At 36.9% G+C, this 60,948-nt stretch overlaps 1 protein-coding gene and 1 non-coding gene across 2 annotated transcripts; both read left to right on the forward strand.

The window, feature by feature from the left end:
• The first annotated feature begins 27,226 nt into the window (after positions 1-27,226).
• LOC134655896 (uncharacterized) lies at positions 27,227-46,582 on the forward strand. Its single transcript, XM_063511396.1, has 3 exons — positions 27,227-28,317; positions 29,020-29,200; positions 46,456-46,582. The coding sequence occupies exons 1-3, from the start codon at positions 27,462-27,464 to the stop codon at positions 46,580-46,582; spliced, it is 1,164 nt and encodes a 387-aa protein (XP_063367466.1). The 5' UTR covers positions 27,227-27,461.
• Positions 46,583-51,014: 4,432 nt separating this feature from the next.
• Trnag-gcc (transfer RNA glycine (anticodon GCC)) lies at positions 51,015-51,085 on the forward strand. Its single transcript has one exon. It is a non-coding gene; the product is annotated as a tRNA-Gly (tRNA).
• Positions 51,086-60,948: the final 9,863 nt, after the last annotated feature.

The following is a 60,948-nucleotide window of genomic DNA, read 5'->3' on the forward strand; positions in this document are numbered from 1 at the left end:
ATGAGAAACTCTTCTAGTTTAAAGAATACCTTTAAAGTAGCTAACTTTTATATTTAATGAAATAGGTATTATAATCTTTATACAAGATCGATTCTGTGAATCTAGTCATAGCTATACCAGTAAATGTATGTATTTAAGAGTATTAAACAAATGTTTCAATTAAATGTTGAGGATTGTACCTACAATGGCACCCGCATGCGTGCACCCGCTCCGTGGCGTACGTGGCGCCAGCTAGTGGACGCCCTAAAAACTGTAAGTATAAGTATAATAAAGATAAATTGCCAACTATACAACCTATTACAAAGTCAGTCAAAATCGCCTCAGTTTAACGTACTGTGGGCCAAGAAAGTGGTCTACCAGTTTTGACAAAAGTTTCTGCGAGATCTAACGATCGCTAAGGTTGAGTTTTCTGACGGAGTTTAAAGTAAATCGACCTTGTAGTCTCATGACGTTCAAACCGTAGGGTGGTAGACCACTTTCTCGGCCCACTGTACAAGCATTATAATTCCAAACGGTCGGTCAGCGCGTACATAAAACTTTTGCCATAAAATCTAATACCACCTTTGGGCGCCGATCTAATAAATAAAGAGTAAGCTAAAGCCCAGAGTTACCTCGGAGTCGACTCACGTTCCCAATTAAAATTTATTGTTTAGCAGAACAAAAGCCATTTCATTTTATTTTCTGGAAAAAGGGATCGTTCCGTAGAGTTAAGGGCTATATAAATTAAGCAGAATATCTATTTGGTAAGCTTTGTGTTCGGTAATGAGAAATAGGTTCTGACACTTCTGGCAAATTATGTTTGACTAGGGAAAGTGTATAAGGGAGAAGTAGAAGCGGGAGCTGGCAGGGGTAGACCTCGCTGGACTTTCTGCGATGCGAGTGGAAATGCCTTTCTAACAAAAGCTGTCAAAAAGTGACATCCGCTTGTATTACAAGTTACAAGCTTTTGAGAAACGGGCGCCAGATCGGGGAAATCTTGAAGAAAGGCCAGGTCAAGAGCACCCTAAGCCGGCGAGCGTGTATCAGGAATGTTATGAAAGTAACGAAAGCGAAAGAGGTATGTCAGGATCATAGCAATTGGAAATCCGTGATCTTAGCCTACTCCTTCGGGAAATAGGCGTTATTATAATGTATGTATGTATGTATGTATATGTAGTAAAAAGGCCTCGGGCATGAATTTCATTCAAAATGTGTACTTATTACACATTTTGTATACTTAGATAATCTTTAAGTGGAGCTTTTCAAATTTTTCACTTATATTGAAAGAAAGACATCGACAGTATTTGCTTGCTGTAAATGTTATTTTTATTCGGCGATACTGTACCAACAGCAATATCCGTGTCGACTTTTCAAATTGTAGCAAATACGAGTTTCATAACCAACTAGTTTGTACCGTAGCCTGTTGATTTTGGGGCATAAAACGAAGTAGGCCGGCATTCATGCATGCCACTTTATTTCAGTCGTAAACCGAACGGAACACATATGACGTAGGTACTCGTACGCTGATACAGATCGGCACGGAACGACTCGTGTATAAGCATTTACATTTTATTTCTATTGATTTTTTGTGGTTAATAAAATTACATGTTACAATAAGACACATAGAAACAAAGCTGGATGACTCACGCTTGAACGGTAAGGGACCGGGCCGTGGCGACTGACACTTCAGTTTTCCAAAGAAAGCATCACGTGATGACCGATCACCAGTCATAGAAAACGGAGTGTTGGAAGCCTCGGCCCGGACCCGAACCGGTCTAGCATATGTCATCATTAACTTAATTCGCTCCTGTGAGTAAAATTGTGTAAACTTTACAAAAACAGATACATTATTTGGGCGTTTTTTTTTTGTTGTCCCAAACACTTTTTTTTCATATTTGGATAGAAAAAAGGTGTCCTAAGGTTTTTATTTCCATTCCGTCACCATTTTTCATAGACTTTGTATGGTGGTCGCGTAATGGAAAGATCGAAAAATGTATGGAAATTTTGGGACACTTTTTTTCTCCTATTTGGATAGAAAGAGCTCGTGATTCTGAGTAGAAATAACATAAAAAATCCCAAATTTGAAAAAGAAAGTGTTTGGGACAACAAAAAAAAAACGCCCATTTTATAAGTTAACAGAATTAATCAAAGTTAGTAACTAAATATCTGAATTGATCACTATACATACAATAGGGGCTTTAGCTAAGTTTTTTACCTTATAATTGGAGCAGTAAGAGGAAATTTAATCGAGAGCAGTATAAGTAAAGAAGCATTTTCTAAAAATATATTTCCTAGCACAGTATAATTGGTACTATGATCCACCCCATATCCGTACAAAACTTAAATTAATTAATGATCAGGTCCCAATAAATTGTGATTTTATCTTTATCTACATACCTGTAAAAAAGCCCAAAAGCCCAATACATATAAATACCAGGCAATTAGTGTAAAGACAGTCTCCGGGGAAATTAGAATGTGCGTCGCAAATGCTAAGCTAAATGTAGCGGCAAATATCAATAGCGAGTGACAGAGGGATACCCTGCGTATTTGTCACTATGACAAAAGTTTTTGATCATAACTTGAAACAGTACCTACAATCTTGCTAAAGAACAAAAAGAAAGTGATAATGGCCACAGCGACTGGCTATAAATTATGGTACCTATGTACCTGGCGCGACTGTTTCTCACTGAGAGGCCAATTCAATCTTACATTGTCACATTATTAAAATGATGTCAGTCACCCGTGCGTCTTACTCGTGCCAATACATGTACAGACAAATATGAGCGAAAGCACGCGCGACTGACTACATTTACCTAGAGATCATTTTGATGTCATGATATAAGTTTGAATTGGCATTCGCATCACTGCCACGAGGAACAAACTAAGTGCGATACGACTTATTGCAAACACACGGCGCGATTCGGGAAATCAATTAGTGATTCACTAGATATGAAACAGGGATGTTGCGAATATCCGCATCCGCATCCGCAACCGCGGAACTTCCAAATTATTTTCAACATCCGCATCCGCATCCGCATCCGCATAAAATCGATGCGGATTTAATGCGGATGCGGATGTGGAACAGGTCGGTACAGGAACGTCTTAGCATCGGCGTAAGTGCTAGACTGCTAGGTATAATATAGTCATTAACCAAAAAAACCTATTAGAAATGAGCAGTCAAGTCAAGCGTGAGTCCGACTCGCACTTGGCCGGTTTTTTGAAATAAAAATTACTAAAATGTAATATTTGACGTCTTTTATGGTACTATCTTGACATCCGCATCCGCATCCGCATCCGCGGATGTCAAAAAATGCAACATCCCCGATATGAAATAGTAAAGATATGTGACGTTCCACGGCAAAAGGTGCCTTATGGCGGCTGGGGCTTACGGTATTATTAACGCCGCTCCAATATTCAGCCGGGTCAATGGTACCTTTTGCCATGGATCGTCACATATCTTTACTATTTCATAGTAGGTATCTAGTGAATCTCTTATTCATTTTCCGAATCGCGCTGACTGACAATGAGCTGAATATTATACCATAAGCCATTTAGGAGGTGGGTACGTTATTTAGTCAGTACTGGTCTTGTCACCAGATGGTGTACATTGATAAGCTGTTATCGGCGTGACAAAGTAGATGTCACTTTCTAATACCACGTAATGATAGAGACGGGCTATTATTATCATGCTGTCAAGTAAATAACAACTAGAGATGCCACGAATATTCGGAAACTATTCGGTATTCGGCCTATTCGGCCACTATGCCAAATATTCGGTATACGGCCGAATGTTGCCTACTCTTCGGCCGAATACCGAATATCTGTTGCACCTACTTAAAAAGAAAAATTGCACAATAAAAATAACCAAAAACATGTAGGTATATTTAGAATGTGTTCTTGCAAAGTTGTTAAATACGAAGGCCCTTTTTTGAGCATTTGTTGATTAAAAAACATTTTATTTTTACCATGAGTCTGTTTTGTTTGACTCTATTCATTAGTGCTGTTCAACAAAAATATATCTTAATAGCTAACGTCAATCTAACGTTGAGTTTTGTTAGCGATCAGTTTTCATAATAATTGTGACTCAAAATGTTCGCATGTCAAGCCGAATATTCGGTCACCGAATATTCGGTATTCGGCCGAGAGAGGGGCCGAATATTCGGTATTCGGCCAAAACCACTATTCGGGGCATCTCTAATAACAACTACCATCATAACAAAAATCATAGTTCATTACATGACTACGAGTTTTTTACCTTCAACTTCATTATACATTTTGTAATACAACTGACATGTAATTTAGTATTTCCAGTAGACAATAAATTCACCGTTCTAAAGTGTCACGGTGAATCAGCTCAATTTTTCAACGTTCGGCTTCATTGTAATATATTCTATCCAATTATTTTTCCACCCTTTGTGAGGAACTCGTTTCCTTGGCTCAAAAGGAATCGCATTGATGAATGTTAAAAATGCTTTTAGAATTCCGCTTCCATACATGTTACTATGTTGTGAATGTGATGAAGATTTGATTAAGAAATTTGGTAGTCATTGAGTTTGCATGCTGTTATTTTGCACTTTTCTCTGATTATCTGATGTTAATGCCATGCATGTTGTAGGTATGAAAAAATAAATTGTCTATTTTAATGTCTACGTCGGGATGTAGTATAAATCCAATATACGCGATATAATCCGTTTTAATAGTTTTATTTTAATGTCTAATATTTTGTGCTGAGCATTTTAAAACGTCAACTAAAAGTAGGTACATTTACTATCTACAGTACAGTTTTACTACTAGTTTTAGTACTTAAGGCACTAGTATGCCCTGGGGTACCCCTTCCTAGATAACATTTTAATAAGCTCTTATCTCCAAGACATCGGGCTATGCATTATCTAGCTTTGTAAAAGAACAAGCTTCTTGTTTTCCAGCTACATTAAGCTACCAATTTAGTTAAGTCTCCAATTATTTAAGTTAAGCTATTCTAAATATTCCTTACCATTTTGTTAATCATACTTTAGTGAGAGTTCTCATTAACGAATTTTTACAAGCGCATTTAGCTGGATACATGATTATAAGACGACGTTGACACGGCTCGCAGTATACCTCACACCATAGAGAAAAAAATACATCAGATTGCTCACTCCATACATCAGTTTTGGTACCAAAAGACTATTATTTTCACAGTCTACATCTAGCATCGAGTAGCGGAATTATCAGTACTACTACATCTATTGTCAAGTAGCAGTACTGATAATTCCGTTACTCGATGCTAGATGTAGACTGTGAAAATAATAGTCTTTTTGGTACCAAAACTGATGTATGGAGTGAGCACTCTTGTCTTACTATATTTCTCTTTGCTCACACGCACCAATACGACATCAAAACCTTAACAAATCGCTAAATCAGAATCGGTCACTCGGGCGGAATTTTAATGAGTCCAATAATTGATAAGTAGGCTCTCTACTAGTTGGCTCTCATCTCTCTTTAAACATTACACCTTACAGCATAACACGATAGTCTCATTAAATTATAATTATATCTTTAAGTCTCATTAGATACCAGCTAATAGAATAATATTTTGGTTTTAATGAGCTGCAAAAACTTAATCTTTAAAAAAGTAAAATCGTACATTTATTCCGGAAACTTACTCCGCGGTAGACCAAGTTCCTGGTAACAATGGCCGAAGTTTTCTAAAGCCACTGATAAAATCTTAACTAACTTAAGTTTGGTTTCAATATCGTGCGGTAGCTAAGATCTATATCTATGTATTGTAGCTTCCTTCTTAAATAATTAGATATACAGGGTGTAAATCTAATACGGTCTAATATCTAGGTAAAGACATAATTTCTCCGTTAATCAAATCTCAGAAAAGTTAAGTAAATAAACAAACGTACAATGTAATTCCATCTGCAATATAGTTAACGACAACTACTCATGAAATAAAACTATTAAAACGGATTATATCGCGTATATTGAATTTATACTACATCCCGACGTTTCGAACCCTTTACAGCGTTCGTAGTCAACGGGTGAATATACGGGGGTAGGTTGGTCAATATACGCGATATAATCCGTTTTAATAGTTTTATTTCATGAGTAACTATAGCGGAAATCGAAGACAATATTGTGACCGCTACTCAGTTTACTTGACAGTTTCTTATAGTTTTCAACGGGGCACATCAGCATTTCATCTTTTTTGATAAATTATTAACGGTTAAAACTCGTATTAATAATTGGGATTATTTATCTGACTGACTTAAACTGAATGCATCTTCATTGCTTGGCTTGACAATGATAGCTTAGGTAAAATCATAGTCAAGTATGTACCTACTTGAAATACTCGACCTTCAAGATGAAGGCTTCAACTGCTATGTGATGAATTTCAGTAAAACCTAAAATAAACCCGACCCTTATAAATACAAAATAGGGCGCTCTCTGGGTTCTGCAGATTCGCTCTGGTTCTATTTGCATAATGCTGTCCCTATAAAGTGTCTCGTTCGTTGTGACCTTTTTACGAAATGCTAAAAAAATTAAAAGATTTTTTACACACTGACAGAGATTTCAAAGATAAAGAGAACTATATTGCGCCTGAATGATGAATGGAGTTATTTTCAAGCGTTTTCGGGGAAAAAAGCGGTTATTGATTGGCATGTTATGTAACTGAAATGTTTCACAGATCATTTGACTAGGTGAGGCATATACGACTCGCAAGCACTACAGAGTGGTACACCCTTGTTGTCAGTAGATGGCGCAAATTATTATATATGTATACATGATACTTATTTGTGTGTGAAAACTGTCACCTGAATGTATTATTTATAGATGTATAATTGGGATTGCCTGATCGCCTTCACAGGCATGTAAATTCACCTAAAGCATCCTACAAGCATTTAGGCAAATTATTTAAATGTGTCATCTATTGTTAACTCTATCGTAACTTTCTTTAAGAGCTCACTAGACACTGATTTAAACTTTCACGATTTTTACACATTATTAAATTGTACAACGGGACTTAATCGCGTATCTATGTTTTAAGATTTACCTCCGACGTTTCGAGGACGGCGTTGTCCCCGTGGTCTCGGAGGTAAATCTTAAAACTTAGATACGCGATTAAGTCCCGTTGTACAATTTAATAAAGCTCACTAGACGTTTGACTACGTATACAATCGCAACCCCTGTTGTGCCACTACTAGAATTCACTATGTCACAGCCAATACAATCATAGTATTCATAGCTGGTGGTGGCTCAGTATTTCACTGATCCCAGCAGGAATAAGAGGCTCATTCTGATGGTAAAAACTTCAGGATGTATTTGTTTTTGATATGATCTGTCAGCTGTCAAAAGTGACATTCGCTCATCGTCCGCGACGCCATATTTAATAAGCTCGGAGTCTGTGAGTGGTGGTCTGTCTCCGCTGAAAGAACAATATGTCGGCAGGTGTTCCGAGTGATTGAGTGGCCGTTGCAGCTTTACGCGTCATTCGGTTTTATTTTTATAGGTTAGGGGCCCGGGCTTATTCCCAACCCGGTTTTAGAGTTCGCGGGGTAATTAAAAATAATTGATGGTTCAAAGTGAAATTTTACGCTAAAACGCCTGCAAATGCAATTAGAGTCCGTCTAAGATAACTCTGCACTGTTTACAGAACAAAGTGGCACATCGCATTATCAACGTCATATTTTTTTCAAAGGATTTATACGTTTATGTTGGCACTAACAAGTTTGGCAACTGCAAAGTCTGTGCAAAGTTAGCTTGATGCGAATCTACATTAAATACAAAAAAAAGGTTTATTGGGTATTACAGAGGTCAGCAAGCTCAATGAAGCTTATTTTGTAGCTGGTTGCCAATGACAGATGTGCTTATAAGTATCATATGTATATGTAACTACCTACATACGTAAAAAAAAAGACGCAGGAATAAAAACTCATCGCACGATAAATTGTCCTTATCGGGATTTAAATCCAGCTTCGCAGGCAGGATTCTAACTAATCCAGGTTATCTGCAAACCTGTATAGTTTTACGACGTGATTCATAAAGAACTGCTAAGTTAATCAGCTGATGATCGTCGTTTGTATGGCATAACGACAGATAGGGACAGACGACGAACATCAATTGATTAAGTTAGCAGCCGTTTATGAATAACGCCATTAGTCTTTTCAAATTTTTTCTTTCGACAAAAAATATACAACACAACCCTAGTCCGTACCTACAAGTTACACACAATTTATTCTGCTTAACCTTAGAGAGAGAGATTAGGGTTGCCTCCATTACAACGGGCTGACGTCATAATAATTTATTACGGTACCAGAATTAGTGGGATTGTCGGTAGATAAAGTAATGTAGACAGATTTGCCCTCGTACAAAGGGATGTTGACGGAGTGAATTGCTCAAGGTCGGGAATTGGAGCAAGTTATGTGGAAATTGTTACACTTGAGCCTTAGGGCTCATTTAGACGGTGCGAGAACTTGCATGCGAGTTTAATTCCATTGCGGTATTTGATCGGTCGGCTGAATTGGATGTAACCTCAATAGTCAGCAATGTAACTAAAATCGCAAGCGAGTTCGCGCGCCGTCTAAATGAGCCCTTATTCTTATTTTATAATCTATTAATGTCTTGATATTCTATATTGAGAAAATAGGATCACTCGCGCTGATTTGTTTGCACACAAAAATTAAAAATACCTACAAAATTTTAACTTTATTCTTGTCTAAGATCTCCAGAATATACCTACCTATTATACCGCAATTAGACGGCTGATCCTTGTAGTGGTGTTCCAAGGTTTCAAGAAACCCGATGTTGCGAGACTGAAAAGTGTTGAATTAAGAAATTCACTTCACTGACGTGCAAAATTTTGCTCTCAGAGACCTTTACAGGTTATTTAAAGTACCTAGGTATTTGCAAACACTTATCTACGCAAATACTTTACTTAGATTTACGTCGTAGCCAGACGACAGATAACTTTCCACACGGACGTTAAGTTAAATGGATCCTGACTGTTCCCCATTACACTGGTTTTATTGCTTGCCTTCTCTTTTTAACCAATATTAAAAAAGAAGGAGGTTATCAATTCAACCGTTATGTTGTTTTTTTGGGTTTTGTTACCGCAGAATTCCGTCATATGTAAACCGATTTAGAAAATTCTTTTTTTGTTCAAAAGAGTGGTCTCTAACGCACAACTTTCACATTTGTATGCACCAATCAGCGTAGGCAATCTTCGAGATCGTATCAAAATCCGTTAATATCAAAACAGTAAAAAGTTATGAAATCTGAACCTGAATACCAAGTCCACCGTTGGCCGAGGCGGGAGTCACTTTTTCTTTCTATTTCAGTTCATAATTTATTCGTAACTTTAAAATATAATTTATTAAAAACTTTAAAGTATGTTTGGGGTTTAGTCTCTTTCTTTTGTAACAAAAGATAAGAGCTTTCTCTGATATCATTTTGTTATACCTTATTTATTTATTTTCATTATTTTTATCCGAAAATGTAAAATCTCATTAATCATACACTTAATACAAATTAAAGCTCAACTAAACCTATCTTAACCTATGGGGGTCTAAATCATATCTACAAATATCCCGTATATGCCGCTTGCACTTAGTAGTGTACAGTCGACGTCAAAGATATATTTACAATTGAAAGTTACAAAAAAATCTTTACATTAAAATAAGTTGCCATGTAATGTGACAAGTACTTGTTTACGTGATATATTACAGTTTTATATTTTCACACAATGTGCCCAAAATATGTTTACACTATTTAATCCGTGTAGTTTGCCCCTTTTTATGACGTATGTTCGTTTACATGACAAGTTACAGAATAATATTTACTCTTAATGTACCAAATTAAATTGCATGTAAAGATCTAATGTAATATTTACAATCAACCATACATAAACAATTTTATACCTCCTGCTAAATAAATATCTTTACAAACATTTGAAAGCTGCATTCCAATTTCAAATAATGACAATCGTCGAAAAGAGTACCATACTGTCAAATGGTCTGTTTGTCTCGTTCGTTTAGATGACGTCAATGCTATGTCGAGTATGTAATTCCGATGTTTACATTTAAACCATTTTTAGTATTTTTGATTTTCAGGGTTTCGTACCCAAAGGTTAAAACCGACCCAATTACTAAACCTCTACTGTCCGTTCGTCTGTCTGTCTGTCACCAGACTGCATCTATCTCACAAATAGTTAAAACTTTCAGACGATGTATTTCTGTGCCGTTAAGTTTAATAACAAATACTAAAATCAGAATAAAATAAATATTTAAGTGGAGCTCCCATACAACAAACGTGATTTTTTGCCAATTGTACAGAACCCTTAATGGACGAATCCGACTCGCCCTTGGTCAGTTATTTTGTAAATGCATAGATACTGAAGAATTATAAGTTAACCCTTTTCGGCGCCATGTCAAACGCAAAAGCTAATATGAATATTCTTAATATGAATTAATAAAAATAAGTAAGAAGGTAAAGAAAATTATAGTATGGAGGTTTCATAAATAAAAAGTAGGCCAGAATGAAATAGGTGAATTATAAAGAAATTAGTAAATAAACAGGTGAATTGTGTAAATATGTTTTTGTAGCAGAATGCGTAAAAGTTTTTATGCATCATGAAACGTAAAAACAGAAATGTTGCTCTTGACGTGTATCACGTTTGACACATTGGGTGTAAATATTATTCTGTAACTTGTCATGTAAATGAACATACGTCAGAAAAAGGGACAAACTACATGGATTAAATAGTGTAAACATATTTTGGGCACATTGTGTGAAAATATAAAACTGTAATATATCACGTAAACAAGTACTTGTCACATTACATGGCAACTTATTTTAATGTAAAGATTTTTTTGTAACTTTCAATTGTAAATATATCTTTGACGTCGACTGTACAAGTACAAGACTGGCCGCGTTTCCTCGCTGGAAGGCAATGCCAATAAGCTGAGCGAGGAACGAGCCAGACATGCGATCACCAGCGGAACGTCACGAATGAGAAGATTAGCTTATTTATTTAGTAGTACATAATTTGAATTACCTATATCATTACATAGTATAAAACAAAGTCGCTTCCCGCTGTCTGTCCATTGTACGCTTAGATCTTTAAAACTACGCAACGGATTTTGTTGCAGTGTTTTATAGATAGAGTGATTCAAGAGGAAGATTTATGTATAATTTGTTAACCCGTGCGAAGGCGGGGCGGGTCGCTAGTATGTCATAAATCTAATCCAAGCTTACCCTAACACACCTTCGTAATATTTTAAAACGAAACACTAAAGTTTACACTCAGTATAAATGACTAGACACTTTCCACAAAGACGTTAACTTTAATGGGTCCTAACTGAAGCCCATTAAGTGGTTAGTGCTTGCGTATTTCTAGCCCAGTATTTCTCCGATCTAATAAATCTAAGATAACTGTGCGGGCTAATGTTATTGCGCCTTTATTCAATCTTTCTTAGAAATGACTGGAGGTTATTTCGTACAAGGTTTTCAGATTGAAATTCACAAAGATACTTAGATATTGTATTTATAGTATACGACACTACATAGTTGATTTAATATATCAATACATTATAGGTCTACCACTTATCTCAGGCTGTTGGTAAACAAGTTTTGCAGAGATTTTTTAGTAGTAGCGGATTTTTGGGAGTTAAATTAGTTTATATATTAGGCGTAAATAATATAGTTTTTATTCGACTTTGTGTGGAATGATGACGATGAATATAAAAACTATCCTATGTCCTTCCTTCAAACTAGATGTAGTGTAGGGACGCCCGGCCGGAAGCAGGCGGGCTGTCGATCGCGTGTCGCGTTCATTCAGCCCATGTAGATGTAGATGTAGTGTAGGGATCCTTCAAACTATCTCCATACCTAAATTTCATCTAAAGCGGTTCAGCAGTTTAAGAGTTAAGAGGTAAGAGACAGACAGAGTTACTTTCGCATTTATAGTATTTATTAGTAGGGATCAATAATATTATATAACCATAGATAGGTTATACTCATACTTGAGGAGCACAAAAAATACTTCCATATTTATTTCTGTGCCTACGAAGAAATCTGTTATTTTTGATTAATTTTCTCATTCTTTCCATTATTGTCACACTCGTTGTTAAACATAAGGTCGTCTCTATCTCTTTCGGTGTGCGGGATCTCGTTAGCACGTGCACATTTCTCGCTTCTCCAGCCGCGTCTAAAGGCAACTTGTCCAATTTGTCACAAGGTAAGCGCTTCAATTTTGGAACGCCTATAACCTATCTTGAGTTATAAATCATTGGTAGGGATAGCCAAGCCTTCACACAGTTTGTGGCTGATTATAATAACTGCTTACCAACTCAGTTGAACGGGAGACCTGATAGGATGAGCGGATAATAAAAAGTTTCGTACAACGAAATTTAAACTTTCGCTCCTAAATTAATTCAAAATAATGAGGTAATTGGATATTTTTTCAAATTTTAAAACAAAAGCCCTTACAAACTTTACAATCAAGAAGCAGAGGCGACGCAATCGCTTTTTTATCAGAAACTTTTTAATTACTTTTGAACCCTTTACGAGGGCCAAATATTGTTTAAGTTAGGTTTCCGCGAACATTGTGCCTGGAGGCTGATAATTAATTTTGTCTTAAAATATGGTCAAATGGTATAATTAAACATAAGTACAGTAGAGTTTTAACTGGGACAGATAGGAAAATCCGTAGGTAGATTAAATGACAGCATTTTTTGCCTAATAAGTTAAAAAGGTACATGGTGACTTGGTGAGGACGGTGTAGGTGTATGCCAATTCAAGTTTTAGTTATTAGATCTGATTCCAATATGATACTGAACTTTCAGTGTCAAAACTGACATTTCTTCAACCAAAGACGTCACTTTTGACACTGACAGATCAGTATCATATTGGAATCTGTAACTAAAACTAGGTAAGTCAAATTCAAATTCACATTTATAGACGGGTCTATCGCGAAATTTATGTGTAGTGGGTGGTTTGAAAATGTAATGTCTACCCCAAACTTTTTCATGCACTTTTCGTCGGGTAGCTGCACAAATCTGTTTTGACATTTTGCTGGGACATCAGTTAGCCGCGACCACGACTAGTGAAACCTGTGTCGAAACGTCGGTAAATAAAGGTAATAAAATAAATTTTGCGATAGACCCGCCTATAAATGTGAGATAATATGTGTTCAAACCGCGAAAGATTTAAATATTATAATTTAAAATTCGTTGCCTTAATTTTATCATTCAGATTTTCTAATCGAAACCATAACGTTAAGACATTAATCTATTGGTAAAATGCGATTACATTAATCTATTACATTGGCTATCATTCAAACGAGCAATAATCCGGCGAAATGGCAGTGTTCTACACGTTGGCAGCGCGATTTAATGGCATTAGTGGTGTGACGTGGGTTCTGTAAATCATTGCCCGTTCACCATTTTCCCGATAATATTCCCCGAAACAAAGGAATATTGAATAATATACGAAACGTTCATATATAAAACTTATATCACCTGTTTCCCAATGTTAGAAGTACTAGTTCAACAACTCTTAAAAATGTACACAGGTCCTAAAGCGCTCCCATTGAGGGCATTCTTAACCGATATAAATAAAATACAACCAAAAATCAGGCTTTACTACGGAAGAGATAACCTTTTGTTTTTTTTTTTAAATTGTGTAAATATATTTTTCTCAAGCTCTAGTTTTGAAAGTCATGCCCTGGCGCCGATCAACTATAAATAGTTCATAGAGTAAATTTATATTACTATAATATTACTATTGCCAGAAATAATATACAAAATTAAGTCCGAGTTGAGATGTATGGATGTTTGTATCATGTATTGCTTGTTGAAGCTCAGTGGCGCCCTCAAAAAATGTGTACTATTTATTGTAGGACTCTGCGTTGAATTTTCAAGCACAGTAAAAATGCAAAGAATTAAAGGAAATATGAAAAGTATTATTTCCTGAACACAAAATTATTCCTAGAAGCGGCACATCCCTACTTATTATCAAAACGATTTTGAATAATGACCCAGTCAAGTTCAATAATGTACGGGTATAAATATTGAATCTTATGTCCAGGGAATAGGGATCAAATTTGTCTAGATAATTTTAAGCATAATCATAAGAATAATGACTTCCGGATTACAGATGCCCCGAGGGTAGGTTAAGACTTTGAATATAAAGTAAACCGATATGATCATTAATAACGAAATTAATGGCGTTTAATTATTTACTGGTAAGCAGTCTGGTAAGTAATTTTCCCATCCATAGGTATACGTTTATTACAAACACACTATAACATTATTTAGGGATAAGTTTTAAAATGTATTTCCAATAAAGCTCATAAGTATTTCTTTTTTTATTTTTAGGATCAAACCCAGATGAACTGGGGCACCCAAAGTTTTAATTTAAGTCCAAAACTATGCCGCAGTTCACAAAATTCTCTGCTCTAATGTGCCTGAGTTAATTTATGGCCTAATTTTAGTTGGCGGGAGTTTGGCCTGATAGTTGGCAACTTGAACTACTTTCCCTGGATATTAAGCGGTGTTTCAGATAAGTAGTTTAAGGAATTGACTGGGTGTTGCTGAAGAGTCAGTGTGAATGTTATATTATTCGTAGTTTATAGTTGCTACAGTTGTTTTGACTCAATTTTAGGCAGTATAGTATAAATCATGTTGGAAACAATGATATTATATAACCATAGATAGGTTATACTCATACTTGAGGAGCACAAAAAATACTTCCATATTTATTTCTGTGCCTACGAAGAAATCCGTTATTTTTGATAAATTTTCTCATTCCATCCATCTTTATTACACTCGTTGTTAAACATAAGGTCGTGTCTTTCTCTTTCGGTGTGCGGAAGAGCTCGTTAGCACGTGCACATTTCTCGCTTGTCCAGCCACGTCTAAAGGCAACTTGTCCAATTTGTCACAAGTTAAGAGCTTCAATTTTGGAACACCTATAACCTATCTTGAGTTATAAATCATTGGTTGGAAAAAATGCGCACGCAAAGAGTTTTAAACATTTGATAAAACATAATTCAAATTATATCGTGTCGTGCAACTTTACTTCTTTTATTATACAGCATTGCATGAAAACCGTCTAATTATAAGATATACATATAAGATCTGATTTAATAACATCTACAATACATCTAAATTTTACTATAGTAAAACTACCAACTATTTAAAATCCAAGATCTTTTCTGCATAATGTATACCTAAACTATGTGTTTCAACTACGACTTAAGTTGGGTAGTGTTACGGTAAGGTTATTTTCCACGAAACATAATCTTATTTTCTTCTTAGCTTTTTAACTCATGTAGTTGATGCTACAAGAATTAACTCGTTTTTCTTAAAAGCCAAGCAACCATTTTGTTCAGCATTTGGAGCAATCTAATTTGCTGCTAGTACTCGTAGCGTAGTATCAGAACTAATTTATCCGTCTTGTTGCGTTCCCATTTCTACAATGTTACAATGTAAAATAAAATAAAAATATCTGGGAGACCGAGCAAAGCTCGGAAAACATATAAAAACTCGAAAATGCGCGTTTTCCCAGAGATAAAACCTAGCTAGATCGATTTTTCGCCCCCAAAAACACCCATATAGCAAATTTCATAGAAATCGTTAAAGCCGTTCCCGAGATCCCCGACATATATATATACATATAAATAAATAAATATATAATTAAATAAATAAATATACAAGAATTGCTCGTTTAAAGGTATTAGATAAACACTAGCAGAGAGAGAGTATAAGGATAAGCCCTTTAAACTCGGCAAGATCGCGTTGAGTTCTATCTAAGCGATCTTCAAGGTCGTATCAAAATAAGTTCGTAAAGTGTAGCAAGTTGTTTAGTTTAAATTTAAATTTTATACTATAGATGAAGTGTTCGATTTTGCTTAGTCCTATTGTGTTGATTTACTTGTTTTTGTTTAGTTTTAAGTGTATACAACTAGACAAACAAATATAAATTTTAGATTGGTATTTGTTTGTCTAGTTGTATAGGTATTTGATAATTTATTTGTTGTTGTTTTTTTTTATTCTTCTCTCCATGTATTCCTGTTCTCTCACAATCCTGTATTCATTTCATTTATTTTAGGACCATCAGGGATCATTTTTGTTTGTACTTACGACTATGCCTTATAAAATGTATTGTTCGTGAATTAAATACTATGACTATGACTAAATCGGGCTCAAGGTATTGATTTGCTATACGGCCACGCTTATGTTCACAAAATATCATATCTGCCAGAAAATTCCTCTCTCTGAACGCGAAATTTCACTATGAACGACAAATTGAGGCAAACGTGACGTTTCCTCCATTCAACATTCTGCGCACGTACTGCCTAGAAGGCTGCCAGCTCTAGCAGATATTGTGTGAGCACGGAATTATGGAACTCAGCGACATGCTGGGCTTAAAGGGAAACCCGGCATTGTGTTACAAAAATTATTGCGAAATATCGCATACATGGAGCTTTTGATGACAAAACAAAACGTTAACCACCTAAGTTGCACCTTACGCCATACATTTCGTGCAAGGAATAGTCAGACGAATGTGATAGGCGAGAGTGAGTGAGGTCGTTTAGTAATGCGAGGCAGGCTGGTCTGAACTTGATTCATGCCGTGGCGTAATTTTGAATAATGAATGCTTAGAGATGGTAGATCAAGCACTATTTCTTGGTTTAACATAGGACAAAAATCTACTATGGAGTCCTCATAATTATAGGAACACTGGCTAACAAATTAAGTTCGGCCGCTTACGCCGTGAGGAGAATTAGACAATTGACTAATGTTGAAACAGCTCGCCTTGTTTATTATAGTTATTTTCATAGTGTAATGTCATATGGTATTCTGGTTTGGGGCAAAGCAGCTGACATACAGACTATATTTGTCTTACAAAAGAGAGCCATTCGTTCTATACATAACTTAAGAGCGCGTGAATCATTAAGTGAACTTTTCAAAGAAATTAATATTTTAACTGTAGCTTCCCAATACATGTATGAAAGTATTATTTATGTTATTAAGAATCTAGACTCCTTCACTAAGAATTCTGATATCCATAACTTTAACACTAGAAATAAAAATAAGCTTGCTATCAGAAAGTTTCGTGTCCGTAAAGTACAAAAGTCATTCGTTGGGCAATGCATTCATTTTTATAACAAGTTACCTGAGGATGCTTTACGATTACCCTTTCCAGCTCTTAAGAATTACTTAAAAAAGTCATTGATGTTGAAAGCTTATTACAGAGTCGAGGACTACTTGACAGACAAACATGCATGGCCCAAACCAGAAACAAATAAAACTAAAAGCAATTAAAAACATTGTATTATGTATAGAGTTATAGGTGACACAGCTCAGTTAAGAAAGCACATCAAATATGTTATGTTGGTAATAATTCATAACAATCAATAAGATTTATTGTTTTCCCATTTATTTTAATAACTTTATTTTCTTTTCCTTTTGTAGTAATTTGATATGTTTTCTGAAAGAGCTACGTATTTGTATGATTCCATACAAATTATATTACACCTTATGTGTATAATTGCATGAATTCTATAGTAATTTAAATTGTTTTTTTTTTACTTATTTTCTTGTAATGCATGTTAATTATAAGATGTAATTTTTTTTTAAAGATGTGTCCCGCCGAGTTTGTTGCCGGTCCCATATTGGGATACCCTCCTCCAATTGAGGGGGGACTTAAATCTTCTCGGGGCAGAGGTAGGGTTGGAGCCGGTCTACCTAGCTTTATTTGACGTTCATAAGCGCATTGTAATTATGCCTACTTGAATAAACTATCTTTTATCTTTATCTTTATCTTATCTTTAATGCAAAAGATGTAGGTACATAATGTTTATGTAGGTACATATCCCTTCGAGTGGCATTGTCCGCCTCGAGGTCTCTACGGTAAGTGGCGGTGGCGAGACGGACAGACTATAACAAGTCGTTGAATGGCGGCACCTCAGATTGAACGATGGGTTGAGTGGCGCAGCCATTTTGGAAAAATATACGTCGTGGCGGGGCCTCAACGGGTGATCATCGCGAATTTGGCGCGTGTTAGAAATATGACCATTTCCCAAAAAAAATGTATGAATGGACATATATAAACTATATATCACTGAATTCAGCATAAAATGGCTTATTTGATTGTATACCAATGAATTCCATTCTATTTATGTGAATTATGCTAGACTTCTAATCTCATATTACCATTTTTTTTCTACTTTCATGTATAAAAATACGTATAATTAGGAAATAAAACAATTGATTGTAGAAAAAGCAGTATTTATGAGTAAACAATACATTTAACACGATTCACACAGTTTATTTTACTTTTTATCACTGCGTATTCCGTTTGAATGTTCGCGGCTCGGCAATCGGCGCGTAAGGTGGGCGAGGTGGGGCGGGAACATCTCGCCATTTCTAACAAACTTTGTTTTACGCGGGAATTCGACCGTTAGGGAATACCATCCTTGTTTATTGACGAATGCATCTTGCAAGAGTGAGCCAGCTAGGCATAGTTTTAACGGTTTTATTTTAGGCGCGAAATGCAGCGTCGCACAGAGGCCGCGAGACGGTCTCTGCCAATTACGGGCTTGTTATGACCGAACCTTCTCGCGACCGCCGCCAATTAGGGGAGTGTCCGCGTCGCGGCCTCTGCCACGCAGAGGCATATTTAAAAAAAATGGCCGCGCCATTTCTCCTACCGTTCAACCGGAGGTGCTGCCACCCGAAGGGATATGTGTGTATATTTGTTTTGTCCTTATTTAATATTTGTGTTTGTAATAAAGGGACGAAACTTAATATAGGTAGGTTTGCTAAGTATTATAATCGATAAATATAGTTTTATGGATCGATGGAGCATCAGAAATTATGTACGATACTGTAAAAAACCGAAAATCACAAAAAATGGACTTGTTATGCCTCTCAGGTACGGAATTATGACGGTTAGAAACGAGATGTTTCCCTTATTACCGCAAATATTAGGACAAATGTTTCGTGCCAAAATTCAATTACATATCTTTTGGACACCACCCGCCAGCGTAAACCACGACTAGCAACTTTATTGCCGCACTAGAGCGCGAAATTCGCAAACACAATAAGCGGGGTCACATTTTTCAAGCGTGTTTACGTTTCATTTAAAGCGAAAAATTGCCGCTGCGTTGCGGGTTAATTTATCGACTTTCGGATTAACGCGTGTTAAGCGATTAACTTAAAGGCTGTACAGGCTTTGTATGAAGTAAGGAGCTAGAAAAAAATATGGATCTGAAAAACGTACCCGTCATGTGAATTTTCAAACGTTTTAATAAGCGTGGTAGAGTACATTTCTAAAAATAATTACCTTTTATTCTTAGACTTATATCGACCGGGATATGAACCTTGATTACCTTTTGTATTGTTTTCGAGCTCCCGCCTTACCTTACCTTTTATTCCTAATACTTGGTGCTATACGATAGTCGATAACCCATTGAGACTTTAAGTTCTGACATTAAAAATGTTAAATATAAAATATAATTGTGAATACGTAATATGTTCACTAATAACAATAGACAGAGAAGTAAACAGAAATTCGTCTAAAATAATTACACGAAACATCAGTGAACATATGGCACGATTACCTATATGTTCAGTGATGATATATGTTTACCTACGCTAAACCAATTTTGCACTAACAATAGGGACACTTAATTACAACTATAAACATCCTTTCTGTAGCAATTTTGCGTGTTTTACTACGTAAATAAAGTGATTTAATGTTTCCGGATTTCCGCAAGCAATTTGTATTGAATTTATGAAAAGGTTAATGTTTTAATATTGGAAAGTGTTTCACTATTTGTGATTTATTTGGGATATTGAATAACAACAGTGAGTGAGACAGACAGTTTTATTGCATTCATAATTTGTCTGCCAATAAAGTATTAATTTTCACCACGCTTTGTTACAAATCGGTCTCTCTCTCTCATATTTCGCATTTTAACAAAATTTTAAACATAACTTGCACATTAAATACTCTGTTTCACTATGTATATTTATTGTGATTGCTAAATAATTAAAATGTGAAACTAACAACGCTTCTGTGTAGGCACCTACACCTATATTTTTTCTAAATACTTACTCTTCATCTTTGATAATTAGTCAGTAAACGAATAATTACACTTACTGAATTTTTAAGTTCCATTTACGAAATAAGATTATATCTAAATTCTCGTCTTGATTCGTTACCCGAAAATGTCCGTTTAAGTCTCCGTTTCAATTTTCACGAAAGATCTCTGGAATCATTTTCTCATTATAAATTATAAAGTAATTTAATCGTGAAAATTGTATTTAAATGAAAACGCTATCCCTATAGAATATAATTATTACCTACGAGTATATTTGTAGTATTTTTTGTTCATATTACAAACATTTACATAATATACTATAAGTATTTTTTATTTGCGTCTTGCCACTAAAATATACATTGATAATAAGTAGGTAAGCAATGAGGAATGAAGTATTTTTCAAGGGCCCGATTTTGTATAGGTACGATCTTTAACAACTCGTAGCATCACTCATTATGGTAATATTACGTCACTTATACCATACAATGTACCTACATTATTACTATAAAATTACTACCTACCTACCTAATATAGTGCTATACTAATATTCAAACTTTTCAGTAATGTAGCCATGTTGTCGCTCCCGTTTAAATAAGTCGAATGTGCCCCCTGAAACTTGGAGTGTACAGACTGCAGACATATCACAATTATTTTCGACTTTGGCACCCTTAAAATTGCTTTTTAATGGCAACCACATACTCCAGTAACTTTTAATGTCTTATCGATAAGGTTCAATTTAGTTTTTATTGGGGTACAAGAACTGATTCTAAGTTTTGAATTTAATAAATGAGTGGTGGGAAACTGTTTTTAGTAGCATTTGATATGTTATTATTAATGTGTTCGTTTTTAAAGGCATATAATGTGATTAAAGACCATGTACGATGCCTAATAGTATAATTGAGAGTCCGTGGGGAACTATGGAATGAGACAGTGCACAGCCGGACGTTGTGTTAAAAAATGTCATTAAAAATTAAACGTAGGTACCTACAATCATTTAACTGAAACAAAACGTATTATCTTCAAAATGTTCTCCCTTGGCACACACACAAACCTTGGCATACACAAACGCAAACGTTTGTAAATATTGTCAACCAACGCATGTTGGTCAAACATCAGAGCATAGTAAAACATCTTTGTCAAGGATTATTTGGGCTATCCTGTACTATAATCTACAATTCTAGATACCGCTCAGTAGCGGTACAGCCTGCGTGTTGCTCATGAATGAAACGCAATAGCAAAAAACCGGCCAAGTGCGAGTCGCGCACGGAGGGTTCCGCACCATCAAGAAAAAATAGAGCAAAAATATCGTGTTTGTTGTATGGGAGCCCCCCTTAAATATTTATTTTATTTTATTTTTAGTATTTGTTGTTATAGCGGCAACAGAGATACATCATTTGTGAAAATTTCAACTGTCTAGCTATCGCGGTTCATGAGATACAGCCTGGTGACAGACGGACGGACGGGCGGACGGACGGACAGCGAAGTCTTAGTAATAGGGTCCCGTTTTTTACCCTTTGGGTACGGAACCCTAAAAACAACAGCCCATTTATGATCCCAATGTTGGAAATCCCTGGAATCCCGGGTAGGGTTGCCAGATGGTCGGGATTCGGCGGGATTCTCCCGATTTTTAGCATGTGTTCCCGATTCCCGACGAAGTGAAAATTGTCCCGAAAAACAGCTTCACGTTATAAAACAATCATTTCAAGTTCCGAACTGTCGTCGAGCGAGCGAGCGACCCGCGTCGAGCCCGTCAGCGCGCGCGCGTGGCGAGATTGGGCAGAGCAGCTGACGTAGTGCCAATAATGTAAAATATCGTTGTTTTTAATACAATTAATTTAATTTGATAGGTTTTTTTCCCGACTTAAGGCCCAAAATCCCGATTTTTTTTTTCCTGATAATAGCGGCTTTCCATCTGGCAACCCTAATCCCGGGGGACTAACATTTATTATCATATACCCTTTTTTTATTATCTCTTTCACAACAATTTACATCTGATACGAGTTGAATTCACTATGCGATACATATTTATATATGCCTTTTATTACGAGGGCGGATTCCTTTTTTGTGCAAAATGTTTTTTATTTTAGTTTTTTTATCTGTAGGTATCGATATAATAAAAATTAAGACACAAAAGCAATAACAAAAAATTCAAAAGTAGGCAGTAAGTAGGTAGGTACGAGTACCATATGCGAGATGACTGAACAATAAATTTGGCAAAAAAAAACTTACAGAGCTCTCGAGGATGCAATTCATTGGTATGTTGCCGGTAAAATTCATGAATAAGTCTCTTAAACAGAGTGAAAACACTGAAAACTAGTATGCCCATAAAAAGTAAACAACACGCTCCTAACCCCTGGGCGCCTAGTAAAGATGACAATCTTAATAGAAAACACGAATCAAAACTTAGATTATGTCTAGAAATAGCCACGTGACTTTTCATAGCATCTGTCATACCGATTCATCTTTTCTTTTCTTTTGGCGTTTGTTGATGTACGGTTGTCATCTTGGCTAGGCCCCTGGAGTTCCCAGCGTCCATATTCCGCAGTGTCCTTGCAGGTCGAACCATACACGGCATACACGCTTGTTTTCTTCCGTTGCAGTATATTGGTAGGTATAGGTAAACAAACCTTTTCAAGTTTTAACTCAAGCGTTAGCATTGTTTAAAGAATATCGTGCATGTAAACCTTAATATTATTTTTAAAATGTCTCTGTTATGAAAACTGGATATACTTTTCTACAAAATACGTTGTAGCTTAACCTGAGTTTATTTTATGTTTTAGCCCTAAAAGAAAGCAACATTCAAACTTTTAAACTCTGTTCTTGATTTCATAATGGTTTGACATTGCGTCGTAAAATTTTCAATATGCCACAGTGCCACAAGCCCACAAGTATTCAGTCCTAGAAAACAATTGACAATCAAATAAAACTTACTTCAAAAAAATCCGTTTGGATTCAGACAACACCAGCTACGATTACTGCTGCGGTATAAGTGGTATAACAGAGCGACATTACTGTCGACTGCATTGCTGCAGCAAATTTTAAAATTCGGACAGCATTATTGATTTTGACATTGGCAAAAGTAATGTCGTGATGCAATACTGCTGCCAGCTGCATTACTGCTGCAAAATGTCAAAATATTTTTTGTTTTCGATAAAGTGGCCATTATTGACGTTCCCTGATGCAATGCAGTGGACTGCATTGTTGCAGCAGTATTGCAGCGCGACATTACTTCCGACTGTCAAAAACGATGTTGCTGCCCAGATTTATGACATGTGGCAGCAATGCAGTCAGCAGTAAGGTGGCGCTGTTGCATCAGTAGTTTTTTCATTGCCTGTCACGGTTATGCATGTGAGGCAGATAGGTGCATCGAAACACTGCGATAAAATAAAATAAAAATAGGTACGCGATATAATCCGTTTTAATAGTTTTATTTCACTGCGATAAAATGTCAAATCAATATCTGTTTAATAAAGCTGGAATGCCACTCGTAGTCTAGTGAACAAAGTAATGAAGTTGTGGTGAGGTGATTTATTAAAGTAAAACTACCACCTGGGACTTCTTCAAAAGTTCATGAGGTGGATGAAAACGAGAATCTAATAGTTACTAGTATTACTATAAAAAGAGCAAAAATTAGAAGAAGTAAAATTGAAACATTTACGTACATTATATAGTTACAGCACCCCTAGCACATGATTGGCGTGACAGTATCTCGCGGCGAGATAGACTACCCGTCTTTTTCTAACTGTGTTAATAAAAGACGGACGGATAGTCTATCTCGCCGCGAGATACTGTCGCGCCAATCATGTGCTAGCCCGGCAGGATCCGAATATAAGTTGGATTCTAAGGTATTAAGATCGAAGATATAATTAGTACCTAACTTAAAGATATAGAAGAAGTTTAAAAGGTTGTTTTGATATTGGTTATAAGCTACCTGCGTGCCAAATGTCATCACAATCTGTTCCGCCGTTTTTGCACATAAATAAAAACATTAAAATTGATAGTATTTTGTGTTGGAGAAACAAACATCCAAATATCCAATCTTTTGCATTTATAATATTAGTTTCTTTTATATTATAGACGTAATTTATATTATACACGACCCCTTCTACGAATGTCTCAAGAATGAATAAAAAGCATTACAACAAATGTAAACAGTACCCAGAACTGGCGTTCTATGCATGACCCCTAATGGGCAACATTTATATCCATTTACAGGCACCTGCGCCCTGCGCCCGGTAAACAGAGGGTCTACCGCGAACCACGTTCGACGTGTTGGCTCTCAGTCGCACTTGTAAATTCGTACGTAAGGGTGACAGGGAGACAACACGTCGAACGTGGTTCGCGGTAGGCCCTCAGGCAAGACATGTATTTGACATGCGTTCAAGTTACATCACTATCAGTCATTGTTATTGTTTTTTTATGACTTGGTACACGTAGATACAGTATACAAGTATAGTCAGCGTCAATAGTAGCAGATGAAACAACGCGCCAAAAGTAAAAGTAAGATAGATACGACTGTCGTATATGGAGGCACCTGGTCGTTTTGACTGGGCGTATGTTCTGCATTTCCTTTTCAGTTGTAGGTTAATTCGTGATTATGTAAATACTAACACTATTATTAGGTACTTAGCTTAAGATAAACTAACAAATTCTATGGATTGTTATGATCTGAATTTCTGAAATAAATGATTATTTAATTTAAAAGTATCTGAGACCCTGGAATACTCTTCCGAAGAGAGATTCATCTCTACAGTTCGCGTTTGTAGGTATTTGTCAAAGTCTAATTGTTCTACATTATAGAGACATGGTATTATTATTTTTTGTTAAGTTATTAACGAATTATTGCCACTTTTGATACTGACTATGTCGTATTAAGCGTGATCGTATTAAGCTGCTTATAATTTATTAACACTTTCGTCTTTTAAAATTGAGTATATTTCTACCAATTTAAAACTGAGTCTATTTATACGAATACCTATAATTATACCTTGTAAAATTGAGTCTATGTCTTCCAATTTAGATTCAGACAGAAGTTTCTGTTATCTGGAGTTAAGCATAGTTTGAAAGCATCAATGGATTAAATTCTACACAAAACAACAATGCATTCATGCACTAACTCCTCGATTTGCATATAATCTGCTCATAATTTGATATTCCCTACATGCGGGATGGAAGCACTGATTGCAATTCTGCATTATACAAAACAGATTTAACTTGGACAAACAACATGCATCTGATGTATTTCATACTGCATTAAGGTATCGTTCGGATTCAGATTACCAGGCTAATTCGAGTTTTAGTTATTCGATCTGTTTCCTATATGATACTGATTTGTCAGTGTCAAAAGTGACGTTTTGGATGAAGAAATGACTCTTTTCACATTGACAGATCAATATTATACTGGAAACAGATCGAATAACTATAACTCGAATTAGCCTGTACTTAAGCGTAACTGCTGCAATATTGCAGCGCGACATTTCTGCAAACTGTATTTTTTTTGGTAAGTATGAAGCGGTGGTGGCCGAGTGGATATGACGCCCGACTTTCAATCCGGAAGTCGCGGGTTCAAATCCTGGCTCGTACCAATGAGTTTTTCGGGACTTATGTACGAAATATCATTTGATATTTACCACTAGCTTTTCGGTGAAGGAAAACATCGTGAAGCCTTCATACATCTGCGAAGAAATTCAAAAGTGTATGTGAAGTCCCCAATCCGCATTGGGCTAGCGTGGGGACTATAGCCCGAGCCCTCTCGCGCATGAGAGGAGGCCTGTGCCAAGCAGCAGAGCAGTGGGACGTATATAGGCTCAAATTATTATATATATTATATATTTATTTTTTTGGTAGGTACTTATTAAGGTGTGGTCCTTTACTAGAACATTTACCTTGACATTGTCAAATGCAGTATTCCATTCTACCAATTAACTTAGTCTGCTGTATTATATTACTTTAAGCTTCAGGAAAATTTCATTATTATAATCTAGTAAAATGAAATGTACACCGTTTTCTTAACATTTTAATAAACATAATTTTGTTTTACTTTGCATATTTTTAAAATTGAAAACACGATACACCACCTTAATGTACCATTAATACAAAGTTCAGCGCTCGTTGAAACTTTATTATAAGGTTCCACAAATTCCCACACAATAATATAGTTTATTTATAAGTTTATTTTAAGATTTATAATACATGTAGTAAAATAATTGAACAACAATTGTTTTTACCGTATTTTTATTACCTAATGTCTCATTACTAAACAAAAAAAAACTACAAAAAAACTAGAATATTTTTTTATATTTTTTGTGATTTCTATTTTCAATTTATAAGAATTCTAAAAATATGAGTTAAGTATTATTAATTTATTGTTAATCGATTTAATTTTTAATAGCTATTTATTTATATTTTATTTATTAATATAATAACTAACTATAAATTAAATATTTAAAAACTAAACTAAAATTAAAATAAACCTACTTAAAAAATTAAACTAATACTTACAATATTATATAAAAACTAAAATATACTAATAAAAAAAGATGAATATAAAAAGAAGTTATAAAAAGAACACCCCTTCTAAGACGTCCGCCTGCGGCATGGAGCCCATAACGCTGGCTGCGTTACCTCTCTGTATTGCCAGCGATATGCGCTGGGAGAGGTAAGCGCCAGCCCTATGGTCTCCCGAGGCGTCGACCAGCCGTGTCGACAGGTCCCCCATGAAAGTTTTCATGTCCGCCGACCAAGGACCCATTGTTTCTACTGCAAGCGTCGCAAACTCAGAATAATCGTGCAGTAAAGATGAGTATTTGCGGCGCTTGAGTAGTTGGGCCTGGTCGGCAGCAGCGCCAGCCTGTGCCCGGGTAGCCTGGATGTGGGACTGCGCAAAGGTGTCTACGCATGTAGCGTCCCACACCAAAGGCCTACCCAGTCTCCACGGCACCAGTGTGGCTCCGTCCGGTCGCTTGCCATCGTCTCTCGCCATGCCTGAGGGTTCTAAAGTAGCAGGCACAGAAACGGTAGCAAGCGACATATAAACGGCCGGCGCTTTTGATGCAAAGAGAGGCCATGTCGACCTAGCTAGTCCACGTCCTTGCCGCAAGCACAGGTGTGGGCGGAGCATATTTTGGCTCCAACACGCAGGCTGTGGGTAGATCTGATATTTGTGATATACGCATGTGGGTAAGTAAATAAAGTACGAGTTAGTCTCAGCCCGAACTTGGTGTTTGATTTACATCCTTAACATGGCGCAGCCGAAATAAAAGAATCAACATAGAATTTTTTTTAAGTAATTTGTGTTTTACGGTTCACGTAGTTAGCTGTGTGTATACGTGCTGTAGAAGATACGATTTCGTGACAATTTGTGAAAATACTCGTGTGAACTTTCATCATGGACTCGATTTTGCCACCACCGCCGCCATTTTCGTTCGTTAATAGTTTAGAAAATGTTACGACGGGAAATTTATCAAAAGAGTGGGAAAAATGGAAGAACGCATTTCTCATTTATTATGAAGCGTGTGAGCTGTCGAAGAAAGACAAGAAAGTGCAATTAAGCATCCTTTTACATATCATCGGCGAGCAGTGCCGAGAAGTGTACGAGCAATTTGATAAATCGTCGATAACGACATCAACGGAATTATTGGCTAAGTTTGACTCATTTTTCCTGCCTCAAAAGAATCTAACTATTGAACGGCACAGATTTTTTACTCGCGATCAAAAGGAAGGCGAGTCTATCGAACAATACTCGTTCGAGTTAAAAAAATTGGCGAGTTCGTGTGAATTTAAAGACCTAGTGGAGACGTTAATTCGGGACAGACTTATTTGTGGAATAAAGGACCAGGCGATTCGGGAAAGACTACTACGGGAACCAGAGTTAACTTTGAAAAAATCATTAGATATTTGTAATGTTGCGCAAATTTCGAAGGTACAGGCCGGAGCCATAAAAAAAGAATCTGTGGAGCATCATGCCTATGCGGTACAACGAGATTATTTTGGGCATCACGGAGTAGTGCGGGAAACGGTTTGTGAAGACAGTAGTGATGTAAATCGCGTAATGTGGGTATCTCGGCGAGGAGCGCCCGCGCATCGAGGAGCAACGCGCGGGTGGCCCCGCGGTCGTAAGCAGCTATCGCGTCCTCGTGCGTTCCCCGCTCACCCACCCGCGCCCGCGCCCGCGCCCGCGCCAGTGCAGCGCTGGGATCCACCGATGCAACGAAATCAGCTGACGCACAAACACGGTCGTGGTAGTGAGCGTAGTGCATGGTGTTCAATGTGTGGTTATGAACATGGGAACTCTAGATGTCCTGCTGCAGGAAAGAGGTGTTTGAACTGCAACCGATTTGATCACTTTTCCCGGATGTGCACAATTTACGAAATTCAAGCGGATGACTCAACCGATCAGGTACGAGTAATATATTATCTTTCTGATTCTCAAAATGATTGGTCCGTCGATTTGACGATTAATGATTGTAAGTTGAAGTTTAAATTGGACACTGGGGCCGACGTGAATATTATCCCGCGTACATGTTTGCGAGATTTAGGCATAGCTGAGCGAGAGTTAGGAATGTCTTTAGTCCGATTAAAGGGTTATTCTGGTACGGGCATAAAAGTTGTAGGCCAGTGTAATTTAAAAGTGCAGCATAAAGATAGTAGCTATATTCTAGATTTTATAATAGCCGATGTAGATTCGCCACCTGTTTTAGGTCGTGACTCTTGTCGCGAGTTAAATTTAGTAAAATTAGTATTGGAGGTGAAAAGTGATGAGGAATGTAATTTAAATAATAGTATTTTTACACAGTACAGTGACGTTTTTGAGGGGGTAGGTTGCATGCCAGGGCATTATAAAATTGAGCTCAACGAAAACGTCAGGCCAGTGGTGCATGCACCTAGAAAGCTCCCAGTAGCCTTGAAAGATTCGGTAAAGTGTAAATTAGATGAAATGATTAAAGACGGAATTATTGCAAAGGTTGAGGGCCCGACAGACTGGGTCAACAGCATGACAGTCGCTAGAAAGGCCAACGGGGACATTAGGATTTGCTTGGATCCACGTGATTTAAATTTAGCAATCAAGCGCGAGCATTTTAAACTGCCTACTTTGGACGAAATTACAGCTAACCTAGGTGGATCCAAGTATTTCAGTACTTTGGATGCCAAACAGGGTTTCTGGCAACTAAAATTACATGCTGATAGTACAGACCTTTGTACATTTAATACCAGTTTCGGTAGATATAAATTCTTGCGTCTTCCTTTCGGAATTTCATCTGCATCGGAAGTGTTTCATAAAAAAATGTATGAGCACTTCGACGACATTCCAGGTGTATGTTTATTTGTTGACGATTTACTTATTTACGGCAGCACTAAGGAGGAACACGACCGTAGATTGAAAATGGTATTGGACAGATGCAGAGAAATAAATCTAAAACTGAATTTAAACAAATGTAAAATTGGATTATCCGAAATTAAATATTTAGGTCACAAGATCACTCCTCGCGGCATTTACCCTGACGATGCGCACACGTCCGCGATAAGAAATATGCCACGTCCATTGAACGTAAAGGACTTAGAACGTTTTCTAGGTATGGTTAATTATGTTGGTAATTTTATACCTAACTTATCAGATAGGAATCATGCTTTGAGACAGCTTCTTAAGAAAGAAGTAGAATGGCACTGGAATAATGAGCACGAAAAGTCATTCAATAGTCTTAAAGAATGCTTGACAAGTGTTCCTATCTTACAATATTACAGTTTGGACACCCCCGTCGTGATATCAGTAGATGCTTGTAAAAACGGTCTAGGATGTTGCCTTATGCAAAATAACTTGCCCGTGTGTTACGCGTCACGTGCTATGACTAAAGCTGAGCAATCGTATGCTCAAATTGAAAAAGAGCTTTTGGCTTGCGTGTACGCATGCGAAAAGTTTTATACGTACATATACGGTCGAAGCGATATTACTATAGAGACGGACCACAAACCACTTGTCAGTATTATTAGCAAACCAATAGCATCGGCTCCGGCACGTCTACAGAGAATGCTATTGCGTTTGCAACCGTATACTTTTAAATTAATGTACAAGCCGGGTAAATATTTGTTTATAGCCGATACGCTGTCGCGCGCTGTTGAGCCGTCCAGTGCGCCGATAATAGAACCGCGCGATTACCTAGATGCCCGAGCGCAGGTTTGTGCTGTGGCAGTTAGTAACCCGCTTGTAGACACACATTTTATGCATATTCAGAAGTTAACACAAGAGGATACGGAATTACAATTGTTGGCAAAGTATATAAAAAATGGGTGGCCAAATAACAAACAAGAAGTATGTAATGAAGTTAGGCCCTACTGGGGATATCGGGATGAATTAACTGAGGCTTACGGTATGCTATGGAAGGGTGATAGAATAATTATTCCCTCCGACATGCGTAGTGAATTGTTAAGGCGGGTGCACATTGGTCACCTTGGTCTCGAAAAATGTAAATTGAGAATTCGTGAAATAATGTTTTGGCCAAATATAAATTCACAGTTAGAAGACTTAATCAATAATTGCCAACCCTGTTTATTATTTAAAAATGAAAATAGAAAGGAAACACTTATTTCGCATGAGGTTCCTAGCAGAGCATGGTCCAAAATCGGTGCCGACATTTTTCACTGGAATGATAAAAAGTATCTAATAGTCGTTGACTACTACAGCAAGTATGTAGAAGTTGTAGAATTAAAGTCGTTGACATCTGACAATGTAATTCAGCATATGAAGATGATTTTCAGCCGTCAAGGTATTCCAGATATAGTTATGTCTGATAATGGCCCTGAATTCAGTTCCCAAAACTTTAAGTTATTTGCTCAATCATGGAAATTTCAGCATGTCACTTCTTCGCCCCATTACGCCCAGTCAAATGGCCAAGTGGAGCGAACTATACAAACGGTTAAGAAAATTTTCAAGAAAACGCAGGTTGAGGGTACAGAGTTTAGGTTAGGTTTGCTGGAATACTTGAATACCCCTATAAGTAGTACAATCGCTTCTCCTTCTGAATTACTTAATAGCCGCAAATTGAGATGTATAGTTCCTTGCCCACCGAAACTTCTTAAACCAAAAATTCCAAAGCATGTTAGATCCGAGCTTCAACTACGGCAAAGTAAGCAAAAAGACTATTATGATAAAGGTGCTCGCGATCTAACTCCTCTTGTGCCAGGTCAGAAAGTAAAAGTTAGGGTAAACAAAAAGTGGGTCAACGGTATTGTGCAATCGATTCGTGGAATACGATCGTATGCCATACAAATAATAGGTGGAGGCATTTTAATAAGAAACAGACGTCACCTAATATGTGATTCTGATAATCGTTCGGATTCCGAATCTGAAAGCCCTGTGTGCCTCCTGCCTTATGACGACTTAGACATTCCAACTGATAACGCCGCGATGACGTCACTCTCGAATGCTTCACTTATGCAGCGGTCGGACAACTGCACTGCAAGCGATTCTCGCCCGGTCCCAGCGTCTAATGATAATAATGCAAACAATAATCTGTATATTACTCGTTCCGGCAGGACGGTCATTCCACCTGATCGATGGGGCTACTAAACGTGCAGAGTGATGACACTGATGACTCATCAAGTCGTGGTAAAACGAAATGTATTAATATTTAAAAACATTATATATTTATAGGTATACAAAAAAAAAAAAAACACCTGTATAAAAATGTCACTAAGATGTATAATGTGCAATGCCTATGGCTTATGTTTTTATCTCACGTTAAAAATGTTACCCGTAAATGGAAATATCTGTTATCATAATAAATCCATGATAAGTTGTAATTCGTAATAATAATAATAGGTAATTATTATAAATTTTATGCATACAAGTGTTTAAATTAATAGGTAATATTAAAATATGATAATGCATGTTAATTATAAATTATTGTGTAATTCAATGAAAATAAAACATAAGGTAGGTCTACCTATAAATAAAACAAGGTATTAATTACATTGCAGTAATAAGTAGATACTTAAATGTATATTGTTAAATAAATAAAAAATAGAAATACTACCTACCGACCTACCTATATGTACTCGTACCTACTTACAGTTAAAATGTCAATTCAAATAAAATTATTTTTGTATAAGAATTTATTTCAAATGCAGTTATAGATTTAAATCAACATTAATCATTATATTGTTTAAAATACATTGAATATAAATTCTACTTTTGATTATAAAAAATAGTAATAATTCGATGTTTTCAGTTATGTATTTTTTTTACATTCATATCTTTCTTTATTGTTTGTAAAGAATAGATGTTGAAAATGCATGTGTAAGGTGTAAAAATAGCTAATAATGGCTAATTTATTGTACTTTGTCAAGCTACATTTTTTACTTTTTTTTTTGTTTGTTTAGAAAAGGATAATGTAGTAGCTTAATTTAATTGTAAACAATTATTATAAAAAGGAGGTTGTGGGTAGATCTGATATTTGTGATATACGCATGTGGGTAAGTAAATAAAGTACGAGTTAGTCTCAGCCCGAACTTGGTGTTTGATTTACATCCTTAACACAGGCAAACTGATATTCTCAACGTGTTTTTATCTAAAACAGTACCAATATTGCGTGACGGTAAGGCGTTCAGCCAGTGACCCGATTCGTAAGTAGAGACAGCTAATAGGCGGGCGCGATCTGAATCGTCCGAACTATTTTCTATGAGCGACGCGTGAGTAGCTTTAAGGCCGGGGGTATCCCAGGCTCTCTGGACATGTTTAGTGGCCGGGACAGTCGCCCCAGGGCACGTGTCGCACCAAGCGGTCTCAGCCTCCGCCAAGCTCGCTATCTCAGCGCCGGAAATCTGAGGGAGATTTAAGATTTTACCGACGAGGGACAGAGTTAAGTTATATTTAATTTCCAGATTTCATATTATCTTTGAACCATTTGCCTGCCTAATTATTTCTCCTGTCCACGCTCCTTATACCTACGACTTCCACCGAAGATTTATTTATTTTACTATTCGCTGACAATTTTTTCCCGCTAGTTTCGCACAAAGTTTTGGCAATTCGCCATAACTTTTACGGAATCTGTACAAAGATAACAGCAAGCTCCCAATAAAAAAAGACGTAACTTTATCTGTAACATAAAAAGACTTAAGCAATTTGTCAATTTGACTCGATCTCACAGCTGTTGACCAGTTTTCGCTTCGTGCTTTGCCGAGCGTAATTTCATTTCAGCAATTTTCAGTGAAACTACTGTTTGTTGTATAATAAATTGTAATTTATGTTTTAATTGGCAGCGAAGCGGAGCTGAGATTGTTTGTGTTGTCCGGTGGATTCGGAATGAGACTGATTTCGCTGACAGAATTGTTTACGGATGAAACACCGATGAAGTGTCAGTCAACTGTCGGCAAAAAATTATATGCGAAAAAACTATAGGCTACGTACTCTTAATGAACAAATTCTCGTGTTTTGTTTTATGGCACTTATACATACATGTTTCTATAAAATAACATGGTTTATTCATACTGACCTCAATATGACATCTGCTAACAGATGTCATATTGAGGTCAAAATTCTAGTTTTGCAGACATCCCAAACATTGTCAAAGTGCGAGAGTTATTGAAGTGCCGAGTTCAAAGGGTGGAGGTGAAAGCGAGATGTGGGTTACTGATTACGATGTGGCGCGATAGAAAAACGCGTAGCCAACATGCCAATCGCCTACGCTCCGTAGCCATCGAAACGCAACTGTCACTGTTGCACTAATTTAGGAGAGTGATAGAGAGACAAAGCGTTTCGTTGTCGAAGCGATAGCGATTGTCAACTTGGCTAGGTCGTCTGTACCCCTACTCCCTAGTGTAAATTTCATTTGAACAATTTGGAAGGTTGGGTCCGTGATTTAAAGTTTAGATGGAACAATCCAGAGAGAAATGAGAATAGGGCCCGTTGTGTAGAATTTCGAAACATAGTGACGCTTCACTTTAAAATACGCTATAGAGTGTAGAACATGTGAAAAGTTATTCTAGAACGATAAGTAATTATATTCATATTTATTTCTGGATAATTAACAATGTAGTACATCTCGCTCGCTTGCCAATGTACGCGAATTTAGAGCCGCCATAAAAGAAAAAATCACCAACTGTCACGATGACACTTCATATATTTTGCGCGCGCCGTAACGCATCTGTCGCATAGTTATTAAAAATTAAGTTTTATCGAGTAATTACTAGTTTTTCCCATGCAGTTATACCTAAAAGGTCTATATACAGTGCAATGTGTACATGGAAAATGAAATTTGCAAATATCGCAACGTAAGTACCACGGACTGTGGTAAGTACATTGTACAGCCTTGTACATCTTTACGGACAGCATTTGTCAGCTAGTAAACAAAAGTAGTTTTCATTTTCTAAATTCTTGCAGCTAGAAGGTGCTAAGAGTGCTCCCGTGGGGAAACTTGGACTTCTGATACAAGTCATGTACTTAACCTCACTTTATTATAGAGTACCTATACAAAGTTTTTATACATTCTCGTGTGACGAGTTTGTCTATGTCCGTGGGACATTGTTCGAGGTGTTGGCTTAAAGATATTTACATACTTAACCTCACTTTATTATAGAGTACCTATACAAAGTTTTTATACATTCTCGTGTGACGAGCTTGTCTATGTCCGTGGGACATTGTTGGAGGTGTTGACTTAAAGATATTCACATATCGCGTAGCGACATTTTGTGCTTCGTTCTATAGAGAACATAGACTTAGGTCCGTGGGACATTGTTTGAAATGTTGGCTTGAAAATATCCACATGTTGCGTGGCAACATTGTGCTTTGTTCGTGGAACGAAGGTCAGATCTTTTTCAACTCACTTTGACTATAATATAATGCTTATTGCATAGCAAGGAGCCCTTCGTCCGTGGGACGAGCACGAGTATCACTATTCAATAATAAAATGGATTAAATGTGAAGAAACACCTCATCCGTGGGATGATAATTTGTGAATGGGAAAAGTTTTTTATTTCAATAATATAAATACGTACATACAAAACTTAAGAACTAAAACCTGTTCTGAGCCATGCCGGGTCCAAAGGCCCCAATCACACTTGCAGCGTTACATTTGTGAATTGTCTTGTATTACCTAATAATTTCTTATAATGACATTAGCACTTGAAATTCAGTGCATGAATTTCGTCACACTCATGGATGTGATCCTGTATCATTTACAAGCATATTCTGATATAGATGATATTCTGTCATTAGCAAGCCCGCTAGCGGCATTAAACAAATTGTATGCTAATTAAGCATCTACTTACTGTTTACAAATAATAACAATATTCTGGATGCTGTTGGAATAATGCCTCTGGATTAATGTATATGCTAAGCATTTATAATATATGCTGAACCCTTTTAAGGCTTAAGAATGGCCTACCATTTTTATTATTTCTTTGCTAATCAAAACTTCTGTAACCTGCACTAATACAATAAAATAAATAAGTGCCGTGGCAGTGTACAGCACACACATACTAGTGTACAAAAGAATGCTATTTAACAGCCTTTATAAGGACTAGATCCAAACCACTGCCTTATTGTGAAGGTCATATCCTGGGGTTAATGGCTTATACTTTTTTCACTCTTACAAGTTTACTATAGCTTGAGCGTGTTTCATAATAATATATCATATTGTGTGAATATGGATAACTTGTTCCCTTTTCAGGCAGTTTGGTAAATTGCCATACAAGTTTACTAAAAAATTCTAATATCATAACATCATAACATAACCCTTCAAGGGCTACTAATTTATTTTAGCCAAAATGTCACAATTATAGTGTGAACAAAATTATGAAATGTCCCCGGATAGCTCAGTCAGTTGAGCATGGGAATTTTAAGTTCTTGAAGCCCAATTGCCTTCGGTGAAAATGTTCAAAAGATATATAAAGATATTATATACTGAATTAAGTGAGTTTATTATTACTTTCAAATGTAAGATAATGAGAAGTATGTTGTATAAAATACAAGACTGTAGGTGAACAAGGATACAATACCGAAACTATACCTACATATGAAATCTTAATCAGTCAGCCATTGGATGGATATTTAATATCAATTAAATTATAGCCCAACGCTTCAAACTCATTTATTTATCAAACTTTCAGACCTTTATAAGCCAGTGGTAACATTTATTTATTTTTTGGAACCCTTTTACAAAATGATAGGGTTCAGTTTAGCACAAATTCATGCCCATTAAATGGCAGACTTGAATACATTTGTGATAAGAAAGAGAAATGGTTAGGTTGGTATGTAATATAATATAAGTAGGTAGGTAGGTAGATAATTAGTTAGGTTTATAGGTAAGTATGTAATAGCTATATTACATTTCCCAACTTTTGAACAGTAGTGTAGTAACAAATCTCTATAGCAGAATCCTTGACTTTTTAAAACAGTAACGGGCTTAGCCAAATTAAGCCCAAAACATAAAATGAAGATAATATAATTACTTACGTATTTATTTATATTTGTGTTAGAATGTTTGATACCTCTTGGTACTGTAAATTTACTTTGAACGGTTGGGGGGCTAATGATAATGGGTCAGGTCCATCGGAGACAATTATCAATAGTAGAGCTGAAATGAAAGAAGGATTGGATTCCGAAAGTAAAATTATGCTTTATGCCCATTTTATGCCATAATGAGCAATAGATATTTTTCTTTTATCTCTAATGATCTAATTAATCAATTATAAATGTATAAATAATCAGTAGTGAATTGAAACAATTTCAAAAGTATAATAAAATGTACAACAGATCATTTTGTTGCATTTATATGCTTTTCTTTATACTCTCTGTACGAATATGATCAGAAAGATCCAACAGAAAGTGGATAGATAGTTACACCTCTCAGCAGTCTTACGACTGTTCAAGCTGATCTATGAAGATATTTTTGGGCACTTAACAGAGCATTATAGACAAACTGTCGATCCATAATAACTCATGACTATGTTATATAAATAGTCATTTTCTGTTTTTCTTAGTACATATTTAGAATTCTCGAGGTGTATGCATATGTACAACATACGAAGTACGAACATATGTCACTTACAAGTGATTTGCGGTTTTTATTATGGGATAATACACGAAACGTCACAGACCGATCCACATACATATGTGTGGTTTTATAATTCACACAGTCCCTAAATAAATGTTTTACATTATTTTACCTAATTACATGTTGTTTTGGTTTAAACTGCTTATTTTGTTAGATTCTGTAGTGGTGAGAAATACTAGAACAAATAATTGAAAGAATGTTACCCAACAGGATCATCTTTTTATATAAGTACCTCTAGATATTTATAATAAGTACTTAAATAAAATATTCCCTATGCCCATGTCCAGCAGTGGACGTCCTCTGGCTGATAGGATGATGATGATGAGGAAATAAATTATTAAAATATAATACAAAGTGAAACTTGTTGTAGCTAGGAAAGCAATTTATCGTATTTTAAGTGTAGGCTATATAATTGGTAATACCCCGTTTAGCATAATTAGCAAGTAAGCAAGTGAATACTTACTTAGCTTAGTTAAGTACTTAACAATATTTTAAATAAGGGTACTTAATCCCTTCTAACGTAAACTATCTGGTGTTAAGTCACCATGTAGTAACAAATTTACTATATTTAGTTTAAACAGCTCCAAACATGTCTCAAGATTCTCCAAACGGGGAAAGAAGAGTTTATTCGGATTAGAATATGGACATGCAATCAATTACGCTTAATTGCATGCATGAGAAGCAATGCGAGTATATTTAAGGGTGTATGACACGAATAATAAATCAACTTGAGAATTTGAAACTAAGATTACAGGGTTAGTTACTTCATGTTTCAACAAATAGCTAGTACATTTATTTTTATGTTTACTTAGAATAGCAAAACTCTTTGAAGACCTTAGCTAAGAAAAATTAATAGTGTCAAGATTTTACTTACTGGGTGATGCCCAGAACCTATGACTATTGACACAATTTTAATAAAATGAAATTATGTATTTATTGGAATAAACGAATACAATATAAGAGAAAAATATGGCATCATAATGTCTTAAAACCTTGTCTTACGTATCTTAGACAAGTAACAAGAAAGTACAAGGTATTTTAGTAGCCATTCACATGTCTTCTTTCTTTTATGGAGGCTTTCTATTTATATATCATACATTACTTAGATGCTATTTAGTACTAAAAGAGGGGGTAATAATATTTCTATATTTTCTTTACATATGACAATTATCATGTCTCACATTGGATAAGGTAAAGATCATAAGAGCAGGTCTCACCAGTGAATTTAATGTTTTAATATAATGGAGGGATGCTTCAGATAACTAGTCTGCTACTTTTGTTAGATACTTATTTATTAGATATATTTACATGTTCAGAATTTTGTATACAGTAAATCTTTGATTCTCAAAGTATTTACCTATTAAAATAGCAGACTCTAATTTTATTGTTGATAATTCCCATGTCATAGGAAGGAGAATTTTTATTTTAACATTGATCTACTTTAAGATGTCTCATAGCAACTTATGTTTAGTTTACCTTTGATGATATATAGAGATAGGTATCCATTATAGATATATAGATATATAGATATATATGTATATTCTTACCAAAAAGACAAGTGCTTGTTTTTGGGTAGATTTTTGAGATATTTGGTTTTTACAAATTATTTAATTCTCTTCTCTAAACATCTACATTGTTAATTATCCAGAAATAAATACGAATATAATTATAGGATTAAACGAACTTACCTGAAGTGAAGTTCAATCCTGATTATATGAAGTATTTATTTCTGGATAAGGGATATCCCCACCCTCCTCGAGTAACCATGGATCCATGGTTACTTCCCAATTAGTGTATGAATACTCTAAACTATATGAAGTGTCATCGTGACAGTTGGTGATTTTTTCTTTTATGGCGGCTCTAAATTCGCGTACATTGGCAAGCGAGCGAGATGTACTACATTGTTAATTATCCAGAAATAATTACTTCATATAATCAGGATTGAACTTCACTTCAGGTAAGTTCGTTTAATCCTATAATTATAATAGGTAATTTTACAAAAAAATCTGAAACAATAATAGCAAAAATTTAAATAAAACAAGCTACTGCGCGCGACTTCGTCTGCGTGGGATGTTTAAGATGAAGATTATTGATATATTTCCTTCCTCAGATCTCAAACTATTTCCATACCAAATTTCATCTGAAGCGGTTAAAGCTTGAAGAGGTAATATTAGACTTACTTACTATCACATTTACAATATTAATTAGTAGGAATTGAATGAATAAAAGTTTATTCACAAGAACATGTGGTACAGGGGAATATTATTGAAAATTCTTATATGTGCAGTATGCACTTTTCTGTCTCATTTTTTCCAAGGATTTTATCTAATGATGCAAGCCTGAAAACAATGCATAAATAATATGCAAGACTAGGTACTTAGTAACTCTATTACAGAAGATTGAAACAGAGTTTAACAAGTCTTTGGCGAACACTCTATTATGTATATTATTGTATTGAAACATTCCAATATCCAAGGAGCCGAAAATCATAACGAAACATGTACAGCATCAATAGAACCTCGAGCGAACAATATTTAATTAAAGGCAACCTCGCCAGCTCGGGGCGAGAATGGTTTTGTATCAGTCGTTATTGCACACTTTTGGGCATTAACTGTGTTCAATTTGTGGCAACACTGAGCTTTCGCTCGTCGTTTATGGTCCTAAATTAATATTAAATATAGTTTATTGTATAGGTAAGTGGTTATTAATATATTTATAGTTTCGTATGGTAGGTACACTGGTACAGTAAGTGGTGGTAAATACTAGGGCTCGCGGTCGTGTCCGTGTTTCGTGTACACGTGTTCGGTACCCGTTTCCGAACTACACGTACACGGTTTTCTGACCCGTTCTACACGTGTAGTCGGGTACCCGTGTAATTAAGATCCGTGTATCCGTGTACCCGTGTACCCGTGTACACGGTGAACGGAACATAAATACACGCGGGCCTAACCCGTCTTGGCGTGTAGCGGAGATTGAAGTAATGTATATAGCTTTAAATAAAACAAAGATTCAGGATCAGGAGCTCCAATTGGAATCGAATCCGATCAGTTTTATCGGATTTTCAATGTTATTGATATGTATTATACTAATTTGATTAATTTTGTATTGCCTTTGTCATCATTTAAGATATGGGGATATTCATAAATTACGTCATTTCAAATTAGAGGGGGGGGGGGGGTCTGGACATGGGATGATGTAGAATGGCCCACCCTCGCGCTACAAAGGAAAATATGACATATCCGTTCGTGGTAGTTTCAGTAAGCATAACTAGCTTCTTTTGTATTAGATTATCATTTAGGTTTACTTTCATTATCAAAAAACTACAATGAAGAAAACGAGCTATCAATGAAATCAACGGATACTAAGATACCTATTGTTAATTTTAATATTATTTAGAGTAAAGCTAAAAATATGAATTATTGAAACAAAGTGTACTTGCCTACCTATTAGACATTACCAATCAATCCGATAAAACTGCAAAGTAATCGAATTTTCCAATTCAATCGTATGTCTTCAAGCACGAATCTCCCCAACACGAGAGTGAAGGGTCGAACCCGCGGGTAAATAAGATCCGTGTATACGGGTACCCGTGTACACGGGTACACGAAATACACGGGTACACGGGTAAACGTTTCCGAATCCGGGCGGGTTCGTGTAGTTCGGGTTCTTAATACCGCCGGGCTTAAGAACACGGGTACCCGTGTCAGCGTGTAACACGTGTATCGGGAGCTCTAGTAAATACCTTTGGCGCGTTGTTTCATCCGTTACTATTGATGCTGACTGTACATAATACGAAAAATCTAAGAATTATTTATTTCAAACACCTGCAAAAAGTAAATTTAAGCGTGTATGTCTACAAAAAAAATACGGTTTAACGTTATTACTCACCGTCATTTGTTTTGTACTAATCTTATCAATTCAAATGAAGACGGAGTCAAGCCAATGAATGAATAGCATGTGGCAACTATCGTTAAAACTATCTTTATGATAAATAAAAGTCAAATTTTGAGGATAATAGATAGCAAGGTTGTTGGCCGGGGTTGGTTGATGAAGGGGCATGACTGTGGTTATACCTACATCAAATTGTGAAAAAAAAAACCAAAATATTTTCTACGATATATCGTTCGTATGGAGAATTTAGCGGTAATCCACTATCATCTTAAAGGTGGTTACCTACTATAAAGCATTACTGTAAATGTCTATAAAACAAATGTGGAGGTACAGTAAATGTGGTTGTAAAGTTACGGGTCATTAAAATAATCTAGTCCTTGTACAGAAAATTCATTACACTGAAATAACCCCCGCCTAAAGGATGACACACGTTAGACCGGGCCGTGTCCGGGCCGGATCTTCCGGCGCTCACTTTTCTATTACAGATGTTCTATTACAAAGGTGATCACGTGATGCTTTCCATAGAAAACCAAGCTCCGGAAGCTCCGGCCCGGACACGGCCCGGTCTAACGTAAGTCATCCTTAATGCGTGTTATATTAAACCGTAACTCAGCAAAATGAAGCATATTTTTGGAAGATAATATTCACCCCATTATTCGTTATTTATGTGGAGTGACTTTATCGCTATACGGCAACAGCTGAAAACGAAAGCCTTGTTAATATATTTGCTCTATAAAATTGCGAAATAAAATTTTGGTAAATATGATTTTATCTTGGCAACTAAGCTACCTGGCAAGTATTCACTGCCTACTTAAAAGAGAAGTAACTTTTATTTTTACTTAAATATACAATTCGAGTAAAAAAAGCTATTTATAAGCAGTGTTCCCAGTTTTCCATTATACAAAAAAAAACCTAACCAAGTACATAGGTACTACTTTTTTCTGCGTTTTTCCAGAGATAAGACCTAGCTAGATCAATTTATCGCCCCCGAAAACCCCCATATACCAAATTTCCGTGTTTTAACCGTGGTACCACGGCTTTTGTACCACAGGGGACCACGGGTAATTTCTTTTCCCCGTAGACTCACTGCATCAAAATGGGACTACGGGTAATTGAAAATAACTGTCTTTTACCCGTGGACCACCGTTATATTTGGAAGGTTATATAGGTAGGCTTCGCGGGGCTCCTATTTCTGAGCGGTTTGCCCTTCGGGCATCTGAAGCTACCTAACGAACCTAACCTACCTACTCGTACCTACCTACCTACGCTTAAATTGAAGTGGGTCTATGGGGAAATAAATTATCTGAGGAGTGACCCGTGGGCCCACGGAAAGTTTCGTATTCAAAAAGATAACTTAAAACTGGAGCAGTGGGTCTACGGGGAAAAAAATTACCCGTGGTCCCCCTGTGGTACAAAAGCTGTGGTACCACGGTTAAAACACCCAAATTTCATCGAAATCGTTAGAGCCGTTTCCGAGATCCCCGAAAAAAAATAATATATATATGTATATATATATATATATATATATATAAATAAATAAATATGCAAGAATTGCTCGTTTAAATGTATTAGATAGATAGATAGGTAGTCTACATATACTAGAAACAAGTATAATAAGTAAATACTTTTTTAGGTATTCGAACTTTGAACATCCTAACATATCCGAACTTGTTTTGATATTGATTACTTACTTACTCGTAGGACAACTTGCACGCACTTGAACTTTGGTTTTATTGAGCTGAGCTGCCCTGAAAGTATTTAGATAAGGTCAAATGAATATTAAGCCAAGATTAGGTTTTTAAACTGCGAGTATAATATAGTACTTTTACCAATAAAAATCTGTATTCTGTAGTGCTGCTCCAAAGCAGGTGAGAAAATCAAATGTCCTTTACCAATACTTTAAGGTATCCCGTCACCATGACTCAAGCCGTCTCAAATGGGAAAAGTTGGTAAATAATTGTGCTGAGCTCCTGGATTTTATTCCCGATGGCCTTGCGTTTGCTACGCGCCGAGATGTTTGATGGACTAGACGTGACCTCCAGATCCGTTATAACAGCCCGACTTCACTTTATGAAGCACTGCACACTGGCTTCTGCCCGCAGAAGTAGGTGTAAGTATTTCTTTGTCTAGTTACTTACGCTGCGTCTTACGTAAGCGAACAACTCGCGAACGCGAAGCGATGCAGCGCGGCGGGCCCACGGCGTTCGCGTTCGCAACGAGATCGCCCACGTAGGACACTTTTATAGGTATCAAAGTATTGATTTACCCCGCGCCGCATCGCTTCGCTTCGCGTTCGCGTATTGTTTACCTACGTAGAGTACGCTGTGCTACTAAAGCCGGGGACCTCAAATACTGGTTCTGTGATTTGCCCGTGCTCGGTACGTATTCGGAATGACACCCCTGAACAGAATCTGTCGGAGGCACGTCCGCAGTTAAATTAGTTCGCATTCAAGCCCTTAACCTGTACCGAATTTCGACCAATTTGGGTATTTCAAATTTAACGTTTTAGTACTTATGTATTATAAAATTAAAAGCAGGGCCAGGTAATTAAATCACGTTATCTACTTCGGCGTAAGATTCGGCATTATGCATCCGGGGTCGTTAGAAAACTTCCGTTCTTGGTAAGATATTTTTTGTTATCGGAAAAAAAAAGTTCAGGTGTTTTAATGGGAAAAGTTGGTTGATAATGGCGCTGTCTGAAGCACGTTCCACATTAAAATACTTAAATCGCATTAATTATCCTTTAACCGCCTACACCTCAAATGTAAGACAAATGCAATTGCCAAATAAAAGATTTAAAATAGGATAGACCTTTTTTAATCCTCTGGGACGTCTGCACCCCTAGCACATGATTGGCGCGACAGTATCTAGCGAGATACTGTCGCGCCAATCATGTGCTAGCCCGGCTGGGTAGCTAGAGGTGCACAGTATAGAAACATTTTAAGTTAAACAAAAAATGAAATGAAAAAAAATGGGCGGCTGCGGTGGATGGAAAGATGGGCGAGAAGTTACATTCTATCCTACACTATTAAATGAGCAATATGCTGTTAGTACCTCTCGTAAAATTTAGGAGGCAAAGATGTAAAAATTGATCCAGCTAATTTTGGGGTTGACCCTCACCTCAGAAATTGACTGTCATAAGATTTCTAAGTCGTATTTTACTAAGAATGCACTTCAATTTGCATTCCGGTTTCGGCCTGTCCGACGTATCTGGGTCAAACTTCTGGCTGAATCAATTGTTTCCGCGCTGAAAGTAACGTCTGACTCCGACTCGACATCTCGGCTCTTCAATTTGTAGTTTCCAATTGGAAAAAGTGGACGACGACGACGACGATAAAGAAACGACGAGAGACGTTAGAACAAAGAAGTCGATGCGATTTTCGTTTTGCAAACTGGTTGTATATTGAACTCTGTTGCTGATAGCCGTTACAATCCCTGACGGGGATGCCTAAAGTCTGAAAGTCGAGATATTAAAGGTAAAATTCCATTTCTGACCGCAGCTGCACTACTGGTACTGAACGCGTCGCTGTTACTGTCAATTTCCATAGTAAAATGAACAGTAGTGCAGCTGCGGTTGGAAATGGACTGTCACCTTAAATTGAATACAGTTACCACCTATTGTTTACAGTTTTTTGGACGCTAGGAAACATTAGGTTTGTTCATTCTAGATCGGTGCGTGTAAGCTCGACATATACTTAGGTCAACGTGGAGAAGAGAAGACCGTCTCTCAGGTAAAACAGTCTACAAGCGTTTTCGTCGCTTCGAACTCTTGCGTTTGTACAGTCGACGTCAAAATTATGTTAACACTTTTGCACCTTACTCCCTTGCAATAAGGCTAAAATTTTAAACATATCTTTGACGTTTACTGTACCTACATAAACTCCACTAATAGAAAGCCGGTAGAGTAGAAGGAGCGAAGCTCTTCCTTTTTGTGTCTGAGCGAAGTACGTTTAAAAATACGAGGTTTAGCTCTTATGATAGTCTTCCCAACCAAAAGTTTTCTATATCAAAGAAAGCACCTTTCCCAAAGCATTTTTTATAGTGAACAATTAATCCTTTGACGCTTTGGAATCTCTGGACTGGAACGGAGCTTAGTTTTATACTTTCATCGACAAGTACAATACCTACTTACATTATTTAATGACGATAAACTATTTATAATGCAAGGCTTGATATCAAAATTTGTAGCACGAACACAACTTTAACCGTAAAAGCCCTGGAACCGTTACATCGATTACCTTGTTACGTCGGGATCCGCTCTCATATGTAAATTGATACAATTAACACGCAAATCGGGTTCCTCGCGTATCTAACTTTACTCATAAGGTTTTCATACGTGTCTTTATAAGGAAAACGCAGTGTTACCTATTATCTTATTATGGTTTCGTTGTAGCTTTGTTCAGACAGTATTTTCATCTCAAAATGTCTAATTTATTACGCTTACTAATCTAGCTTTCAATTTGGTTTAAAGTATATGGAGACTTTCAATCTTAGAAGGAAAACCTATTTGGATTTTTTTTTCAATACTGCTATAATAGATATGCTTAAGGGCTCATTTAGACGGCGCGCGAACTCGTATACGATTTTAGTTACATTGCGGACCATTGAGGTTACCTGCATCAATTCAGCCGACCGATCAAATAACGCAATGTAATTAATGAAACTTACATGCGAGTTCTCGCTGTTTAAATGAGCCCTAAGGCGTTAAACTCGTACATGTACTATGTAAATATCAAGTTATTATCATTCTTAAACTGTAAGTTATTTTTTCTGAAGATATAAGAAAAATATGCGCAGCCATTCTTTTAAATCGCTGCCTTAATATTTTTAGTAAGCACGTCAGAATGTGGGACAACGATCATATTTCATGGCCGTCGGCACAACATGTTCCTTCTCCCCTTATTTTACAAAACTTATAATATGTTACACCTCGATCAATAGACACCTGTCATGTATATTTCCACAATGGAGAAGCAATATCTAAAATCATATTTCTCTGAAATATTGTGGGAAATGTCGACACTTCCTTTGAAAACTGAACACGGGAAGTACCCAATTTTCATATTTTCCAATGTTACATGTTTAAGCTTTCCTCGGACTCGGAGAAAAATAATCCTAGACCTATTATTATATTGTCAACTGCGTTTTAAAAGGATTATGGACATCATGATGGCAAAACTCTTGGGTTTGAGCCATATTTTCTTTATTGTAAGTACTTATAATGGTTAGACAGACGTGTCAACATTAGCCGGCGATACTTACCTAGGTACTCTGCAGTACACTTTCGAAATAGCATCAGCGACTCGGTTAACTTGCTGTGAGGTTGATCAGTGACAACAGGTACAGCAGCCGAAAGGTTGTTACTCGATTAGCGCCACCCAGGGGACACGTGCAGGGTGTTGGTGGCAATTCCTGCGGACGTGAGTAACATCATCCCCCTAGCCTGCAGTCTATTAATCACATCATCTACGACTGCCCCAAGAGGAAATATACCGGAGGTTCCCTGGACCTGCTCTGCCCTGATGTGAACGCAGCCCAATGGGTGAAGAAACTAGATGTTAAACTATAGTACCTATTCAATAAGCAATTAATTATTAAGCGACCAGTTTGTAGCCATACGATTAAATAAAAACTCTGCAGTATACCTAGGAACTATTTTCATAAGTAAATTAGAATTATCTAATTTTCCATTAAAAACAACATACAGAGTGCCCCCAAAAATACGTTGACTATGAATTTTTAAGAATATTTTTCTTACTTAGACGTTTTATTACAAAAACGTCCTCCTAATGGCATAAAACATCTAAGCACTCAAAAAGTACATTGTTATGCAAGCTTCCAATAGCGTGCTTAAAACTTTCTAACAATATCCCCTTCAAATAAAACTTTCAAATCTAATCTAAGGGCAAAAACTTAATAACCGTATTTAACAAAGACAATGCAAAAAGGACCTTTATTCCGCAAAAACAAATTACTAATTCGCTTCACAGATAAGAAGTACGATGCAAGTTCCCAAACTTTGCCCGAAGCCCCAAAATAGATCGCCTCGGAAACAATAGATTGGAATGAGTAAACAAAATCATCGGTCGTCTATCAGCGTCCTTTTTGGTCATCAACTTAACGACGGAATGAATCGTGCTCGCCTGCTCGGGGAACTTCGATTCGGGAATGGCCTGCATTATTTAAAAACATCAAAAGTTATATTTACAATTATTGTTGGTAAGTGTAAGTACCTACATATTACCTATATATGCAAGTAGTGTTTCATTTTATGACTATAGAAATGTTGAATGAATCACGAAAAAGTATGGAGATAAACAAATATAGGTACCTACGTCTATAAAATAATCGTTTGTCCCTATCCGTCGTTGTGTCATTGACGTTTGTTAGAAAGAGACATAATTTAAGATAGGTTTGCTACTTTTTATGTTCGATCTTCCTCGCGTTGTTCCGGCATTTTGCCACGGCTCATGGGAGCCTGGGGTCCGCTTGGCAACTAATCCCAGGAATTGGCGTGGGCACTAGTTTTTACGAAAGCGACTGCCATCTGACCTTCCAACCCAGAGGGTAAACTAGGCCCGTATTGGGATTAGTCCGGTTTCCTCACGATGTTTTCCTTCACCGTAAAGCGACTGGTAAATATCAAATGATATTTCGTACATAAGTTCCGAAAAACTCATTGGTACGAGCCAGGGTTCGAACCCGCGACCTCCGGATTGCAAGTCGCACGCTCTTACCGTTAGGCCACCAGCGCTTTTGCTACGTTTTATGTTATTGCGCTTCCGAATATATATGATAAGTAAGGTATTCTCCAAGGAACCTCACATCAAACGGCCGTTCACCATTTAAATATTTCCACCGAAGACGCCCACCTAAGGATTAGAATTAAAGTAAACTGTGGGAAAATGAACTTCTAACACTGTAATTTTAGGCTATTAAATATTACTCGAAGTTAACTATCTTAACAATCATCAACAAGTTTCCACTACCCACTTGGCACGAAACACCCAAGGGTAGATAGTGTAATATTCCCTAACGACTAAAGCATTCGTGAATTTCCCAATATTCTCCCATTTTAAAACGAAAAGACTGCACTTTTATCCAGGAAATGACTCCCTGATATTTAACGATTGCCTAATCAAATCCACACAACAGATCACCCGAGGCAGAGGCAGACCAAAAATGAGATGGCGAAACGACCTGCGGGCTCAGCACGGTTCCATTTTTATCGACTATCACTATGCCCGTCACTTTCGCACTTACATACTTGTTAGAGCGTGACAGGCATGGTGATAAACGATAAAAATGCGACCGTGCTACTAGGGCTGGACTCATTCTGTGGCGACTGGCGGGAGCATGCACAAAGCCGTGACGAGTGGCGAAAGACAGGGGAGGCCTTTGCCCAGCAGTGGGACACAATATAGGCTATAAAAAAATTAAAAATAATCAAATCGTGACATAATTACTTGACGTAAAAAAAGCATATTTATTACTTGAAGTAACTGGGTCGGTAAAATAAAAATACCCTGACATTGTTCATTTGTTTATTGTATGTGTAGCCATAGAGAAAAAAATACATAGAGTGCTCACTCCATACATCAGTTTTAGTACCAAAAAGACTATTAGCATCTAGCATCGAGTAGCGGAACTATCAGTACTGCTACTTGACAATAGATGTAGCCACCGACCGGAAAGTCTTATGCTGTTGAGATAAGACTTTCCGGTCGGTGCTACATCTATTGTCAAGTAGCAGTAGTGATAGTTTCGCTACTCGATGCTAGATGTAGACACTGAAATTAATAGTCTGAACTGATGTATGGAGTGAGCACTCTATATATTTTTTTCTCTATGGTGTAGCGTAGGACGCCCACAAACTAGATGGAGCGATGACCTGTGCAAGGCGGCTGTAAAGAGCTGGATCAGAGTTGCCGCAAATCGTCCTCATTGGCGTGCAATAGGAGACGCGCATATGTCCAGCAGTGGACGAGAGTAGGCTGATGATGATTGTTTATTTTTTCAAAAACGTATTTTTGTAAGTCTACAACAATCTATTGTTTCATAGTTATAGTTATATCTAAATATTTCGTCGTTTATTTTATTATCCAAACAAAACATGAGCGCTATTGAGTTTAGTATGTGTTTGGGGTCTTTATATTTATTTATTTCACAATCGCCACTTACACGCAGCTGCTCGTGTTTATGCAAAAAGCCGCAGCCGCGCAGCAGTACCTAATGATGGTCTGCGGCGGTACCAAGGTTGCATTTTTGTCACTTGTCATGTCATGCGTCACCTTCGCACTTACTTACTTGACTTGTTAGAACGTGCATGATTGGCATGATGACAGATGATAAAAAACCGACCACCAGCCCTACTGGCGTATATTGATCATACTTATTAGGTTTTATTTAAGTATACAGTATCATTTTTATACCTAAAATATACATTTGATAATAAATTCCCTAGCGAGTTACGAACATGGATTAACTCTGGCGGCCTAGCCAAGGTGACGATAGCTTGCGCTTCACCACCGAATCGCTTTGTCTCTCTATCACTCTTCTTTATTAGTGCGACAGTGACAGTTGCGTAAGTTGCGTTTCGTTCGCTACGAAGCGTAAGTGATTGGCACGTTGGCTACGCGGCCTGAATCGATAATAACAAGGCGAGAAATCGATTCACGCAGAATTTTTGCAGCGTCTTAGCAGAATTACTGTTCAAGCATTCAGGGTCAAACAGATTACTGTGTTATCGTCTTTCCTGTAGACATACACAAGAGTTAAGGGCTATAAAGGTTAATTTTCTTATTTAACCCTTAACCACGTGAAAATGTCCTCCTTTTATTTAGAGAACTATGATAAAATCATTACTTACATGCCCACAAGCTGTTAACTATTGCCCACAGGAGAGAAAACTAGTGTGTTAGCGCTAACTGTACATTTTTCTGCAATCAGGATACTAACTTGTGTATTTTGTTTCTAGAATCGGGGTAAGATTATTTATATGTTAATAGTGATAGCACACCCTGTGGGCTTCGTTCTGGGGATTCGATTACTGCTTAAAAATGTAAAGACGATGTTCTTTTGACAGGTTTTTAATTAATATTAGTTTTACAAAGCCGGTTTATCATCATCGCGGTCATTCTGACAAGTTGACAGGCAAAAGCTAAGTTTTCAAAGATAACACGGGGACAAATAATGAAATCAGATTGGTTTCATTTTTACAAAATACTTATTTCGAATGATTGCTCAAAAGTCATTTGCGGCTATAATATATATCTCAACCAAAATCTCAGATCAGTCCACAATATAAAGTATACTTTACGGTAGATGTACGATATCTCCAAAACCTTCCTTTTCTCTTCTCACTATGCCGCCTCGTATTTGCATACATACACCTGAATTTTCTATGTCAGGTAACTCAGTTTTCCGGCTACCCGCATTTCTGCACAAACGTAAATAAAGCGAGTTTTCATTTCGGTCACTAAGTCACCTTTAGAGACTTAAATAGTTTTTATGGCATTGGACTGTAAAAAACCGTATGCAAGTCAGGGTCGTTTTGGGTGCTTAAGTGTATAATTTTAGCGTGTTGTTTAGTAGAGTGAAACAGATGTTACAGTAGATATGGTATAGATTTCTGGTAATGTAAGGGCTTTAATTATATCCATATTAAGTATAGAATAACTTAAGTTGAATATAATTTTACTATACTATAATGATGTCACTTTTACGGCTAAGATCAAATTCACCACTGGTGGTTAATTTAAACTTCTTTTGTAGATCGATTAGGAATAGGTACAGAACATATAATATTATTATGATTTTGATGCAATGCAACCACAAGATTCTTTCTTTATTGAAGTCCCTGTACTGTAAAAAAATATATTATGATGCAATTTTTTTTTATGTCATAATAACAACTAAAAGTGAAAGTGAATGTATTCATCGAAGCGCATCTCACCTTTCTAAAACGTCATACAACTACAAAATTTACCATTAACATGCAAGCATCGGTGGTTCAGTGGTAGAATGCTCGCCTGCCACGCGGGCGGCCCGGGTTCGATTCCCGGCCGATGCATCTTTTTTGGTCTGATAAGTATGACGAGTAATTATTTCCTTTTGGGAGAGGAGAAGAGGTACAATCAGCATCAAATACTTCATAAATGGCCAAATAAACACCTTGGTAACATAATAAGTAATAACATACGAGTATAGATGGGTTCCGATATATTTGGCCATTTTGGCCGTCGCTATTCTACTTTACCTATACTGTACCTATGAATAATACCTGTAACCTGTAACAACACATAAATAGAGTCTGTTTGGAAAGAGAAGAGTCGTGGAATGTATGGGGCCCAATACATTCCACGACTCTTCTCTTTCCGAACAGAGTCTACCATTTCGCAAATGGAGAATTTAGGCATTAGATTAGCTGGCTAGTAGATGGTTCCGTACGGAGATAGGATTTAAATTCAGTTAATTCCTTCTAAATGGTCGTATAGTGGTCGTATACTTATTAATTAGCTACCTACTTATTAATTTTTCACTCAAAAAGAAGTAGGTACGTCGAATTCGGCCAAAGGAAACCTTTCTTGACCAATTATTTGGCAGATAGTTTTCATCATTTTGTTTTTTTAATTAATGCCTTATAGCAGATAATGAAGTATAGCAAATAAGGATATTTTAAACAAATCGTCATTCGGAAATAAAATTACTTGCAACAATATTTTTACTTGCTTCACATATTCGAATATTAGTGTTGGAAATCGTTTATTCTGTACGTGGCAGCAAGTATCATTTGTTCCCATCCGCGAACTTCCCCGGAGACTGGAAAGCCACAAAATGTAGCAAAAATGCTGACGCCCAAGAATGCTTTGTGTCGCACAGTTTTCGAAAAAAATAAACTTTTTGACTTTAGAATAGCGATCGATTTGAAATTAGAATAGCGATCGTAAATCTCTTTCAAAATTAGTTCAACGGATTTACAATATAAGAACGGTATTCAGATTATAAAATTTGTTAAGGTTTTGATATTCGTGTTCGTGTCAAGGTCGTATAATAGCAATAATAATTAATAAGTATACCCAGTTGATATTATAAACTTAGAATCGGTCTTTAGTTTAATCATATAATCATAATAACGTATGTAGTTTACTTTCTTGCGAGTCACCTTATAAGGTAAACGTACTGGTGCTCGACGCGGTCCCAGTACATGTCATCTTGAAACTTAAGTCATTGTCAATAGAGGTGACATTAGGCAATAGCATGTCGAGCACTAGTACGTTCACCTTAAGTGGGTAAATACGGGATCCTATCCTATTAGGTACAGGCATTACAGGAATATTTTTATATTTCAATAATGTCCTCATCTGAAATATCTGAATATTAGAAGGCTAGTTTGCTATATCTAGTTCTGATCCAGAATCTAATTTCAAAGACCAAGCTACTGAGCCTATACATATCTATTAGCCTTCACCCAAATAAATATTATAGGAGCACCAAATATAAATAGGGCCGATGCGACGAGACCTCTTTCAATATAACCTATTTGTGCAGCTTACCTTACAGCAGCGGAACCATTTTGAGGACGTATTTTGAGGATTTGTTTTGAATATTACTGTCATTGTCAAATCAAAAGTGACAATTCTTCAACAGTCTAAAATTAACTTATCAAAATTCATTGTAGGTCATATAGCCGAAGTTACTTATATCTCCCCGTTCGAGAAAAAAATGTTTTCAGTTTTATTCACAACAACACTCTTAATTACTTAACCATCGGTAGACCTTAATGTCTTTTCAATAAGGGGTATTAATTTTCAGTTACGTTAAACTTTAATCAGTAAAAGAGCCCTAAAGGCTTAGGTACTCGTACTAGCATAAAACATTTATAAAATTTAACTAAGACACAATTTTGTGAACAAGTCAAATTATTTTATAAAATATTTTGATTTATGTTTTTTAATAAGTAGTCACACTACTATATATAAATTATAAAAGCCTCGGTAGAGAGTACCATTTTGTACCATTTGGAGTTGAAACTCCAGGTCCATGGGGTCCCGCGCATAAGTTGTTCGCAGAAATCGCGAAGCGTCTGGTTGACGTAACTGGGGACCAAAGAGCTGGCGGCTACCTCGCACAACGTATCAGCATTGCGATACAGCGAGGAAATGTCGCCAGCATCCTTGGTACAATGCCTCAAGGGCCTATTTTAGATTTAATACTCTGTATATATCTTGTTTGTAAATAAATGATATCTAAAAAAAAACTGAAATAGATGTCATATATTTAAGAAAAAGTGACGAAGCCCTCCAGTGGTGAAGGCCGGATTGTAACCGGCGTCTTTAGCAATCCGGGATAACGCCTTAAACCCCTAATACCACCCCGCCACGACGGAACCGGTCCCAATTTCTCGACTATTAGGCGTCTTTGACCAACTCCAAGCCGCTATTGCAGTTTATAATTTTAATTGAAATAAAAAAAAACCTTTCAAAAAAACAACAATCTCTCTGTGAAGTAGGTAAGTTCCTCCTACCCTTATAAATAACCTGATCTTGCATCACGTCCGGGATCTACCGCCCTGTGATGTCACCCTAATAGCCTATAAACGTCCTCAGTAACAGGGCATTTTGGGAGATGTACAACCACTAGGATTTTATGCGTTTTACATAGATAAGAGTTTGGAGTGACATTGCGATAAGATTGTTATTTTTAATTAAAGTTTAAATGTACGGGGTTTAAACGTAATCAGACGGTATTTCTGGCCTCCGCCGCTGGAGGGCTTAGCCACTTTTTTATATTATATGACATCTATTTCAGTTTATAACTATATTTTAACTAAAACAATGTGAGGTATTTGAATTACCTAATTAATCTAACAATGCACACCGCATTTGCCAGGTTTCATGCCACGGATGTAGCTTTACAATTAGTTTTGAGTTAGGATTTAAGCTTGCAGTTGAAGTTGCGGAAACTAAGACTATAATATGCCTCACATACTAATTAAGGGATTTGGATATACTGCTGTTCTGAGTTAATAACTAAGTTACGATTTCTATTAGACTTAGCAGGATTAAAAGAAAGAAGGGTTGAAGTTGAATTAGAGTTAGATGGTGTCCATGGGCGGCGGTAAAAAAGTAAAAAAGTTTCCATCGAGACTTCTATTAAGTAATCTGTAAATATATGACGTTTTCAACCAATAGGTCGACCACAGCCACATTGTCGGTTGCCTACAAGGTTGATTTCTGATTGACGCTATATGGAAATAGCGCCTTATCGACAACCGACATTACCCTTTTGGTATTTGGTTGGTGGTTGGTTGAAAATTGCACGTATGATGATTAGGTGTCATTAAAAGACGTCCAGCTTCATACCAGATCACTACTAGCTAGGCTAGCTAGGCCGTTCTTATATGTATTTCAAGATTTGCGAGACTCCAACAGATTGATAAATACAGAACAGAATGGCTCAGAGCCAACAGTATACTGCCAGCGCGTGCCTTGGATGCCGGACCCCATCTTACGACCGCATAATATAAGCCATGGCTTCCTGGAATCTTAGATAAGCGGGTTTAAGCTTACAAATTAAGATGTATTAGCGAAATGTTGCTATAAACCTCTAAAACTTTCAGGCAGTCTGTAAAGTTACGCGGTAATTTTCTAGTAGAAGGAAGCTGATATGGGGATTAAAACTAAAAAAACTTGCTTTAACACAATAAAAACCAGAGCCCGTACCATGAGTCACTGACAGTGTCAAAACTGACATTTACGCTATCGAGAACGTAATTTACTTTCTATATATCTCGTTTGCACTAATATGCGAGTACGAGCGAGATGTATACAAAGTAAATTACGTTCTCGACGGCGTTTATGTCAGTGACAAACTGATGGTAGCCGTACTGCTTAATGCAGCCAAGCGTTCATCCAGTCAGTAGCTGGCCTTAATAATAACTTGTTACCAAGTGCGTCAGTTACCTACACGGTACCTAGATCTAAACAAGGCCTGCATTTACAGGTGCCCACAACTGATTTGTCTTAAAGTTAGCAGTAGGTTCGCATATTTTCGCTTAGTAAACGATACAGCTCCATCTCGCGTGATAATTAGTAAATTGTTTTATATTTTGAAAATACTCTACAAAAGTACGGACGCGAACAAATTGGCTACGTGCTACGTGCGAAGTAAGTACACAGTGGGGGTAAGTAAAGTATTGTTATAGCTCAAACGGATTAGGCAGCGTTTTGGATTAAGGCTCCTAGCCAGCGTGTTTTTTTTTTCGACAACATCGTCATATTTCAACTATTTTAAACAAAACCTTAATAAGTTATATACTAAAACCTTCCTTTAGAATCACTCTATTGATAGATGAAAATTGTGTGAAAATCCGTTCAGTAGTTTTTGAGTTTGGAGTAGTTTTATAAGATGTAGTAAATTAACGTTTTCCCCTAGAGTTGCGGATGCTAGGTTGCGTGACAGTCGTGCAAATAGCGAATATGGCAACTAATGATCTTGATATTCTGCCAACAGTTTTACATCAATTCTACCTTATTTATAACTTAGTCTAAACCATTTTAAAGAAACATTTCCATCCTTTAAACTGTAGCCAAGAATCTTTTTAGAAAAACGCCACAGTCTGTTCAATTTCCACAGAGCGAGCATTCGAAAGATAAGATAATATAAACGTGAGCCACATACATTCTCGTACGTGATGTTCGTGGCCGTCGAACTCTATTTAACATCTCTTTTTAACATGTCGTCTATCTCCCTTGCTCCTCAGCTGTTATGGAAGTGGGTGAGAGAGCAAACACGATTGCACCTTTGATATAATTCGCTTGGCGCCGCAGAAGGTTTGAACGTGACTGGCAATACTGCAATCAGAAATAAGGAGTTTAAAATGGCAGACAATTGAGTTGATGTTGCAAGATACAAGATAAAATTATCTAGTAATTGTAGACAAGAGGTAGCCAGCGAGTTATATCTATGTTTAGACTTCAATTTTTTTCTACATATGACTGTTTATGAATTGATAATTTGTTTTTTTTTTTTTTTTTTTTTAGTAGTACCTAATAAAATAAACTGTTTGTTTATTGATTGTTTATGACAACCCTCTATCTACCGTCCACCTTCCATATCATTACAAGTTATCAGGCTCTCTGCGAGGGTAAAATATGCCTCACATTCCAAAAAGACCTGTATTGAATATTTAATAGACTCATTAAATGTTTCCGTAGACGTGGCGTCCAAATATTTCCCACATGAATTTTCAGATACACCATTTTCCTTTTATGCCTAATGGGCCGAATCTTTTACTGTTATTGGGAGTAACCTTTTAAATATTTCAATTATTATTAGCGAAGCGAGCTTTTTTTGTGAAGCGCTAGAGAAAGAAGTTAAATGAAAACGATATTTACATAAATACCTTTGAATGTAAACTGTAGCATAGAGAAAAAAATACATATATTGCTCACTCCATACATCAGTTTTGGTACCAAAAAAAGACTATTAATTTCAAATTTCAATGTCTACATCTAGCATCGAGTAGCGGAACTATCAGTACTGCTACTTGACAATAGATGTAGCACGTACCGACCGAAAAGTCTTATGTTGTTGAGCATTAGACTTTCCGGTCGGTGCTACATCTATTGTCAAGTAGCAGTATTGATAGTTCCGCTACTCGATGCTAGATGTAGACACTGAAATTAATAGTTTTTTTAGTTCCACAACTGATGTATGGAGTGAGCACTCTTGTCTTACTATATTTCTCTATGACTGTAGAGACAAATCACTATTTGGAAAAGTATTCGAGGATGGCAGATACTTTTAACGGCTTATTGTTTCATCCGCTATTTTTGATGCTGGCTGTACTTTAAAGGAACCCGAAGTTTAAAATTGGTTTACGTTAAAACGACCGACCTATTGTTCTACTCGTAACTGCAAGGATGTTGAAAACAGTTCAGTAAATCTAAAAAAAACCGGCCAAGTGCGAGTCGGACTCGCGTTCCAAGGGTTCCGTACATTAAGTCCAACTCACGTTTGACTGCACATTTCTAATAGGTTTTCCTGTCATCTGTAGGTAAAGAACTATTTTGTGTATTTTTTTCAAAATTTTATTCCCAGTAGTTTCGAAGATAAGGGGGGAATGGTCGGACAGACAAGACGCACTAGTGATCCTAGGGTTCCGTTTTTCCTTTTGAGGTACGGAACCCTAAAAAGCGTTATATGGGGTGAGCAGCCAAAATCAAAAGCAATGCCTAGGTTGCTAACGAATCTGGCTCTAGACTGCATTATTTTATTTGTCGTCTTTACTCTCCCCAGTTGAGTCTCAAGAGCGGGAAATGAATTCACACTTCGTTAACCGCCCGTGTTCCGACGTTTCCAATTTAATTCAGCTCTACGAAATGCACAGGTGAAATGAGGTTCTCTGCGAATTGAAAAGTTTTTTTCAATGATTTATACGTGTACGTTGTATGTTAACTCTTTATAGGTAGGTAGCTATAAATAAGATAGAGTGGTGCTCTTTGGTAAAAATGGGCTCAAGCTTATGTATGTTATCATAAAAGTTAAGAGTCATTACGTACCTTCGCCGCCGCCATACATTCGAAGTTACACTTACACTTATTTTAAAACGACATTCTGAAATAACATGACATAGACATTGAAGTAACTTAATATTTAGGTTTGGTTTGGTGCTAGTTTTCGTTGCTAGAAATGGTAATACAAAAGAATAGAATTTGCTTATTTAAGCATATTGTTTTAAAATAAGAGCGTAACTTCGATGGTAATTATGGGAGCGGCTTTTTGGTGGCAGGTACGTGACACCCTACTCATAGTGTTGTGTTCCTGCCGGTGAGGGCGGTAAGTAAGGTTCCCAGAGCTCAACGAGGGTGGAGTTGCAGGCGTCCGTAGGCTACAAAGACTGATTAGGTACCATCAGGCGGGCCGTATGCTTGTTTACCACTGACGTAGTATAAAAACCTTCTTATATATACCAAGAATGCATATTTGGTGTATAGTACCTATTTATATTATATCAAACTGTGAAAAGTAATAAGATGAAAAATCTAACTTTATTCAAAAAAGTGTCACTCTCACATAAAGGGCACTTCTTTAAGTTTTGAGCAATATGTATTGTAGTAACAAACAAAAAAGGAGCCATAACCGAACAAAAAAACAGTATGCACAAGGTAATACAATAATTTATCGGCATAATGCTCGTATCCCAAAGGTGGCATCCGTTTTTAAGATTTATTGAGCAGATACAGATGAAAGTCTGATTTATGCTTAAATCCTTAATCTAGGATAAGTTAACGAAATAAGTATTTAATACATTGAATATGGGTGCATGTATGACATGATAAATCGCGTTCTTCAATATTCAGCTTATTTCCTGATGCCATCACTAACGGCACGACATTGCGCGACTGGCTTCGGCTAAGGCGACAACTATATTTATTCATTTAGACCTTTGCCTTTCGGGTACCTACTGCAGAGCCGGGCTCATTTTGTTTCACATTTATAAAGTTTTAAGTCATAATGTACTGTTTGTCATATTATCATTAGTCATAAAACTGAAATCTTTAACTATTTAGGATTTTCGTAAAGTTATTCTATAGATAAGTTAGGTTAGCTTTGTTTTATGGCAATCCTGAAAAGTGACGCGTTTCTGAACCAATTAAATTATGACTAACGAAAATGCGAGCTTATGACTTAAAACTTTTTTGGAAACAATAATAGAGACCCTGCAGCGCCATCTAGTGACCGGAAGATGAGTTATTATCATTTAGCTTTCAATTCCATCTATTTTGTTCGATATTCACTAAAAAAGTGCTTGTGCCGCCAGGCGTGTCTCACTCCTCGATTTCGTCGCATTGCTACAGGTAGCTAAAAGTACATCCGTTCGGCCCCAATTTTGGGGAAAGCCATAAGCCGCGCGTGGCGCTGTCGCCACCTAGCGGCCATATCTGTGCTGATCGTAACAGACGCGTTTTGTTAGAGAGTGAGTCTTCTGTACTTAGTACTATTATTTAATTCTGTGGTGCCGCATACTGGTGCATGGTGGAATCTCGCCTTAGACCTCCTGCCAGGGATCGGAACCGGTTTTTACATTAGAATAAACAATATTTTTCGAATTATTTTATACTCGAAATATAGGACTCAGTTATGTGTTTAGGCATAGAGAAAAAAATACATAGAGTGCTCACTCCATACATCAGTTCAAACTATTAATTTCAGTGTCTACATCTAGCATCGAGTAGAGGAACTATCAGTACTGCTACTTGACAATAGATGTAGCACCGACCGGAAAGTCTTATCTCAACAGCATAAGACTTTCCGGTCGGTGGCGACATCTATTGTCAAGTAGCAGTACTGATAGTTCCGCTACTCGATGCTAGATGCTAATAGTCTTTTTGGTACTAAAACTGATGTATGGAGTGAGCACTCTATGTATTTTTTTCTCTATGGTTTAGGTAACAACTTCGTATTATTAGATTGCCAAATTAGAAATGAAATAATTAGTAAAGAACGAAAAAATACCGTTTTTGTTCCCATCCAAAAAATACCGGTATCCGATCCCTGCCTCCCGCGTATACCTAACTCAACTTCCGTTCAATGGCTCTGAATCTATCTATCTATCTAATACCTTTAAACGAGTAATTCTTGCATATTTATTTATTTATATATATATTTCAGTGATTCGGAAACGGCTCTAACGATTTCGATGAATATGGTATATGGGGGTTTTCGGGAGCAAAAAATCAATCTAGCTAGGTCTTATCTCCGGGAAAACGCTAATTTTTGAGATTTTATATGTTTTCCGAGCAAAGCTCGGTCTCCCAGATATTATTGGTAGAACGCGACTTTGTAGAAACGGTATCTGTACCCCTAGAGTACATTTCATTCGATAGCGTGACGTGACGTACGCGTTTGCGTAAAATGTCATTTTGTATGGGATTTTGGGTTTAAAAAGCGCCCCGCTTGGCGCGCTATTTAAAATCCCATGCAAAAATAGACATAACGCAAACGCGCCGTACATCACGTCACGCTATCGCATGAAATTTACACTAGGGGGTATAGGTTCAGTCTTTCTTGTTTTATTAAAAGAGAACATTTTGATAACTTTAAGATGTACATATACATAACTAACGCAGCCTCTGACCTACAGCTTTGTCCGTATAGCCCGGGGGTCGGCGGTGAAATATATCACACGGTCTAATAAATGTACCGAATCCCGCCCACGGCACAATTTGTGGCCGAGCTAATTCCTTGCGTCATAAATACAGGTCGTGGGATCATAAATACTCGTACTGGCAAGGGTTGGTGACAAATGATGACGTATCTGTATTTGACGAAAGGAAATAATGACGCTACAATTTTTTATTTCATTAGTAGAGTCTGTGCGGAAAGAGAAGAGTGGTGGAATGTATGGGGACCAATACATTCCACGACTCTTCTCTTTCCGAACAGGCTCTAGGTTTTTTTAAAAATAAATAAATAAAATGCATTTATTTCAGACTTATAAGTGTCCATAGTTTGTTAGTAACAACAAAAAAAAAAAAAAAAAAAACTAAAAAATACTTAAACAACTATATTAGTACCTAAACCTAAGTGAAGCGAGGACCAGTGCCTGATTAGGCCACTGTCCCACCTCTCCGCTACTACGCTCAGGAGGCTGTGGCGGCTGTCACGGACTCTGCGGAGCGTCGCGGCGCAGCGCTTGCGCAGCGTCGCATAAAAACTGTCAACGTGAGCGTCCGCGAACATGCCAGACGCGCTGCAATGCCGCGGCAGCCGCAACAGCACCCTGAACGCGTCATTATATTGCACCCGCAATTTATTGATCGAGCGTTGCGTATATCTAGCCCACGAGCTGCAGGTATACAGCGATGTACAGTACGCACGGAATAGTGTAATTTTAACTTGCGCTGTACACCGACTGAACCTGCGAGC

This window comes from Cydia amplana, chromosome 2, assembly GCF_948474715.1.
Source record: "Cydia amplana chromosome 2, ilCydAmpl1.1, whole genome shotgun sequence".
In the NCBI taxonomy this organism is placed as follows: Eukaryota; Metazoa; Arthropoda; class Insecta; order Lepidoptera; family Tortricidae; genus Cydia; species Cydia amplana.

Excerpts from the sequence above, each read along its gene's own strand:
- LOC134655896 (XM_063511396.1), top strand. The coding sequence starts at position 27,462 with ATGGACTCGATTTTGCCACCACCGCCGCCATTTTCGTTCGTTAATAGT. Across the intron at positions 28,318-29,019 it reads GCACAAACACGGTCGTGGTA|ACGGAATTATTGCAAAGGTT; the intron begins GTGAGCGTAGTG and ends AAATGATTAAAG. Across the intron at positions 29,201-46,455 it reads GCTAACCTAGGTGGATCCAA|CCTGCAGTCTATTAATCACA; the intron begins GTATTTCAGTAC and ends TCATCCCCCTAG.